Here is a 64,836-nt window from a genome sequence, read left to right as displayed (position 1 = left end):
CAAGAAAAAAATGCATTCCTCACCCCAAGAGGAACCTATTACTACAAGGTCATGCCTTTCGGGCTGAAGAATGCGGGGGCCACTTACCAAAGACTAGTGACTGCCATGTTCAAGGAACAACTCAGCCGTACCATGGAAGTATACATCGATGATATGGTGGTCAAATCCAAGGAAAAGCATACCTATTTAGCTGATTTGGCAGAGACATTCGACATTCTTTGAAAGTACAAAATGAAACTGAACGCCTCAAAGTGTGCATTTGGCATCGGATCCGGCAAATTCCTTGGCTACATCGTTAACCACCGCGGAATCGAAGCCAACCCGAGGCAAATCACGACAATTCTAGAATTTGGCTCTCCTCGGTTGGTCAAAGAGGTTTAGAAGCTGATGGGGATGACTGCCGCACTCAATAGGTTCATTAGCCGTTTCACACACTGCTGCCGACAATTCTGTCACACACTTTGGTAGGGTAAAGCTTTTGAATAGACCCTCGATTGCCAGGCCGCTTTGGACGGCTTGAAGACTTATCTCTGATCAGTACCACTCTTAGCAACACCTTCGGCAGGTGATCCGCTAATTTTGTATCTGGCGGTATCCGACCGGGCGGTCAGCATCGTTCTGTTAAGGGAAGAACTTGGGGAGTAGTGACTAGTTTACTATGTGAGCAAAGCAATGGCTGACGCCGAAACACGTTATCTTCCTTTGGAAAAGCTCATCATTGCTCTCGTCATGGCTACAAGAAAACGGATGCATTATTTTCAGGGGTATACCATTGGGGTACTAACAGACTATCCACTCCGGTCGGCGCTTCGCAGCGCCGAGGCATCAGGGCGCGTTTCGAAATGGGCTCTGGAACTCGGCCAGTATGATATACAATTTATGCCCAAAACTTCCATTAAGGGGCAAGTGCTCGCCGACTTTGTAGCCGAATTCATGAGGTCTTTCGCCAATTTTAAGTCTGATCAAGTACAACCTAAGCCCAATTGGAGAATATATGTTGGAGACAGTTGGCAGATGTACTGTGACGGCTCATCCAACCAATGTGGCAGTGGGGCCGGTGTAGTAATCATGACCCCTAAAGGAGCAATAATCGAGCAGGCTATCAAATTGGGCTTCGTTGCGTCAGACAATGAGGCCGAATACGAAGCATTGTTAACCGGCCTACGGAATGCACTTCACCTTGGTGCGCAGTGTCTGCTTATTTTCTGTGACTCGAAACTAGTCACCAACCAGTTGAAATGGGAATATGTAGCCAAAAATGACCGCATTGCAACTTACATGAAAACGGCAAATTCTTTGCTCGTGAAATTTAATTATCATGAATTGAATCAAATAACCCGGTATCAGAACACGCATGCGGATGCCCTGGCTTGCCTAGCCTGTGCTATCAACACAGAAATTAAACGGACAATCAAAGTAGGATTTGTCACTGAGCCGAGTATTGCCTCTTCTGAATCAATTCAGATCAACTCCATTGAACTAGGTCCAAGTTGGATGGACTCTATCACTGCATTTCTATCCTCAGAGCAGCTCTAGATGGATAAGAAAGAAGCACACAAACTGTGAAACAAAGCCTTGCGATGCTACTTGGATTCGCAGGGGAAGCTCTACAAAAAAATCCCTTTTCTGGGCCGTACTTAGAGTGTGTTCACCCGAATAAAGTAGAGGAATGCTTGGCCGAAATACATGAAGACAGCTGTGGTGTCCATTCTGACCAACGTTCTTTGGCCCATCGAGCCGTAATACAAGGATACTATTGGCCGACCATATGAACCGATTTCGAATATTATGTCAAGAAATGTGAACAATGCCAAAAGTTTTCCCCTTTAACTCATTTGTCTGCCGAGGAGTTAAACTTTATCACTAGTCCTTGGTCGTTCGCTCAATAGGAACTTGATATTGTCGGACCACTGCCACGGGCTCCAGGGAGCAAGTGATTCATGATTGTCGCGACAAATTATTTCACGAAATGGGTCGAAGCAGAGGCACTAACACATATTCGAGATACCGACGTTAAGCGTTTCATATGGAAAAACATCATAACTCGATTCGGCATACCATGTGCATTTGTCTCAGACAACGGCACACAGTTTGATTGTGGCGTCTACCGAGAATTATGCAACATGTATGGTATTCGGCCCTACTTTTTCTCGTCGGCTTATCCACAAAGCAATGGTCAAGCAGAGGCCTCCAACAAAGTCATTCTGGATGGCATCAAGAAAAGGTTGGAGAAAGCTAAAGGCAGATGGGTCGAAGAGCTTCCTAGTGTGTTGTGGGCTCATCGTACTACTCTAAGGTGATCCACTGGGGAGACGCCGTTCGCTCTATGTTTTGGAACCCAGACAATCATCTCCTTGGAGATCGCCCTACCCACTCTGAAATCGAAGGTTTTTGAGATGGGCCGTAATGACATGATGTTGGTCTTGGACTTGATTTTGATTGAAGAACGCCGAGACCGTGCCCTTGCTTCAATGGCACGGTATCAACAACTACTCGCTAAGTCATATAATCAGCGCGTACAGCTGCGTCGTTATACACCTAGAGAATTGGCCCTCAAGAAAGTGCTTCCCGCTACTAGGAATCTCGCTGACGAAAAGTTAGGTCTTAACTGGGACAGCCCCTATCAAGTTGACTCAATCGCAGGAACATGGGCATATCGGCTCAAAGACATGGCTGGAAGAAGTTTGCCACGTCCCTGGAATTCCACACAACTTGTACGGCATGATAGCTTGTTTTGAATTCGCGTTGTGTACATCTTTCATTTTTCCAATGCAATGCCTTTTCTTTTTTGTCTTATGAATTATGGTTTGGTAACAAAAAAGCCTCCGAATTCGGAGCGCCCTTTGTGGATATCACGATTGGCCAACAAAAAAAGTCTCCGAATTCGGAGCCCTGTCCGTGAATGACACATTTGGACCGAATAAGCCTCCGAATTCGGAGCGCCCTTCATGGGTGTCACAATTGGCCAACACAAAAAGTCTCCGAATTCGTAGCCCCATTCGTGAATGACACGTTTGGGCCGAATAAGCCTCCGAATTCGGAGCGCCCTTCGTGGATGTCACAATTAGCCAACACAAAAAGTCTCAGAATTTAGAGCCCCATCCGTGAATGACATGTTTGGGCCGAATAAGCCTCCGAATTCGGAGTGCCCTTTGTGGATGTCATGATTGGCCAACACAAAAAGGCTCCGAATTTGGAGCCCCATCTGTGAATGACACGTTTGGGCCGAATAAGCCTCCGAATTCGGAGTGCCCTTCGTGGATATCACGATTGGCTAACACAAAAAGTCTCCGAATTTGGAGCCCTATCCGTGAATGACACGTTTGGGCCAAATAAGCCTCCAAATTCAGAGCGCCCTTCGTAGATGTCATGATTGGCCAACACAAAAAGTCTTCGAATTCGGAGCCCCATCCATGAATGACATGTTTGGGCCGAATAAGCCTCCCAATTCGGAGCACCCTTCGTGGATATCACGATTGGCAAACACAAAAAGTCTATGAATTCGGAGCCCCATCAGTGAATGACATGTTTGGGCCAATTAAGCCTCCAAATTTGGAGTGCCCTGAATGCCATAATTAGCCAACACTGAACAAAATGTATGACTCAACAATATAGAAACTGGTATGGATTAGGACACGATTACCACAAGCAAAAATGAATATCAAAATTGGAACAATATAGAAATTGTTTACTGCATTAAATAAAAACTCAATACATGACCACCTACAAATTAGTACAATGCGATATATAAATTTATTGACATATAAGTTTATTCGGTGTCCTCTTCATCGTCGGTCTTCTCAGCATCATAAGCCTAGAAGGGAAACTTGTAATTTTGATATAAAGGTGACGCCGCGTCAATACCCGCCACCTGCAGAGCCTCAGTCCACCCATGCTTAAACCCATGATTTTCACACAGGCAGACGTCCTCAGCTAACTTTTCTTTCGTCTTCTCGATACCTATTTTCCGACCGTCAAAAAACCCTTCATTATAGGCCTTTGTTTTTATTGCTTCTCTTGCGAACATGCTCGCCGTATCTCGGTCGGCAATGGCATGATCTAAGAGCCGCTAGTTTACCCTTTCTATTACAATCGGATTGACTTGACTGGTTGACTACTTGTCAGAGTTTTTTGCCTTTTTTAATTCGTTCTCGACCTTTTCTGCGTGTTGTTCTTGGCTTCGAATGCTATTGTCTTTCTGCTTTATCTCCCTCCACGCGGCATGGAGATGCATGCGATTTCATAGGAAGTGTACAGACCCCTCACCGCTCCATGGACGCCATCCCAAAAAACTTCGTAGTCAGGCCAACCAACCATTGACTATTAGACCTCGGGCGGAAAAATCTATCAAGCAAACTCGACCGCCACATTTAGGTCGCGGACGATCGAATCTGCTTCAGTCATCGGTTTATTCCCCACAAAAATTGAAAAACTCAACGGGCGCGGAGCTCTGCTCAGCTCACTTCGCGCAGCACTCTGACCGTCAATATGACTCCTTGATCCCCCTCATTGCTGCGCCCCATCCCTGGGGAACCTCACTGTGTTATCGCTTCTGGGGGACCGACTTCGACGCCTGGGAGACCGACGTCTCTCCCTTCCCTCCATTGTTACATCCCCCGCTCTTTGCACTTCGCTTCCCGCAGTATGATGTATTTCAGCGTCCAATTTAGCTAAACTTCTGCTTCTCCTTTACTATTGAAGAACAGCCTTTGCGACATCTATGGCCTAACTCGCGTTTCTGCTCTTCCTCTAATTATCGACCGTCGTCGTCTACACCCGCAGTTTATTAAATACTAACTACCTCATTCATTAATTACGGACGCAGCACTTCCGATGCGCTTAACAATAGCCCCACGTCTTTCACAGGGTCTGAAATATTTCCAAATGGACACATGATACTTAGCGCAGTAACATTATGCCCAAATGAGGCAAGGGCATCACTCTAATCGGCATCTGATGATATAGCCGAATGACAATACATTACCTCATTTGGCCAGACATTAAGCTTTGAGCTGAATATTTTGTTCTCGAGTGGTAACCTGCAAGGACACAGGTTATTCAGCGTTGTCATGATATGCCCAATGAGGCAAGGGCATCACTCTAATCGGTATCTTATAATATAACCAAATGACAATACATTACCTCATTTGGCCAGACGTTAAGCTTTGAGCCGAATATTTTGTTCTCGAGTGGCAACTTGCAAGGACACCAGTTATTCGGCGTTGTCACGATATGCCCAAATAAGGCAAGGGCATCACTCTAATCGGCATTTGATGATATAGCTGAATGATAATACATTACCTCATTCGGCTAGGCGTTTAGTTTTGAGCTGAATAATTTATTCACCAGTTGCAGCTTGCAAGGTATATAGGATATTCTTGTCCTTGTTAACAAGCTAGCCAGGAAATGTATACAATTTTATAGCCGAATTGAGTTGTGTTTGTTTTGACGTTCAAATTAGTTATAACTATTGCACTCTCAAATTTTGCACATGGAAAATAGGCAAAAAGACGATTTTCATTAACAAATTGAGTACAATAGGTCATCATTTTACTCATGAAAATTGCCTTACAAAATCTACAAAAAATTACATACAAAGAAACTGTGATAACCCTGTTCTGTATTATGCTAATTAGTCTTAATTGTGATTGTGACTATGTGTTTGACATGATTTGGTGTGCCATTTATATGAGTATATGTGGTTTTGAATTTCTATCTGTTCACCGTAGGAATATCTGTTCAACTTACTATTATAAACTGAAAATTGAAGGCCTTATCGGCCACAGAAACCGAAATTGACTATGCCATTGTGATTAGTATAATTTTTAGAGCCTACGGTGAAATTTAATTGAAAATTGATTTGGACCAAAATAATTAGATTCAGAACGATTAATTAAGCTTTATTATTTAACTCTAATCAAATGTGATTAGTGAGAGACTATAAAAGGAGGTCTATTATGCTTATATTCTTCTATTTGAGCTCAAAATCGAAAATTACTCCAAGGGAGGAGAGTAAGGGTTGGCTAGAGAGAGTGAGAGGGAGACAATTGAAGTTTTGATCTTGAAGCTTGAATGATTTGAAGACCAACTCAAGAATTAAGAATGAGTTTGGAAGATTAAAGCTCCCAGGGTTGAGCTCCAAGGCAAATCATCCAGTCGATCACTGTGAGTAATATCTTAATAAAGATATCTAAAATATGTTGTTTGTCCAATTGCTTATTTCTATGTAAGTCTTATAAGTTCGGTAATTTGAATGGTGAACAAATGTTTGCTATGCCAAATGAATGGGCCAGAGGCCAGTCTGACATGAATGATAGAATGAATGGGCCAGAGGCCAGTCTGACATGAATGAAAGAATGAATGGGCCAGAGGCCAGTCTGACATGAATGATAGAATGAATGAGCCAGAGGCCAGTTGATATGAACGAAAGAATGAATGGACCAAAGGCCAGTTTGACATGAACGAAAGAATGAATAGGCCAGAGGCCAGTCTGACATGAACGAAAGAATAAATAGGCCAAAGGCCAATCTGACATGAATGATAGAATGAATAGGCCAGAGGCCAGTCTGACACGAATGAAAGAATGAATGGGCCAGAGGCCAGTCTGACATGAATGATAGAATGAATGGGCCAGAGGCCAGTCCGACATGAGTGAAAGAATAAATGGGCCAAAGGCTGTTTGACATGAACGGTTTGGGCCCGAGGCCGTCTGATGTGTTTGGAACCGCAGTTACTTGATATATGTGTATATTAGATAGAATATGAATTGGGCCCAAGGCTGTTTGTCGTATATTGTTCGAATGTATCTTCTTTATTCGATATTATTCACTGGGCTTTCACTTACGCTCATTCATGTGTCTGTAGGTGAGCCAAGGGAGGTCCAAACCCAGCCTCAGTGAAGTTTGTATGGAACAACCAAGGTTTTGAAGAGTCAGCCCATTTGTCTCACGCTCGAGACTTGTTTTCGCCCTTTTGCTATTTCGTTATATTTTGTCATATTGGCGAGAACTTTGGATTATGGTTGTATATAGTTTTGATTGGCTGACTTAGACTTGAATGATCCTGTATGTACAGAACTTTATGTTATTGCATATTTTGATGTGAGTTACTAACATATGTGCATATGGATTGTTATGACGTGCCATGTAAGCACAGCTCTATGGACAAAAGTTTGAATTTGCTTCCGTTTGGCCCCTTTACTCTGATGAGTTATGTCTTGTTTGGTTTGAGGGCATAGGTAATCCCTTGATTACTGGCCGGTTATGTCCTTAACCCGTAGGGGCGGGTTCAGGTCATGACAAAAACACTAACAAAAAAACAAAATTACACTTTATTCCTCAGGGTCAGACTCCAGCGGCTCAACCTCTAGCTGCTCATACGGAATTGGCTGCTCCAATATCATATTAACGATTGCTAAGGCTTTGAGCCAGCCGTGTTTGAATCCTTGATTCTCAAATATAGGCACTTCATCCACATATTTCTCCAAGGCAGCGACCTCGCCGGCATTGAACGCTTTGGAAACCTCAGATTCGGCAATTTCTTTCGCCTTCCTCGATTCTTCCAGATCGGCCTCCAACTTCATAATTGCTTCCTTGGATAACTTTAGCACCTCTTCGCTAACATTTGCTCTATCTTCAGCGGCAACTCTGAGAAGATTCGAGCGTTTAGCCTTTTCTTCCTCAGCATCGGCGCTAGCTCGCTCTTACTCTGCGTTCTTGGCTTCAGAGTTGGCCCTGAGAGATGCCACTGCCAGTCTAGCTAATGCCTCTTTCGCCTTATTCTTTTCGGTTTCAATTTCGGCTTTGAGAGAGCCGATTTGCTCAACAGTGTCGCAATGTCGGCGATTGATCTTTGCGATCCTGCCCATCGTCTGAAGCAAAGCACGCATAAGTTAACTGGCATAACAATAATGATAAAAATAGTAGTAAGCGTACATACCAGTACCACTAACTGAGCAGCTAGTGCTATCAACACCATGTTTGGCTCTGCATGGAACGCAACCCTATCAACCGGCAAAGATATCGATGAGGCCACACTTAGCGCCACAGCAGGGTCCTTTAAAGTCGATGCATTAGTAGAAACAGACGTGTTCTTTATTTTTGGTTGGATAATAAACGGTGTTGCGATATCCTGCGGTTCATCCATACGTGGCCGTTTGTCGACTAACTCTTCAGAAAAATCGGCCCCAAACTCGGCGGGGCATTTTTCCCCCCTCTGTTCGGCCAACTAATAGTCCGCTTGGCCAACAGCCGACTCCTCTACAATAGCTTGCTCCATTTCTTCAACAATAGTTTGAGAAATTACAGCCTCAACCGGAACGGGAGGAAGAGAGTCAGTCTGAACAGGTGGTGGGGGCTCAGACCTGGAAGCCTCGGCCCTTCTTCGAGCCGCCATCTTCTTGGCATTATTTTTCTTGGCCATCTGTGCAAGAGACTCACCGGCCATGTCTTCAGGTTCCGTGCTGGGAAGATCTCTTAAGTTGGTAAAAATATCGTCGTCTAATATGTCAACCCGCCCTGAAGTGGACGGGGAGTTAAGGCCGACTTCCTCAAAAGCCGAGTTGAGAGTCGTGTTATAGAAAAATCCCGATTTTTCTCGTCATGTATTGCATTCCTGACTCGGGTCTAGTGGTTGTATGTTGTTGTCTTATTCTCGTTTCCATCCTTTGATTCTTTGTATTTAAGTTTTGGGATGTGTTGGGCAGGTTTGAAACAGGTTGGTTGGGTGTAGGAACAAATGGTTGCCGTTCAGATTTTGGTTTCTTCGCTCGAGCAAGGCTTTTGTCGCTCAAGCGAGCTTTGTGTTTTAGTTCCTTCGCTCGAGCAGGGTTCCTTCGTTCGAGCAAGCTTTAAGTGGTGTGTCTCTTGGCTCGAGCGAGAACTCTTGCGCTCGAGCGTGCGTTTGCGCCTCTTTTTGACCTGAAGGTTGGTATTCTTTGCTCGAGCGAGGCTTTTGTCGCTCGAGCGAGCCAGCTCTATGTTTTGGATTTCTTCGCTCAAGTGAGGACTCTTGCACTCGAGCGTACTTCTGGGTTATAGACCTAAAACTTCGCATTGTTCGCTTGAGCAACGCTTCTTGCGCTCGAGCGAGGTCCTTTTGTGTCTCGTCACTCAAGCGACCACTTCTTCGCTCAAGCGAGCCTCGAATATATCAGTTGGCAGCAGCGTGTTATACATCACTTTTCATCACTTTTTTTCACCCCAAACCCTAGATCCGACTATTTTTCTCTCTATACACTACTTCTCTCTACAAATACTCTTGATTTAGAGTGTCTCTACCTTAATCCCTTTGTAAAAAAGGTAGATCTTTCCTTAGGCTACACTTTGATCCGAAAAAGTTGGACTTTGGAGCATCTTGGGTTTTTCTCTTCATCTCCTTTGGGTCTCTTCATTTGAGGTAGGGATAAACTACTTGTCTTTATGAGTTTTGACATAAATTTTAGTCATTTTGATTAAATGGTGAAGTTATGGAAATTTTGGAAAGTTAGGATTTGATTTGAAATATATAAAGAGGGGTTTTCAATTGTTGAGCCCCATGTGTATGTGAGACCTTGGAAAATGGGGTTATTATTGTCGGGTTGATAAAATTGAACCTTAGGGTTGATGTTCGAGAAAAGGGGGAAAATGCCCTGATTAAGTTTAAATAATTAATTTGGGGAAGTATGGAAAATATGAAATTGAGTTGAAAATCATGAAATTGAGAAATTATGAGATTGAATGGTGTAGTTGGATTGATTAATCACTCACCTATGAAAATGTTGATAATTTATCTGTTTGATAAATTTATTATCTGTTTAGAAATAATTGTGTTGGGCTATCGGTGGAGGATAGTTTTGATAGTTGTAGACACTGCATGTTGATTAGGGAAACTGAAACTAATCAACTGGAATATGTCATTAAATATGACGGTTGAAATAACATATTGAATATGTGCATTAAATGATCATTGTATATGATGAAAGTGTTTAAATACATTGTATATGTATCTTTGTTTGGGAGGAGATAGGGGATGTACTCCATTGTTTGGGAGGAGATAGGGGATGGACTCCATTGATAATTAAGTTGGCCGGAGTGTCCAGGGTGAAAGTCCCGAAATCTTATATACATCTGAATGATGTTGATGAATTGAAGTGTTGTCTTTATGAGTTGTAGTCTCATTTGAAATTATTGATGGTAGAAGTGTTGATAATACGAGTTGTAGTCTCATTTTGAATTGTTTGGATAAATAATGTACCATGTTGTCGATTTGATTGAGATCAAGAAATGGAAATGAATTGAAATACGGTTGTAAATGTGGATGGATTATAGAAATGGTGTAAACCGAATGCTAATGTTTCAGTTAATTCTCATGTTGTGTTTAGCGTATCTCTACTGAGCTTTGGCTCACCCTATATAGGACATCATTTTCAGGTTCAGGTGATATGCCGTCTCCAAGGACCTAGCTTGGATAGTTTAGAGGCTGCAGGCTTCCTTTTTGTTGTTATTTTTCTGTATTACATGTTTTATTTCCAAGCTGAGGGCTTTAATTGTAAAAGGGCTTCTGACCCTCTTTTGTTGTAACCAAGTGTTGACTTGGAAAGTTGTAAGCCGCAGGGCATTTACTTTTGTTATGAACATGTAATAACTTTTGTAGAAAACACTCTGATGAATGAAAGTATGTTTTATTCTCTTATGTCTATGGATGTTATGAATGATTGGTTTATATGTATTATTTTGAAGGCGTTACACGCTTCAACTTCCTCCAAATCGGCTTCATTTGGATCAACGACTTCCTCACGGACTTCACCTTACTCCAAATCTGAATCTCCAACACCAATTTCCCTAAGATTCTTGTAGTTCAGGAAAATAAGTGCCGTCAGCTGTTGTTCGCCCTTCAGAACTGGAATGTGATTTGTAGCCGAAAAAGTGGCATACGTAGGTTTGTATTGCAACAATATATGGGCGGCCCGCCCTTGTTTTTGAAGGTTTGTATGGCCAAAAAATTCTAGCGTTGTTTTGACTTGTTGAAGTACGATGTTGTCGGCCGAAGGAAGTACTTTCTTCAAATTGTTACCTGCACAAATTGAAACAATTAGTGTATATGGTCAAAGCCGAATAAACATATAAGAAATGCGAGGAAAATGGGACTATACGACCACCTGGTTCGCCTTTTTGTCTAGGCACAAGATTTAGGCGATCTTCGCCCTCGCCGAATTCCTAGTTACCTCGAACAACGACCATGACAGCGTCAACACACTTGCCAGAGCAGGCAAACATAGTCACCAAATGGTGGTCGGTGTCCTTAGCCCTGAGAAAGTAGCATCTTTGTCGGGCAGAGGATTTGGCCAAGGCATAACAATGCTGAATAGCAGGATTTCCAAGATTGAGCCTTAGATGGTGGTTTAATTCTACAATTCCCATTATGATTCGATAAAAGTTTACGTTAGGCTTAGAAGGGATTAGACCCCAATGACGAAGGACGGCCCTCAAAAATGGGTGAAGGGGGGAACAGACTTCGCCCTCAGCGATTGACAGGAGAGGAAAGATAATTGTACTCTTATTGGTCCTCTCCATGTCAACTATGCTCTCTACCACGAGTGACTGATGGATGTCGTCAGGGATAGAAAAATGGCATCGAAAACAAGAAATACGATCCGCAAAAAGAAGGGCTTTCAAATGTTTCGCCATCTTAGCCAGTATAGGAAGTACGCTAAAACTAAAAACAAACAAGGAAATGGGGGTTGAAATGGAGAAGAGAAGAACTTACAAGAAGTAGAGAGGACAATGAGGAACGAGAAGAAGTTGTAGAGGTTGTGAAATGAAGGAGGTATATTGACAAGCAACCAAGAAGTTGTGCATATTAAAAAAAACATATATTCGAAGGGACAACACGGTTTCAAATAGTATTAAATGAATGAAACGTACGAAGGGGAGGGAAATTATAATGATTTCTAAAAGCGTGGTCATTCTGACGCTTGAGTGTTGGAAAGAGTGTAACTGTCATATTTTTGACTCTCCAAGTTCAAGACCAAACATGCCGACTAACTGGCATTAGTAGGATGTTTGGGGGCAATTGTGGGAGCCAAATAATTTGATATTTAGGAAAGCCAAATATATTTGAAGGAAATCGGGACAAATACTATTCGGCTCTGTCCTGGGGGGTCCTAAAGCCGAATATTTAAATCGGCCATAGAATCAGCCGTACAAGAAGCCGAGTGGGAATAGGCACACGACAAAAAGACCGAGTAAGCAGTTGTGCACTGGATTAAAAGTGGGCCCGACCCACGGGACCAGGGACAAGTATAAATAAGAGGAGCATTAACCAAAGAGAGGTATGTGCGAATACATAAAACAAACTTGAAATAGAAGCTAATTAGAGAGCATATACTAACTTGTTCGTCGAAGTGCTAATTCCGGCACCCCCGACCGGAGTGTTCATCTTTTTTCAAGTGGCAATCAGAGGATCAGGAACGTCCTATAGGATCCAAGAGTATTTCCAAACCACATCTCCACATAACTGAGTAACCTTTTCACTTTATCAAATTTCTAAACTTCAAGAAATGGTGAATAAACATTTTGGTATAAAAGAGTAATCATCCTAGCTTTATTAAAAAAAAAAAAAATCATCCAGTTTAGAATGAAAGAGCCAACCATCAACCCACATAGAAAAACAACACAGTCCCAACATTTCTAATGTGAATTAGTCACCTACAACAAAACTACTCCAACGCTTGAATTCACTTTAAAAAATCAATTAAAAGAAATCATAACAGGAAAAATCACATCAAAATACTTTTGACAAACAAAGAAACCAATAAATATGAATTAACAAAAATTGAACATAATTTTTTTTTTTCAATATAACCCTTCTTGATACATATGATCAAGCACCTTTCAATATAACCCTTCTAGATACATAAGATCACCCTTTAACGTTCGCTTGAATTTTTTAGATTTTAAAACAACACAGGACATGTACTCAAAATTCTTACTATCATTGTTTTTCTTAAATATACTCATCACAGCAACAGAATGCATAATAAGAAACCCAATAAAAAAAAATCTAAATACAAAGATGTTACCTTCTGCAATATCATGGACAATTGCCACTTTTATACACCTAAAATTTGAAGGAAAAAACAAAAAACAAAAAATAAAAGTCAAAGTCAAAATATATCACTCTAATCGAGTGCCAAGGATTCACAAAAAATAAAACAATTACATGAGATCGAACAATTTAAGTTGGCGATGAGAAGAGATTGAACAATTTATGTATAATAAATTTTTATATTACAATTTATTAGGTAGTGCCTAATGAAATGATTATAAGGTTTTTTTAAATCCAACAATTAAAAGGCTTAACCATAAAATGAAAATTACGACCACCTCAATAAGATAAAAAACTGGAATGATTGAAGAGATCATATTTGAGTGCTCAAAGTTGTGATTTAAAACATTTCCTACAAAAATCATGCACGTTGTGTAAAAAAAACTTTTAACTTAAAGTAAATAAAAAATTGAAAAATAAAAATCAAACTAACATTAAACAATCAAGGGTGAGTTAAGTCAATTTTTCCAAATGAAAACAACTCTTTCATTATCATATTAACAATTAATGAAAGGATCAAGAGATTCGATTCTCCCTCTACTTCTAAACACACCAATCCATTAATTGATTAAATACGTAAATTGAAAACCATTACCTAATCACAAACATAAACATTGAGAGAGACATTACAGTTTATGTGAGAATGTGTATGAATTGTGTTCGGTAAGCCGACATTATATCCAAAGCATCACCCACCCTCATCAATCAAACCACCAATCAGATGGTTGCAGTTGAGAATCAAATAGAAAACTTCCAAGAAAGAAAAGGAAAGAAGCAAATTGATACACATGTAGTTCCCATAATATATTCTCTGTCATTGGAAATCCTTAAACCAGTTAATTGATCAAATGTAAAATTAACTGTAAGGATAGAGGAATAAGCCTGAGTGAAACCGGACAAAACTTTGTCAAGCCAAAATATTGGTTCTACCACTATATCCATTGGCAATATAAGCTTAGGTTTTTGCTTAATGTTGCCCCCAAGCCAAAATATTGGTCCTGCCACTAAACCCATTAGCAATATAATTTAATTATGAGGCTAGGCTTGATTGTTCTAATGCTATGTCCTGAAACCATAATAGAAATGTAAAATTAGAAAATATTGTTCTAATGCTATGTCCTACGAAGACTAATATATTGAAACCATAATAGAAATATAAAATTAGAATAAACGACACCAAGAACAAAGAGACTATCATTATATTTAGGGACCAAATTTAAAACATTAACCAGCTTTTAGGAAGAGTTTGTTTGAGTTTACCGGTGATGCTATATTTCTTCCAAGCAAAGGAACAATAAGGAGGATGTGCTCCTAGTAGTACTTGATCTACCCACTTGGCATTTATTGGGTTACTAAGTGGAGTAAATGATCTTTGACAAAATCATAGAATCCCATAATCAACAAAAGAAACTGACTTCAAGCAAGTGACTCCATCCATTGTCAAGCTACCAATTAGCCATGTAAATATTATATTTAGTACAACTCTCTACATGAGAACCCCAAATCATAAAGAAATAACAAATATCACATGAAATAGAATCAACAAATTAGAGATTAAAATCCTTCATTTATGTATGTAATGACAAATTAGATTGATTGTATGTATGGTTAGAAAAAAAAGTAAAAATAGAAATTACCATAGAACTTATCCTAGCTTAGTGTCATTGGATAATCTCACTCCACTTGCCTGCAAAATTGAACTGTTTTAATGGTGTATTAGTAGTGGACAACACACACTATCACACAATGGTTTCTCTTTTTAATAGACAATGGCATTGTCAAATGAGAAAAAAATAACAACGAAAATGAGTAAGCTTAACAATGTATCAATCGGAGAGCTGATCACCATGGGTCCATTACCACCATGGGTCTTCTCAATTATAGCAACTAATGCTTTCTCTTCAACAAAACCAACTAAAATCTGAGTGTGAGTGCAATTTAACAAACAATCAAAGTAAAATACCTTTTTGGAGTCTAGTTGAAGACTGACGATGGTCGAGTACCGAATTGGCATCACTCTAAGATAGAGTTTAATAAACAAAAACAACTTCATCTAGCAATTTCAATTTCTAAGTATAAGAATTCACAATTTAGCAATTGCTAAGAATCAAGAATAATAGGCCAAGTATTGTGAGTGAATCTACATTTTCCCCTCAAATAGTGATTTAATCTATCATAATTTTATATCTTATTTGATTCTATCATAACATTGACATGACCAACACTTAGAGCATTCAAGCGCTGTTAATCAAACTCTCTATAGGAAAGGTCGTTTAGTCATTATTTGACCAACAAAAAAGTTGAATTATATAAGTAGATGGTTTAACTAAAAGAAATAAACTATTTTAGTTGAAGCCTTTTACAGAACATGGTGTAAGCACAAAGATACAAAATAAAAGAGCTTGACCGTACCAAAAGCATCATGTAATACCCAGCATGAAATTCTCGAGTTTAGAGAGAAACGAGGAGATGGAAGAGGGCCCAAACTAATTTGTAGAAAAAGTCCTCAAGAAGCATTCAACAAAATTTCAAGTGGTACTTTGAACACAACAATGTGAGATTTTATTGGCAACAATATAAAATAAAATAAACACACACACACACATACACACACACACAAAAACACATACAAAAAAGGAAAATAAAAAAGAAATAGAACACAAAAAATGGAAGCAGAACACAAACCTAACAAAAAAAAAAAAAAAAAAAGAGAAACCCAAACACATAAATAATGAAAGATAGAGTTTAATAAACAAAAGTAACTTAATCTAGTCAAGGTCTTCAGCAAATGAATTCCACAATACCTCTTTAGATCTTCAAGGCTTTCCTAGAAATCATGAAGTTTTACTTGATTTCAAGCTAATTCAATCCCTTCATGCTTATCAAATTATCTAATACTACATAAACAAACAAACAAAAATAAGAAAAAGGAATTCATTACATGAAATAGCAAGTGTAATAACCCTTACCACTGCTTACCGATAAACACTGATTACCGTTAAACTGAACTGATTATGACTGATAACTGGACTGATTATGACTGATAACTGAACTGATTAAAGTACTGAACTGACTGACTGAAAAACTGGAATCGAATTGACTGAGTATGTCTGTTAATTTGTATTCCATCTGTTTGACTGTTTGACTATCTGTTCATGTTTTATGTTTAAACTGCTAATTGAAGGCCTTATCGGCGGCCGAACTGGGAATTGATTAATGTTTCATGATCCTCATAATTAATGTGATTTTATGGTATATTTATCTGAAAACTGATTAGGTATGATTAAATTAGATTAAAATGAGCTAATTAAAGAGTTTTGGACTTAATTACCAAACTACCCCTAATGGACCACTATCTCACACATTTGAGCCTTATACTTAATATGAACATTTGCTCAGCCATTTCTTTTGAGCACATCACCGACTAGAGAGAGGGAAATAGAGAGTGAGAGAGAATTGAGTTGAGCTTGAGTTCATTGGTCGAATTGCTTGGTAATTGAAGTGTAGATTGCTTAATTGAGCCCCTAGTCTTGCATTGGAGACCTAAGGTAGAGTAACTACCCTCTTGTTATCTTGTTCTTGCATGATTCATGTCAAAATTTAGAATTGAGCCATGGATTAGTTCTAGCATGTTGTAATAGAGCATAATTCATGCATGCATGTTAGTATTGTTGAGTTGTGAGTTGATTTCATGGTAAAATGGTGCATGCATGTCCATAATTTTGTAATGGTCCATGTTTTCAACTTGTTTTTGGATCAATTGGCTCCTTAGAGCATCAAATTGAAGCTTCAAAATGATTTTAATTCATGCATGTTTGCATGTTCATATTGTTCTTGAAATTGGGTTTCAATTAAACACCCTTGGGCTTTGATTTCTCAAAATTGAGCTTTGAACCATGATATTCTATGTGTTTACAAATGTTTTCTGGAAATTCAGCCCAAGAGGTCGAGTTTTGAATTGTGAAAACTTGGTTTGAGCTTGGAGGTGCAATCTGGGTTTTCCAGATTTTGCACTTCCGCTCGATCGGGGAAAGTGGCGCTCGAGCGTGGAATCCGAGCATCCAGTATTTCTGCGCATTGTTTTACAGTCCGCTCGAGCGGAGGATTGGGAGCTCGAGCGGAGGCATGTGTCTTGCGATCGAGCGGGCGTTGAGCGCCCGTCGAGCGGAGATTTCACCCATCCAGTACTTTTACAGTACGCTCGAGCGGGAGAGTTGACGCTCGAGCGTGTACCTTTGTTGCATGTCCGCTCGAGCGGGTAAACCTGCGCTCGAGCGGAACTCTGTTTTTCTGAATATTCTGAAACTGTTTTATGATCACATCTTTGCATCCTCATCCCATCCTAGGCATGCTTAGGCCTAGTTTAAGGCATCTCATTGAGGGCTTAGATGTAGAACACACCGAGGCAAATTAGGGATTAAGTTGTTATCTTTCCCAACTGTGTAGCTTAGTGTGTTCAATCTGTTAACTGTGTAGGGTTGGCGACTGGGGAGGCACGCTCTAGCATACTGTAGCCCAAACTCTGTGAGTAACGATTGTGTAAAGATATGTTCAAAAATGATTATTTTCTGAATAACTAAACTGTACTGTTTCTGAATTGAATACTGTTAATTGAATGAATGTATGTCCTATATTCTGAACTGTATTGTGGCATCCTTAGCACCTACTGTTTACTGTTACTGTTACAGGGATCTTTGTCGGTTCCCTTGTTGGAACCACTACTGTTTACTGATTGATGGCCATCACTACTGTTCGGTCTTTTAAGACCTACTGTTTACTATACTGTTATGCTAACGGATGTACCACATATGACTGTACTGACTGAACGACTAGAGAGAGGGATTACTGGCCAGACTCGTTTTGGAGTCAAGGGCAAGTTAGCACCGAGATACGTCGCACCATACGAGATTATTGAGAAAATCAATCCGGTGGCGTATCAAGTTGCGCTTCCTCCTGAAATGGAGCATATGCATAACGTCTTCCACATTTCTATGTTGAGAGACTACCTCCGGGATCCTTTCCACGTAATAGAGCCTACTCGTGTAGTGCTGAGTGATGACTACACTTACGAGGAACGACCCATACAGATTGTGAACAGACGGATCAAGAAGTCGAGAAACAAAGAGATCTCGTTAGTGAAAGTTGACTGGCAAAACCATGGTGGCGTGTATGCCACTTGGGAAAGGGAAGATGACATGGCTAAAAGATATCCTGACCTGTTTCCACTGAACCCTGTTTTCTTCCAGAACGACGGTAACTCGAGTTTAGAGGACTAAACTCCTTATAAGGAGGGGAGACTGTAATAACCCTCACCACTGCTTACCGTTAAACTGAACTGATTATGACTGATAACTGGACTGATTATGACTGATAATTGAACTGATTAAAGTACTGAACTGACTGACTGAAAAACTGGAATCGAATTGACTGAGTATGTGTGTTAATTTGTATTCCATTTGTTTGACTGTTTGACTATCTGTTCATGTTTTATGTTTAAATTGCTAATTGAAGGCTTTATCGGCGGCCGAACTGGGAATTGATTAATGTTTCACGACCCTCAAAATTAATGTGATTTTATGGTGTAGTTATCGAAAAACTGAGTAGGTATGATTAAACTAAATTAAATTGAGCGAAATTGAAAGAGTTTGACTTATTTACAACTTTGCCCTTGAGTGGGCCACTACCTATACACCTTTGAGCTACACCACACTTGAATCAAAACATTTCCTCAGCCTTGTTTGAGCTCTTGCCGACCTTAGAGAGAGAGGAAGGGAGAGTAGTGAATTCAACATAGAGATTTGGCTTGAATCTTGAGGAATTGAAAGCTTAAGTGCATAATTGAACCTCTAGACTCGCATTCAAGGAACCTAGGTATGAATTTCATCTTTTTGATTTGTCTTTAAGTTGATTCATGCATGGTTCATGTCTAATTGTAGAGCTAAGTCATGAATTGGTTCATTAATGGTGAATTGAAGCTCATTTCATGCATGCATGTTTGAATTGTTGAGTTGTGAGTTGATTTCATGGTAAAATGGTGCATGCATGTCCATAATTTTGTAATGGTCCATGTTTTCAACTTGTTTTTGGATCAATTGGCTCCTTAGAGCATCAAATTGAAGCTTCAAAATGATTTGAATTCATGCATGTTTGCATGTTCATATTGTTCTCGAAATTGGTTTGAAATTGGGTTTCAATTAAACACTCTTGGGCTTTGATTTCTCAAAATTGAGCTTTGAACCATGATATTCTATGTGTTTACAAGTGTTTTCTGGAAATTCAGCCCAAGCGGATCGGTTTTGATGCATTTAAACTTGGTTTTTGGCTTGGAGGTGCAATCTGGGTTTTCCAAATTTTGCACTTTCGCTCGAGCGGGGAAAGTGGCGCTCGAGCATGGAATTCGAGTATCCAGCATTTCTCTGCAGTGTTTTACAGTCCGCTCGAGCGGAGGATTGGGCGCTCGAGCGGAGTCTTGTGTCTCAAGCTCGAGCGGGCGTCGAGCGGAGATTTCACCCATCCAGTACTTTTCAGTACGCTCGAGCGGAAGATTTGTACGCTCGAGTGTGTACCTTTGTTGCATGTCCGCTCGAGCGGGACTTTGTTTTCTGAAAATTCTGAAACTGTTTTCTGATCACATCTTTGCATCCTCATTCCATTCTAGGCATTCCTAGGCCTAGTTTAAGACATCTTATTGAGGATATAGATGTAGAACACACCGAGGCAACTTAGGGATTAAGTTATTATCTTTCCCAGCTGTGTAGCTTAGTGTGTTCAATCTGTTAATTGTGTAGGGTTGGCGACTGGGGAGGCACGCTCTAGCATACTGTAGCCCAAACTCTGTGAGTAACGATTGTGTAAAGATATGTTCAAAAATGATTATTTTCTGAACAATTGAACTGTACTGTTTCTGAATTGAATACTGTTAATTGAATGAATCTATGTCCTATATTCTGAACTGTATTGTGGCATCCTTAGCACCTACTGTTTACTGTTACTGTTACAGAGATCTCGGTCGGTTCCCTTGTTGGAACCACTACTGTTTACTGATTGATGGCCATCACTACTGTTCGGTCTTTTAAGACCTACTGTTTACTGTACTGTTATGCTAGCGGATGTACCACATATGACTGTACTGACTGAACGACTCAAATACTGATTTAATGAACTGTTTTCATTACTGTAAGGACATTCATTCTTAACCTCTTTACGCATTATGTTATTCACTGGGCTTTAGCTCACTGCTCATATATATATATATATATATGTAGGTGTTCAGGCACCAGACCGCGGCTAGGAGCGTCAGGGTTACTCCAATTTTGTCAAGCCAGCCTATGTGCCTCACTGCGAGGTTCCGAGCCTATCATGTTAAGGCTTAGGGGTGTTTCACAATTCCCCCCTTCTGTCCTGTCTTACCATTCTGTATAGACTGAATGTTTATTGTACTGTTATGCAGGGATTGAGTCCCTAGTCTGAATGATTGTAAATATTGTGTATACTGTTCTGTACTGTTTATGTATAAATGTATGAGAAGTCTTTTGCATACAGACTGTCACAGCTCATTGGGTATTGTTTATTTACTGTTTTGGCTTCCGCCAGGCCCTGTACTCTGTATTACTGTATTACTGTTCTGCAGGCCTTCGGTAATCTCGGATTACTGGCCGGTTACGGTGCTAAACCCATAGGGCCGGGTTTGGGTCGTGACAAACCCGGGTTTAGCCTCTGTCACGACCCAAACCCGGCCCTATGGGTTTAGCACCGTAACCGGCCAGTAATCCGAGATTACCGAAGGCCTGCTTAACAGTAGTACAGTAAAACAGAGTATAGGGCCTGACGGAAGCCAATACAGTAAATAAACAGTGTCCAATGAGCTGTGACAGTCTGTATGCAAAAACATTTTCTCATACATTTATACATAAACAGTACAGAACAGTATACACAATATTTATAATCATTCAGACTAGGGACTCAATCCCTGCATAACAGTACAGTAAACATTCAGTCTATACAGAACAGTAAGACAGTATAGAAGGGGGGAATTGTAAAACATCCCTAAGCCTTAACATGATAGGCTCGGAACCTCGCAGTGAGGCACATAGGCTGGCTTGACAAAACTGGAGTAACCCTGACGCTCCTAGCCGCGGTCTGGTGCCTGAACACCTACATATATATATGAGCAGTGAGCTAAAGCCCAGTGAATAACATAATACGTAAAGAGGTTAAGAATGAATGTCCTTACAGTAATGAAAACAGTTCATTAAATCAGTATTTGAGTCGTTCAGTCATTCAGTCAGTACAGTCATATGTGGTACATCCGTTAGCATAACAGTACAGTAAACAGTAGGTCTTAAAAGACCGAACAGTAGTGATGGCCATCAATCAGTAAACAGTAGTGGTTCCAACAAGGGAGCCGAAAGAGATCTCTGTAACAGTAACAGTAAACAGTAGGATGCCACAATACAGTTCAGAATATAGGACATACATTCATTCAATTAACAGTATTCAATTCAGAAACAGTACAGTTCATTTGTTCAGAAAATAATCATTTTTGAACATATCTTTACACAATCGTTACTCACAGAGTTTGGGCTACAGTATGCTAGAGCGTGCCTCCCCAGTCGCCAACCCTACACAGTTAACAGATTGAACACACTAAGCTACACAGTTGGGAAAGATAACAACTTAATCCCTAATTTGCCTCGGTGTGTTCTACATCTAAGCCCTCAATGAGATGCCTTAAACTAGGCCTAAGCATGCCTAGGATGGGATGAGGATGCAAAGATGTGATCAGAAAACAGTTTCAGAATATTCAAAAAAATAGAGTTCCACTCGAGCACAGGTTTACCCGCTCGAGCGGACATGCAACAAAGGTACACGCTCGAGCGTCAACTCTCCCGCTCGAGCGTACTGTAAAAGTACTGAATGGGTGAAATCTCCGCTCGACGGGCGCTCAACGCCCGCTCGATCGCGAGACACATGCCTCCGCTCGAGCTCCCAATCCTCCGCTCGAGCGGACTGTAAAACAATGCGCAGAAATACTGGATGCTCGGATTCCACGCTCGAGCGCCACTTTCCCCGATCGAGCGAAAGTGCAAAATCTGGAAAACCCAGATTGCACCTCCAAGCTCAAACCAAGTTTTCACAATTCAAAACTCGACCTCTTGGACTGAATTTCCAGAAAACATTTGTAAACACATAGAATATCATGGTTCAAAGCTCAATTTTGAGAAATCAAAGCCCAAGGGTGTTTAATTGAAACCCAATTTCAAGAACAATATGAACATGCAAACATGCATGAATTAAAATCATTTTGAAGCTTCAATTTGATGCTCTAAGGAGCCAATTGATCCAAAAACAAGTTGAAAACATGGACCATTACAAAATTATGGACATGCATGCACCATTTTACCATGAAATCAACTCACAACTCAACAATACTAACATGCATGCATGAATTATGCTCTATTACAACATGCTAGAACTAATCCATGGCTCAATTCTAAATTTTGACATGAATCATGCAAGAACAAGATAACAAGAGGGTAGTTACTCTACCTTAGGTCTCCAATGCAAGACTAGGGGCTCAATTAAGCAATCTACACTTCAATTACCAAGCAATTCGACCAATGAACTCAAGCTCAACTCAATTCTCTCTCACTCTCTATTTCCCTCTCTCTAGTCGGTGATGTGCTCAAAAGAAATGGCTGAGCAAATGTTCATATTAAGTATAAGGCTCAAATGTGTGAGATAGTGGTCCATTAGGGGTAGTTTGGTAATTAAGTCCAAAACTCTTTAATTAGCTCATTTTAATCTAATTTAATCATACCTAATCAGTTTTCAGATAAATATACCATAAAATCACATTAATTATGAGGATCATGAAACATTAATCAATTCCCAGTTCGGCCGCCGATAAGGCCTTCAATTAGCAGTTTAAACATAAAACATGAACAGATAGTCAAACAGTCAAACAGATGGAATACAAATTAACACACATACTCAGTCAATTCGATTCCAGTTTTTCAGTCAGTCAGTTCAGTACTTTAATCAGTTCAGTTATCAGTCATAATCAGTCCAATTATCAGTCATAATCAGTTCAGTTTAACGGAAATCAGTGTTTATCGGTAAGCAGTGGTGAGGGTTATTACAGTCTCCCCTCCTTATAAGGAGTTTAGTCCTCTAAACTCGAGTTACCTTCGTTCTGGAAGAAAACAGGGTTCAGTGGAAACAGTTCAGGATATCTTTTAGCCATGTCATCTTCCCTTTCCCAAGTGGCATACACGCCACTATGGTTTTGCCAGTCAACTTTCACTAACGGGATCTCTTTGTTTCTCGACTTCTTGATCCGTCTGTTCACAATCTGTATGGGTCATTCCTCGTAAGTGTAGTCATCACTCAGCACTACACGAGTAGGCTCTATTACGTGGAAAGGATCCCGGAGGTAGTCTCTCAACATAGAAATGTGGAAGACGTTATGCATATGCTCCATTTCAGGAGGAAGCGCAACTTGATACGCCACCAGATTGATTTTCTCAATAATCTCATATGGTCCGACGTATCTCGGTGCTAACTTGCCTTTGACTCCAAAACGAGTCTGGCCTTTCATCGGTGTCACTTTCACAAATACGTGATCACCCACTTCATACTCTCTGTCTCGTCTTCTGACATCAGCATAACTCTTCTGTCTGCTCTGTGCAGTTTTCAATCTCTGTTGTATCAGTTTCACTTTCTCAGTTGTTTCATCTACAATCTTGGGCCCAAGCAAAGGCCCATCTCCAACTTCTGCCCAGCAAATCAGAGATCTACATTTTCTGCCATACAATGCCTCGAAAGGCGCCATGCCAATACTCGAGTGATAGTTGTTGTTGTAGGCGAATTCAGCTAATGGCAAATGGCTTTCCCAGTTTCCCTGAAAATCAAGGACACACATTCTCAGTAAGTCCTCCAAAGTCTGGATGGTCCTTTCTGACTGGCCATCTGTCTGAGGATGATAGGCACTACTCAGTCTCAGTTCAGTACCCAGTGCAGTCTGTAGGCTTTGCCAAAACCTCGATGTAAACTTCGAATCCCTGTCAGAAACAATGGACACAGGCACTCCATGCAATCTAACAATTTCATCAATATAGAGTATAGCCAATTTGTCCGCATTATAAATTGTCTTAACAGGTAAGAAGTGAGCAGATTTAGTCAGTCTATCAACAATAACCCAAATCGAGTCCATACCTTTACTGGAGCGAGGCAATCTCACTATAAAATCCATAGTGATATGTTCCCATTTCCACTCCGGTATCGGTAAGGGCTGCAATAAGCCTGCGGGTCGTTGATGTTCGGCTTTGACTTGTTGGCAATGAAGACATTTCGATACAAAATTAGCAATTTCTTTCTTCATTCTCGGCCACCAGAAATTCAGTTTCAGGTCTTGGTACATTTTCGTATTCCTTGGATGGATAGAAAATTTTGAGTTGTGGCCCTCTTGCAGAATTCTTCTTTTCAGTTCAGTATCATTCGGTACACACAGTCTTTCTTGAAATTTCAGTACATTATTCTCAAATTTGAATCCCGGTCTCGGTTTAGATTCTCTTTCTTCGATGATCTTCGTCAAGAAGTCATCCAGTTGCTGTTTCTCTTTAATTTCTTCAATCAGTGCTGGTTGAGCAGATATAGCAGCTAAGGTTCCACCTTGTTCTCGTAAAACAATTTCAATTTCAGATTTTTCAAGGTCGCAAAGCAGCTCTTTCTGTCCTGTAAGCAAACATGCTAAGTTTCCAATCGATTTCCGGCTCAGTGCATCGGCAACGGTATTGGCTTTTCCCGAATGGTACAGTATCTGTAGGTCATAGTCCTTTATCAGTTCTAGCCATCTCCGCTGTCTCATGTTCAGTTCTTTCTGTGTGAAGAAATATTTTAAACTCTTGTGGTCGGTATATACTTCACATGTCACCCCGTACAGATAGTGACGCCAGATTTTTAGTGCAAATACTACTGCAGCAAGTTCCAGATCATGGGTCGGGTAGTTCTTTTCGTGCGGTCTCAGTTGTTGGGAAGCATAGGCAATTACTTTCCCATTCTGCATTAAAACACATCCCAAACCCTTATGAGAAGCATCACTAAATACAGTATAACCATCCGTACCTGACGGTAAGGTAAGAACCGGTGCAGTCACTAATCGAGTTTTCAATTCTTGGAAGGCGGATTCCCTTTGGTCAGTCCAGTCAAATGATATCCCTTTCTGAGTCAGTTGAGTCAATGGTAAGGCAATTTTGGAGAAATCTCTGACAAATCTTCTATAATACCCGGCTAGTCCCAAAAAGCTTCGGACTTCTGTCACGTTGGTTGGTCTAGGCCAGTTTACTACAGCTTCGATTTTCTGCGGATCAACATAAATTCCATCTTTGCTAACAACATGCCCCAAAAACATAACATGGTCAAGCCAAAATTCATATTTAGACAGTTTAGCATACAGTTTCTGTTCTCTTAAGGTTTGTAGGGCAAGTCTCAGATGATGTTCATGTTCTTCTATACTTTTGGAGTAAATCAATATGTCATCAATAAATACAACAATAAAATTGTCAAGGTATGGTTTAAAGATTCTGTTCATGAGGTTCATAAATGCAGCTGGTGCGTTCGTGACTCCGAAAGGCATAACTAAAAATTCGTAATGTCCATACCTCGTTCTAAAAGCAGTTTTATCAATGTCATCTGATTTAACTTTCAACTGATGGTATCCGGATCTGAGATCAATCTTCGAAAATACTTTTGCACCCTGTAACTGATCAAACAGGTCATCAATACGCGGTGATGGGTATTTATTCTTTACAGTTACCTTATTCAGTTCATGATAGTCAATGCACAGTCTCAGTGAGCCGTCTTTCTTCTTTACAAACAAAACAGGTGCACCCCATGGTGAGGTACTAGATCTGATGAACTTTTTGTCTAACAGTTCTTGCAGTTGCACTTTCAGTTCTTTCAGTTCAGTTGGAGCCATTCGGTAAGGAGCTTTCGAAACTGGCTGTGTTCCGGGAATCACATCAACAGTAAATTCAGTCTCCCTATCAATCAAATCCCCTGGCAAATTGTCTGGAAAAACATCTGGGAATTCTCTGACTATAGGAATACAGTTCACATTAGCATTATCATCAGTAGATACAGTCAATACAGAACACAGATACCCTTTACATCCCTTCCTAATCAATTTAACAGCTTTCACAGATGAAATCAGATATGGGGGAGGTACTACTCCAACCCCATTAAATACAAATTCAGGCAAACCAGGTGGACGGAAAACTACTTGTTTCGTTACACAGTCTATGGTGGCATGATATTTCGTTACCCAGTCCATCCCTAATATTACATCAAAATGATCAATGTTCAATGGCAATAAATCGATAAACAGATGTGCATCTCCAACAATAATTTCACAAGCAGGGTACATGTATGCACAGGTCATAGATCCCCCAACGGTGAGGATACAGCTAACAGATAGTTCATGGGTTCTAAGGGTCTATTCAATTTTTGAGAAAACACATGCGATACATAAGAATGCGTAGACCCCGAATCAATCAGTACATAAGCATTCTGAGTACAAATAGAGAGAATACCTGACACAACGGTCTCGGTATTCTGGATATCTCCCGGTACTAGGGCAAACACTCGGCCCTGCCTCATAGGCTCTTTCCCGGTAGCTTTAGGGTTCAGTTTTGGTGGAGCGTTTGATGCTGCGCCGCTGGCTGCAGCTTTACTATTGCCCTGTGGAGCAGAGGGGCAATCTTTAACCATGTGGCCCACTTTGCCACACCTGTAACAAGCTTCAGATAATTTGTAACAAACTCCCTTGTGATTTTTACCACATTCAGAACAGGGCGGTATTGTACGGTTTCCTTGACTAGAAGTAGTCGTTGACCCCGTGTTTTGCTTTTTGTTCAACGGGTTGTTCTCGCCTTTCTTGACAACGCCGCACACTCATTTAAGTGAGCATGCAAGGCTAAGAGTCCAACACATAACTAACAATGTAAAATACTCCAATCAGATCCTTAATTATCATAATACTAAAATCCATAAAAAAAAAATTGATTATTCTTATCATATGAAATTATCCACCAAGTCCACTAATAAAATCAATTAACAAAACAAATAATCCAAGTACTTAAATCATAGTCCTACTCTCGGCACTCCCATATGTAAAAAAAATCCCGCGTAGCTCTACTCTTCAGAATCTGAAAAAAATAAAATAAGGGTAAGCTAGACAGCCTAGTAAATAACCAACCATCACTGCCAGCTGGATCAAGTAATAAAAATAAATAAATAAATCGATAATCAATAAATATAAATTTTTCTTACAGTTCAATAAATGAACAATTATTTTGTAAGATGGTTTCATAGCTAAAAATAAACAATGTACAATACATTTTAAATGAAAAGCCAACAAGATAATTCAAAGTAATTCATTGTTCAAATCGATGGTTCGATATTCAGATGGTTCAATGATTTGATTCACAAAACCCAAGTCTTATTGACTACGGTCACATAGCCCGTGACAAGGCCCAAAACCACACATAGGCCGGTGGTAAAGCCCCAAAAGAAACTAGTTTCTGTGCCAATAAATAACCCCCATTGGCTAGGGTCCAAATCATAGTCACACTAAAGTGATGTTCAAAATTCACATAATACACAAATTTCATATAAAACATTCGATATTTTCAGAATAAACGTTTAGTATAATTTTCAGAATAGTTTCACCGAATATTCAAATAATTTTCATAATAATATTCGATGTTGTTTTATACTTGACCCATATTTTATTTTAAGAGAACAGGAAAGCTACGAATAAATATTTATGATTTTAAACGATTCGATAGGATTAAAAATAAACCAACAGTGATAGAGGGTTACTTACCTCAAACAGCTAAAATAATATTTCCCAAGCTAATCTCAAATTACCAAGATCCACCTCAATCTCACAAACCTAATAAAATATTATACCACATAAACAATTATTATTGATCACCATGATGCATCTATCATTCTTTTCTTTATAATGTAATAATCTAATCCTATAGTCTACAAGTAAATTCCAAAACCCCAAAATACATACACCCAATCAACATACAAGATACTATGTCTAAAGAAATAGTTAGGAGTACCATAAAAACAAATTTTACCTCCAAGAGATGATTAGATCAAAGTCACCAATCTATGAATCTTCTTTCTTTTCTTTTCTTCTTCTCTTTTTTTTTTTTTTTTTTTTTTTTTCTTCTCTACTGCTAGATCTGCCGCAGCAGCCACAACATCAATACCTCTATTTGTTTGTGCTACTATGTTTCCAAGACCTAAAGCCCAAGTGGGCCTATAACCCAATTTCCCAAAATTACAAACTTAACCATCTAAGTAATAAAAATTTAAAAAAAAACCACCTCATAACTAATTCCTTGACGTTACTAAAATGACCCATATAAATTAATTTAATTACTACTTTATCCAAAAATAATTCTACACATAAAAATTTGGATTTTACATTTTTCCCCACTAAAAAGATATTTTGTCCTCGAAATTTGACATACCTGGAGTCTCAAAAAGTTGTGGATACTTTTGTCTCATTTCATCCTCAAGTTCCCAAGTAGCTTCTCTTTCCGAGTGATTACTCCATTGAACCTTAACATAGTGAATGACTCGACGCCTCAAAACCTGTTCCTTCCTATCAGCAATTCGTATAGGGTGTTCCTCATATGTCAAATCCTCCTTAAACTGCAACGGTGCATGATCAATCACATGACTAGGATCCGGTATATACTTCCTTAACATTGAGACATGAAAAACATTATGAACTCCAACTAGTGAAGGTGGTAGGGCAAGTCTGTAAGCTACCTCACCAATTCGATCTAAAACCTCAAATGGCCCAACAAATCTAGGACTCAATTTACCACGAACACCAAACCTCATTACTCCTTTCATAGGAGACACCTTAAGGAATACATGGTCTCCAACCCCAAACACCAAATCACGTCTCCTGTTATCTGCATAACTTTTCTGTCTACTCTGTGCCGTGCGAAGTCGCTCTCTAATAAGATTGATCTTGTCCACTATTTGTTGCACAATCTCAGGCCCTAACAACTTCCTTTCACCCACATCATCCCAACAAATAGGTGATCTACACTTTCGTCCATATAAAGCCTCATATGGTGCCATCTGAATGCTCGCATGATAACTGTTATTATAAGAGAATTCCACTAAGGCCAAATGCTCATCCCAAGAACCTCCAAGATCGATAACACAAGCCCTCAACATATCTTCCAAGGTTTGAATAGTTCTCTCTGACTGTCCATCAGTTTGAGGATGAAAGGCAGTGCTAAAATTCAAACTAGTGCCCAAAGCTGTATGCAAACTCTTCCAAAACATAGATACAAATCTGCTATCTCTATCAGACACTATGGTCACCGGAATACCATGCAACTTCACAATCTCCTTGATATACAATTTTGCAAACTTCTCTAAGGAGAACCCTACCTTAAAAGCTAGAAAGTGAGCGGATTTGGTCAATCGATCAACGATAACCCAAATAGCATTGTTACCACCTTGGGTCCTAGGCAACCCTGTCACAAAATCCATGGTAATATGTTCCCACTTCCATTCGGGAATAGGAAGAGGTTGTAACTTACCTGCAGGTCTCTGATGTTCAACTTTCACTTGTTGACATACCAAACATTGAGCAACATACTGAGCAATTTCCCTCTTCATATTATTCCACCAAAAGTTCCTCTTCAAGTCTTTATACATTTTAGTGCTTCCTAGATGTACAGTATATCCTGAACTGTGAGCTTCTCTTAGGATTTCTCTCTTGAGCTCTAAATCATTAGGCACACACAACCTCTCTCCAAATCTCAAGGTTCCATCTTTATGCATACAAAATTCCATCTGTAGCCCTATTTCCATTTCAGCCTTAAGTTTTTGCAACTGAGGGTCTCTTCCTTGAGCATCTTTAATTCTATCAATCAATGTGGGTTGAACCCTAAGGTTTGCCAACTGCACTCCATGATTGTGCCATCTAATTTCAATATTCAACCTCTGTAAGTCCTCAAAGATATTCTTTTGGTCAGTGATCAAGGTAGCCAAATTACTCGGGGTCTTTCTACTCAAGGCATCCGCCACTGCATTAGCTTTTCCTGGATGATAATTGATAGTCAACTCATAGTCCTTTAATAGCTCCAACCATCTCCTTTGCCTCATATTCAATTCTTTTTGAGTGAAAATATACTTCAAACTTTTATGATCAGTGAATATCTCACATTTCACCCCATACAGGTAGTGCCTCCATATTTTCAATGCAAACACCACGGCAGCCAACTCCAAATCATGCGTAGGATAATTCTGCTCATATGGCTTCAACTGCCTAGACGCGTATGCCACTACCTTATCATTTTGCATCAGGACACAACCCAAGCCCATCTTCGATGCATCACTATAGATGGTAAAACCTTCATCTCCGGACGGAACTATAAGTACTGGAGCACACACCAATCGACTCTTTAGATCTTGGAAACTCTTTTCACAATCATCAGACCACTCAAATTTAACCCCTTTTTGTGTTAAACGAGTTAAAGGCATAGAAATTCGAGAAAATCCCTCAACGAACCTTCTATAATATCCTGCTAAACCCAAGAAGCTACGAATTTCAGTGACACTAGTAGGCCGATTCCATTCCACCACCGCCTCCACTTTCTTGGGGTTAACAGAAACCCCATCTTTAGATATCACATGACCGAAAAATGATACACTCTCCAGCCAAAATTCACACTTCTTTAATTTAGCAAATAATTTCTTCTCCCTTAATATCTACAACACTATTCTCAGATGTTCTTCGTGCTGCTCTTTACTCTTTGAGTACACAAGAATGTCATCAATAAAAACTACCACAAACTGATCTAAGAAGGGTTTAAATACTCTGTTCATTAAATCCATAAAAGCTGCAGGCGCATTGGTCAACCCAAACAGCATCACTAAAAATTCATAATGCCCATACCTAGTTCGGAAGGCTGTCTTAGGTATATCTTCCGCCTTAACCTTCAACTGGTGATAGCCAGAACGAAAGTCAATCTTAGAAAAGACTTGTGCTCCTTGCAACTGATCAAATAGGTCATCTATCCTAGGCAAAGGATATTTATTTCGGATTGTCACCTTGTTCAACTCTCGATAATCAATGCAAAGGCGAAAACTACCATCCTTCTTTTTCACAAATAAAACGGGCGCACCCCAAGGAGAAACACTAGGCCTAATAAAGCCCTTATCTAGTAACTCTTGTAACTGTTCCTTCAACTCTTTCAACTCTGCTGGGGCCATCCGATACGGAGCCTTGGAGATAGGACCCGTGCCAGGTATCAATTCAATGGCAAACTCAATCTCTCTATCTAGTGGCAACCCCGGTAACTCTTCAGGAAAAACATCGGGAAATTCCTTCACAACTAGAATATCCTCTAACTTCAATTCAGTCTCACGGGTATCTCTCACAGAAGCTAAATAGCCCTCGCAACCATTCCTTAACAACCGTCTAGCTTGCAAAGCTGAGATTACCAGAAGAGGAGTGTTAACTCCACTACCCACAAAGCAAAATTCTGGTTGATTAGGAATCTGAAATACTACCATTTTGCCTCGACAATCAACAGAAGCATAATTGGTTGCCAACCAATCCATTCCAAGAATTATGTCAAAGTCCCGCATATTTAAAACAGTTAAGTCTACAAGCAATTTCCTGTCATCTATACTAACCACACGAGATTTGCAAATTAAGTCAGCAACCATAACCCCTCCTATCGGGGTTTCAACACATAAGTCGATCTCTCTAGAGACACATTTCCATCCATGTTTCTTAACAAATCCCATAGACACAAATGGATTTGTAGCGCCAGAATCAAATAACACATGTGCATAAACAGAAGACACTAAAACAGTACCTGACACCATCGTGTTGGAAGTCTGAACATCTTGTTGCGTGAGTGCGTACACTCGACCCTGAGTCTTTGGCTTATGACCTCCATTTTTCTTTTGACTTCCTGAAGACCCTTTGTCTGTTGATGCTCCTTTATTTGTCCATGCTTTCTGTTCAATCTCATGCCCCTTCCGATTAGGGCAATCAGCTATCCTGTGCCCCTGTTGCCCGCAAGAGAAACAAGCCCCAGTATTCCAACGACACTCACTATCCCGATGGAATCCATTACACCTAGTGCATTGTACCCGATCATTCTTCTTATCAACACTACTACCCATAGTTCGACTTCCCCAACGCCCAACCGAAGAAGTGTTTTGTCTCTTAGCATTGCCCTTCGAATTGTTAGTTTGGAAGTTGGAAGAACTAGGCCTCTTCTTATAATTCTCTTCTTTCTTTTCTTGGGCTCTGGTAAGGCCACTCTCAACTAGCAAAGCCTTATTCAACACTGCTCCAAAAGTAGGTAACTCGAAAGGGACCACTTGTTGCATAATGTTCGTTCTTAGTCCACCTTCAAACTTTCGTGCTCTGCTATCCTCATCTGCTTCAAATGCTGATGCAAATTTAGACAACTTCGTAAACTCAGCTTCATATTCTGCAACCGTCTTATTCCCTTGCTCTAACTTTAAAAATTCCCTCTGTTTTTGTAGACGAACACTCCTAGGGAAGTATTTCTCATTGAATGCCTTCTTAAACCTTTTCCATGTATAGGGGTTGGCATCATGCTCGTGTATGCGCTTCTCCATCTGCCACCAATCATTAGCTATCCCTTGTAGCATAAACGTAGCATAGGTCACCTTCTGATCATTCGTACACTCAAAAACGGGAAACAACTTCTCCATTTCTGTCAACCATTTTTCAGCCTCCAAAGGGTCTGTGGCTCCGTCAAATGCCAAGGCTATCTTCTTAAACTCGGTAATGTTACAACGTGGCTTTGGTTGTGGCCCAACACCTGGCTGCATCCGCTGTTGTTGCTCTATAAGTCTAGTCAAGTTATTCCCTATGGTGGTTTGTTGTTGCACCACCCCGGCCAACGTTTGAAGCACTTGAACCATTTCAATTGGATTGGGGATTGCAGCTTGTTCTTGGTGTCCCAACTCTTGCCCCTGATTTCCTCCGACTGCTTGAGAACCACTACCATTATTAGTCACATTCCCTCGCCGATTGCTATTACCAGTCCGTCGATTCGTTTGACCCTGGCGTGTATTCCTAGCCATATTTGCCAATGTCTCCTCATGTTCCATTGCAACCTAAATGCATCAATAATAAAATCTCATCTTATTCTATTCTCAAGTCCTTATAACAAGTAAATAAAAATAACATTATATCAAATTATAAGCGTTCCCAATCCTATATCTACCCAATCTCACCACTATTTTATACCAGCCTTTAAAATTACAACCTGGCTCTGATACCACTAAATTGTCACGTCCCAAGCTCCGTGACAACGCCGCACACTCATTTAAGTGAGCATGCAAGGCTAAGAGTCCAACACATAACTAACAATGTAAAATACTCCAATCAATCTTAATTATCATAATACTAAAATCCATAAAAAAAAATTGATTATTCTTATCATATGAAATTATCCACCAAGTCTACTAATAAAATCCATTAACAAAACAAATAATCCAAGTACTTAAATCATAGTCCTATTCTCGGCACTCCCATATGTAAAAAAAATCCCGTGCAGCTCTACTCTTCAGAATATGAAAAAAAATAAAATAAGGGTAAGCTAGACAGCCTAGTAAATAACCAACCATCACTGCCAGCTAGATCAAGTAAAATAAATAAATAAATAAATCGATAATCAATAAATATAAATTTTTCTATAGTTCAATAAATGAACAATTATTTTGTAAGATGGTTTCATAGCTAAAAATAAACAATGTACAATACATTTTAAATGAAAAGCCAACAAGATAATTCAAAGTAATTCATTGTTCAAATCGATGGTTCGATATTCAGATGGTTCAATGATTTGATTCACAAAACCCAAGTCTTATTGATTACGGTCACACAGCCTGTGACAAGGCCCAGAACCACACATAGGCCGGTGGTAAAGCCCCAAAAGAAACTAGTTTCTGTGCCAATAAATAACCCCCATTAGCTAGGGTCCAAATCATAGTCAGACTAGAGTGATGTTCAAAATTCACACAATACACAAATTTTATATAAAACATTCGATATTTTCAGAATAAACGTTTAGTATAATTTTCAGAATAGTTTCACAGAATATTCAAGTAATTTTCATAATAATATTCGATGTTGTTTTATATTTGACCCATATTTTATTTTAAGAGAACAGGAAAGTTACGAATAAATATTTATGATTTTAAACGATTCGATAGGATTAAAAATAAACCAACAGTGATAGAGGGTTACTTACCTCAAACAGCTAAAATAATATTTCCCAAGCTAATCTCAAATTACCAAGATCCACCTCAATCTCACAAACCTAACAAAATATTATACCACATAAACAATTATTATTGATCACCATGATGCATCTATCATTCTTTTCTTTATAATGTAATAATCTAATCCTATAGTCTACAAGTAAATTCCAAAACCCCAAAATACATACACCCAATCAACATACAAGATACTATGTCTAAAGAAATAGTTAAGAGTATCATAAAAACAAATTTTACCTCCAAGAGATGATTAGATCAAAGTCACGAATCTATGAATCTTCTTTTTTTTTTTTTTTTTTTCTTCTCTATTGCTAGATCTGCCGCAGCAGCCACAACATCAATACCTCTATTTGTTTGTGCTACTATGTTTCCAAGACCTAAAGCCCAAGTGGGCCTATAACCCAATCTCCCAAAATTACAAATTTAACCATCTAAGTAATAAAAATTTTAAAAAAAACCACCTCATAACTAATTCCTTGATGTCACTAAAATGACCCATATAAATTAATTTAATTACTACTTTATCCAAAAATAATTCTACACATAAAAATTTAGATTTTACAATATCCACACACGTAATTAATGATATAATAAATAAAATATTAATATATTACCCTATCTTAGCTATGTAAGAGATATAAAAGTACTTTAATTATTATTTTTTTTTGAAAATTACAAATAAAAATTTGAAATTTTAATCTTGTAAGAAAATAAATCTTAAAATTTATAAATTCAACTGTTAATATTTTAATTTATTTTCAATCTAAACAATTGCCTTTTAATTATTAAGCTCAATATAAATATACAAAAAATGCATAAAATACTCAATCTTATTGAGTTTAATGACTAAAATATATTTTTTCCTACAATTTTACTTAATTAAAATAAGTGAATATTTAGATTAAAAAAATCAAAAGACTAAAATTTAAATTAACAAAGTTAGAAGCGCATGATTTATTTTGGCTTTGTTTGGGATGTGGGATGACTTTTTAGCTATTTTAACTTGGGGCTAAAAAGTCTCGTTTAGAATGGACTTTTTCGTTTTTTAATTTTTATGAGAGAAAAAATAAAATGGTTATGATTTGAATCTAATATTTTTTAACTTAAAATTAAAAAAATTATTTTATTTTATTTTTATTATTTTAGCACCAATCCATCCTAACCTAAATTCCCAAGCCAGTGCTTTGTAACAAAATGCAACATTTAAGAATTTTTTTCTAATTTTTTTAATTTTTTATTAATAAATAATACCAACTACCCCCGCGGCTCAATAAATTTTTCAAAATTTATTAGACTACACTACCCCATCCTAGGGGGCAGAGGCCGGGCCCAGATCTTCACTTGCGTCAACTAAAGCAATCAAAATTAACTTCTTTATTAAAACATCAAAAATTTATTGAAAAATAATGATATTTTCCTACGCAGAAAGGCAGAGCTAGTTTTGTCCTGGCAAAGATCAAGAAATTGATATCTAAATTCAAGAGAAGAAGCTCAAAGCCAGAGCTGAACACTGAAATGAAAATCAGACCATACCACCTCCATTTCTCTTTTGTCCTGCTTATAATGGTTTTCCTCCATCTCTCTTCAGTTAAAAAGAGCAACTCAATGATCTTTGGGCTGTAATTCCACCATTGCCGAATGCTTAGCAGAAGAAGAGTTCTTGATGGAATTAGGGACGGCTTAGGGCCGGCCTGGGCTAAGGCCAGTGAGGCCTGTGCCTAGGGTTCCAAAAATTAGGTGAAAAAAAAAGCTTTCAAATTTATTATCTTGTACTATATCAAAAATTCAAAATGATTCAATTTTGTTTAATTAATTTAGGTCATTTTAAAATGCCTTAAAAGTTTTATTAGGCCCAGTTGATAAAAGGCCTAGCTAAAAAATATTTATAAGTGTTAGTTGTTAGCCCAATTAAAAAAATAAAAAATAAATATATATATATATATATATGTCTATGGGGCCTATTTTTTTTCCCTTCTCTTTTTATGGCCTAATTATGTGTTTTTTAGTGGCTTTTTAAATATTTTACGCAATTTTATTTATTTATACTGTAGATATATCTAATATAGATACACTTAAAAATTATAATATTAAAAACAAAAAAAGTTGTCAAATACAAAAAATATAAAAAAATACAAATTACAAACTCAAATAATTATTTTTAAAAATTCTAAACAAAACCAGGTGATTTTTATTTTTATTTTTATGAATATTTAAAAAGGCTCAAAAAATTATTTCGCCTTAGTTCTCGAAAACTCAGGGTTGGCCTAGGACGACTAGAAGGTTTGTTGTTTATAACCAATAGCAAATTTCTTACAAGGGTCTACAAAAGCCTAAGGTATGTAATACAATGCTATACGACGATTGCATCGGACGCACCAATAAGGATAGTCGGCCTTATGTCACCTACAATCGATGGACGCACCAATAAGGATAGCCGGCCTTATGTCACCTACAATCGATGCAAACGCAATCTCATATGAATTCATGAAGTCAAAATTACGTGATTCATGGAACGTTGTGAGTGATTTGGACAACGTGGAATGGGGAATTTCATGCCTATTGTTCTTTTTGATTGATTTTTCTTGTTTTGTGATCATATATAATGTGTATACTTTTAAATAACAGTGTGATTAAATGTCACAATCATCTTTATTATTATATCTTACTGTAGCATTGATTCGATTAAGAAGCATATATATAAATGTTCTATATCTTTCTTTGACAACTTTTCTTTCTTGATCTTGGAAATTCAGATGCATCTATTAGTAGTAGTGTGTTTTCGGCCTATTTTGGGAAGTGAGTTAAAGTCTACTTCCCAACTTTTAACCCATTTCTTCTCTCACAAAAAAAAAAAAAATCAAAAAGTTCAAAAAAAATCAAAAAGTCAATTTTTAATTATCTTCTCAAAACACCTCTAAATTGTACTCTCCAAGTTTAACGAAAAGATTTGGGGAATTTTCAATTGAATCTTTGTTGATTTCCAAGCAATACTAACAAAAAGTAGTACCAACATTTGCACTTACTTCGGGCTCGTTTGGAAACTTGCTATTTTAATTAACTTTATGATTATTTTAACTTAATTAAAAAATTTGTGTTTTGAGATGATAGTTGATTTTTTTGTGCTTGATTTGATAGTTGCGAGAGAAAAAATGAAATAATTATAATTTAAATATAATATTTTGTCTTATTAACTACGTAAACTTATTTTATTTTTATTGACTATTTTAGTCTCCAACTCTCTCCCCGAACTTGGTTGGTTCACACAAATGCCTGAGATTGTGGGAATCTAGCAGGAACCCATGAATATATTCCACAATATAATCAACATGTTAATTTCTGTAACAATTTGATCAAATGAACTTGGTTGGTTCACACAAAAGCCTGAGATTGTGGGAATCTAGCAGGAACCCATGAATATATTCCACAATATAATCAACATGTTAATTTCTGTAACAATTTGATCAAATGATTGATATACGTGATCATTAAATTTGATTGAAATTTAGGATGTTATTGAAACGGAGTCTTTACAATGAGTAACATCGACAACTAAAAACAATACCACATTACAATAGTGAAAAGTATATGGTTGGATTAATTAGAATTAAATGGTGTCCATATGATATTTGTTTGTGACTTTCTATTCCTTATGTTGCACTTGATATTTATTCCCAATTAGTGAGTTATTTGTTAGAGAGAGTGAATTAGCTTTGCATTATATTCGGTGGCATTTGGCACTTATATTGTGTTTGGTTAGGGAATTTAGGAAGAGATTTAGAAAGGAAAAGGGAAAAAGGAGGTAAAATGCGAATAAAACATGTCTATATTTCACATAGTTTCACACACATTTTCCATTTTCCTTTTCAAACCCTTCTCCAAATTTTCCAACCAAACACAACATTAATAAAATCCATAGACATATCCCTTCAAGCTTCATCCAATAACACATGATTGATTGTTCTGGTGTAGATTAATCAGACATTAGTTTCGCAATAATTCTAAGAACACATGATTAAACCATAGAATTGATCACAGAAAATGAAAACCCTAGATTCCATTCTCAAAGCTAACAATTCCAAGAAATTTCGGACATGAAGGCCAAAAGAAATTGGACTGGCATGAAAATATCTATTACATGACCTAAAAAGTCCCCTCATGAAGCGCCAATTTTGACCACCAGTAAGCAATCCAAGCTCTCACTCTGTCGGAGTCAATTACAAGTCTTCTCTTACCCCCACCCAACTTAAATTGAAAAAACTCATCACCTTAGGTTAGCTTCCAGTTTGGACTTGGCAATACATCAAACGCTGTAATCTTCAACAACCCCAACATGCTCACCATCCCTCTCTACCTCTATTCCTTACTCCACCTCCTCTCCTCCACCGCGGCCACAACACCGCCTTACACACCCACGGATTACTTCCTCCTCAATTGCGGCTCATCCTCCAACGCCATGTCACAAGACCGCCGGAGCTGGCAAGGTGATGCCACCTCAAAATTCTCACCGTCCAACATCGGCACCACCTCATCACCATCCACGGCCACCCAACAAGACTCTTCTGTCACCGGCATCCCTTTCCTCACCGCCCGCATCTTCACCTCCAAATTCACCTACACTTTCCCCGTCTCCTCCGGCCCCAAATTCATCCGCCTCTACTTCTACCCAGCCAACTACTCAAATTTCGACAGATCAAAATCTTACTTCTCCGTCACCGCCGCAAACTACACCCTCCTAACCAACTTCAGTGCCTTCCTCACCGTCTCTGCTTTGAGTCCCCCAGATTACACGCTGATCAAAGAATTCATTGTCAGTGTCAGAGACACCCAAAAGCTCGACATAACATTCAACCCATCTCCCAACTCATACGCCTTTATCAACGGCATCGAAGTCGTTTCGATTCCCAACAATTTCTACATGAAAGGCGATCTCAATCCTATCCCTCTTGTTGGCTCTCAACAATCTTTCTATATCAATAACAACACTGCTCTTGAAACTCTGTACCGGTTAAACGTCGGTGGCAACGACGTGTCTGTGAATGACGATACCGGCATGTACCGGACCTGGCATCAAGATGAACCGTACATATACGACGGCGCCGTTAGTTTGGTGCCTCACCTTGACGTCCCAATTCGATACACTAGCGAGACACCGAATTACACTGCTCCGGCGATTGTGTACACTACGGCTCGGACCATGGGAAAGGACCCAAATGTAAACGTAAAGTACAATTTGACTTGGATCTTCACCGTTGATTCTGGGTTCCGGTACCTGGCTAGGCTTCATTTTTGCGAGTTTCTACAGGATGTAACCAAAGAACGTGAGAGGATATTTTCTGTGTATATGAATAATCAGACGGCTGTTCAAGAGGTTGATGTTATAAACTTGAGTGGGGGTAATGGAATTCCTGTTTTCAGAGACTATGTTCTTTTGTTCCCACCTGTCGATGTTCTCCGGAGTAAGGTGGATTTGTGGCTCGCGTTGCACCCGAATGTGGACTCCAAGCCCAAGTACGCTGATGCAATCTTGAACGGTTTAGAGATCTTCAAATTGAGTCAACCGGACGGAAGTCTCGCCGGGCCCAACCCTGAATACGTTCCTGCACCGCCGGCACTGTATCCAAAGCTACCGGGCAAACAGAATAGTAAGACGTCATCGTCGTTGGTCGTCGCCGTCGCCGGAGGTGTAATCGGTGGAGTATTCTTGATTTCAGTGATTGGTTTCTTGATTTTCCGGCGACGGAGGAGGGTGAGAGACTCCGGTGCAAGCGTGGTCAAGTCATCGTGGGTCCAATTTTCGATTTCGCACACGTCGAAGTCCACGAAGACTAACGCTTCAACGTTACCGTCTAATCTCTGCCGACATTTCTCACTAGCAGAACTCAAGTCTGCTACGCTCGACTTCAAAAAAGATTTTGTGATCGGCAAGGGAGGATTTGGTTACGTGTACAAAGGGTTCATTGATAACGGCACATCCACTGTTGCGATCAAGCGGCTGCATCCATCATCAAGCCAAGGGGCCCGCGAGTTTCGAACGGAGATCGAAATGCTATCCAAGTTACGCCACCGCCATCTAGTGGCTCTGATCGGTTACTGCGATGATAATGGTGAGATGATCTTGGTGTATGATTACATGGCCAACGGTACCCTCCGTGATCATCTCTACAAATCTGACAATCCGCCTCTCTCGTGGAAGCAACGCCTCGAGATCTGCATCGGTGCTGCACATGGGCTCCATTACCTCCATACAGGAGCAAAGCACATGATCATTCACCGCGACGTCAAGTCTACCAACATACTATTGGATGAAAAATGGGTGGCCAAATTTTCAGACTTCGGATTGTCGAAAATTGGCCCCACTAATGTGGCCCAGAGTCACGTCAGCACTGTTGTAAAGGGTAGTTTCGGGTATGTGGATCCAGAATATTATCGACGACAACAATTAACTGAAAAGTCTGATGTGTACTCTTTCGGAGTGGTGTTATTGGAAGTGTTGTGTGGGAGGCCCGCAATTGTGACAGGGCTAGAAAAGGAGCAAGTGAGCTTGGCTGAGTGGGGCCGGAAATGTTGGCGAGAAGGGACCGTTGATCAGATTGTGGATCCACATTTGACGGGTCAGATTGTGCCGCACTGTTTAAAAAAGTTTGGGGAGATATTCGAAAGCTGCCTGTGTGATACTGGGATCGAACGGCCAGCAATGGGTGATGTGATTTGGAGCCTAGAATTTGCATTGCAGCTTCAAGAGATTGGCGAGGGGAACATCAACGGTGAAGATGGGTTGATGAGTCCCTCGGATCCTCTGCTTCTGGCGAGAAAGACCACGACCGATGATGACGATGATATGTTGTTTTCGACATCTCACAGCAACGAGACCGGGACATCAACCGCTGAGAGTGGTGCAAGGAGTGGCAGCAGTTTTGGTTCTCATCAGATTGTTGTTTTCTCTGAGATTTTGAATCCAAATGGACGGTGAGATCAACTTCAATACATGTGGGGGTTAAGATTTTTGGGCATAACAAAAATTAAGATGAGTAAGCGCAAGATAGATTTGCAAATGTTCCTGGTTTGATTTTCTTTTTTTTTTTTTTAATCTGTAAAAGTTTGATATATTTTGGTTTTAATTTTACTAAATATTGTATTGCAATGAATAAATTTAGCTGCATCGCCTATCAATTGAAATTAATCTCTTGCTAGCTAGTGAATGAGGCATTTCTTGCTAAACGAGATTTGAGTATTACTATTGCAAATGTAAATTTCCTTTAAAAAAATAAATAAATAAATAAAATAAAATAAAATGAAATTACTCCAACAAAGGAAACAAACTAGACCAATTTTAAACATTAATAAAAATTGGAAGATCAAAATGCTTTTACTTCAAACTTTGCTCGTCTCCTAGGCAAAAAATAAGTTGTAAACAATGAAAAAAAGGCATCAAGGGATGATCAAACATGAAATCAATGTGAGAGAGTCTGAACTCATTTCCTAGTTCCTAGGTCAACAGCTGAATTAATTGATCAAAAATCCAAATGAGAATGATCTGAGAGGAAGAAGAAGCAATAGGCACAGAAAAACCTGTCTTAGGAATGCAGAAACAAAGCAACTCCAGGCTCTCAAAATGCCTTCCAGGAGGCTCTGTTCTTGCACTGTTATGTCCTCTTCTCTTTATCACCCTCCTGACAATCATAATCTTCACTTCCAGTGTTTCTTACCCTCATTTCATACTCAACTCTGCCACCAACAACTCAGATTTCCAACCGGTTTTACCTCATTCCCTTCAAAACCAGATCTCTCATTTGCAGACCCAATTGGGAGTTCTATTAGAACGGCTACATTCTGAAACCTCAGAACCAAAAACAATATCGAAATTTTCAGATAAAGTTCTTGCCATCGCTATATCAATAGCCAAATTAGCAGAGACTCTATCAGGTTTGTACAGCAATTCTCCTAATAGCAGGAATGAAGCGAGCAATGTAGAGGAAGACCTCAGTGAGCCCAAAGAAAGTGAAGTTGAAGAAGGATCAGTACCTGGAAAGGTTTTCAACTCTGCTGAGCTTCACAGTTACATTTTACCCAAACCAAACAGGATTAATGGGAAGAAGAATTTTCTTGGGCTGGAAGCGATTAACCCATCTATCGGATTAGGTTGTGTCGGTATGGCCTCAAACACAGACCGGTTCATGACCTACAAGATGTACAGTACATGCCCAGATGATTGGGACTTGGCTCAGAAGCTTGTAGTCAGTGGTTGCGAGCCAATACCCAGAAGATGGTGCTACTCAAAATCACCTCAACACTACAACAAGCCACTTCCTGTGAAAAGACTATACCTGTCTTGTTTCAAATGGAACGATTGACAGAAGAGGCTTCTACAAATGCTCTGATTGCTTCGAACTTTCCAGGTGAGGATGGGAAGTGCCAACCAATGAGTCTCTCTCAGCAGAGTTCACAATCGGTGAGGTTTTGAGTCTAAAGCCAGTGGAGATCCGCGTTGGGCTGGATTTCAGCCCAACAACTGGTACATTTGCTGCAATTATGGGAGAGAAAAATGTTACCATTGCTTCGGCCACGCTGAATTTAGGGGCACCTTTTAATGAGGTGATAGCACTGAGTCTGAGAGGACTTCTTCCTCTCTACGTCTCAGTTGACTCGAGACTGCCTTTCTTTGACAACACACTTGACATTGTTCATTCTACTCTGTTCTTGGATGGATGGATTGGAATTGAACTCCTTCAGTTTGTCTTGTTTGATTGGGACGGTGTGGTCCGGCCTAAAGGAGAGTGGACGAGTTCTTTTGTAAGAAGGAAGATATGAAACTGGGGTAAGTCTATAGTACATTTTGTTTAAAAAATGTATGGTACATAGAAAATCAATGGCTCAGATTGAGCCACATCATTAAAAGTGGCCTGGTAAACAGGTCATTTTTTATAGTTATGAGCCGAAATCATATTTGTTCATAACTAGAATCAAATTAATCAAAACTTAGTTATGAGCTCTCATCACATATCTCATAACCACATCTCATAACCAACACCATTTTGTTGATAACCAATATCACATATTTCATAACTATAATCACATATCTCATAACTACATCTCATAACCAATATCCTTTAGATCATAATCACACCACTTTGATCATAATCAATATCACATATCTCATAACCATTAATCACATATCTCATAACTACTACTTATATAGCTCATAACCACATCTTATAACCAATCCCCCTTTGACTCATAACCAACATTACATATCTCATAACCAACACCCTTTTGCTCATAACCACATCAGTTTGATCATAACCAATATCACATATCTCATAACCAAACACCCTTTTGACTCATAACTACACCACTTTGCTCATAACCAAAATCACTTATCTCATAATCAACAATCATATATCCCATAACCATTACCCACATATCTCATAACCAACACTCTTTGGCTCATAACTAACATCATATATATCATAACCACTAATCACATATCTCATGACACCCTTTGGCTCATAGTCACACCATTTTGATCATGAATAACATCACATATCTTATAACCATTAGTCACATATCTCATAACCAACATTCTTTGGCTCATAACCACACCACTTTACTCATAACCACTAAGCACATATCTCATAACCAACATTCTTTGGCTCATAACCATACCACTTTACTCATAACCACTAATCACATATCTCATAACCACATCTCATAACCAATATCTTTTGGCTCGTAACCACACCACTTTGATCATAACCACCATCACATATCTCATAACCACATCTTATATCTAACATACATCATTTTCACCCATAACCCCTAACTTTGATCATAACCAACTCAAAACCACTAACCACATATTTCATAACCAACTTTGATCACATTTCTCTATTTTAGATTTATTTAGTCATAGTATCTACTAAATACAATAAAAAAGGTAATATACAAACAATATACATTTTAAAATACCTATATACACGTAGACATACATATAAATAATTTGACTAAATTTTAATAAAAAATGTGTTGAAAATTTTTATCTACGATGTGATTTTATTTATTTATACTAAATCATTATGCTCTTAAATTTTTTTCCAAACTTTTCCTCTTTTATTTCCCCATTCTATTTTCTTTCCCTCGATTTGTCCTAGTTGTGCCTTAGCTCTCTCTATTTCTTACTCAAACTACTCTATTTTGCTCAAATTATCAAGTGACCAACATTGATAGTTCTTCCTCGCTAGATTTTTACTCTTTCAACCTCAATCGTCTCTCTCTACTCCTGTGTCTCTGTACAAGATCCTTGAGCTCGTCATTGCTCTCTGTGTCCACTTCAACTATATTGATGGTGATATTTCTATATTTACTAAATGTATCTATCTCGAAACTCTAGTTCCTTCACATTAATGTCATACACACACAAAGCTTTGGCCCAAGTATTGATTCAAAAGGTTTTGTTGTTTTCAATTTGTACACACGTATGTGTTCTATAACTGTTGGAAAATGATTTTGGGTATATATAACTAGTGGCGTGTGGTCGCTCGATGGGTGCGTAATAAAAATAAAAATTTTGATTGGAATATAATTTTAATTACTTGCAGGACAGATGTTAGTTACAAGTGGTAATTATGCGAGGTTATTTTGGATAAATAAAAAAAATTGTGACATTAGACTAGGGGTAGCCATCGGCTCAATGGCCCGCTCAACCTAGGCCAATATTTTTAGGATTTGAAAAAATTATTTTGCCTATAGTACTAGGCTGGGCTGAAATTTTGCACCCATTTAATATTCGAGTAAAGCTGCAGATAGAGTTACAACCAAGTACATTTATTTATATAAATAGTAATTATAATTTTATAACATTTTAATTATAAGACAGTAAAAATATATATAAGACAAAAAAAAAACATGTATATACTTCTTTGTATGAGTTAAATTAAAACACTTGTTAAAATCATTTTCATTTTACCATTTAATTTTATTAACATTCTGAATTCAATGATATATAAAAAAAAATTAAATAATTTTATATACATTCAAGAAATAATAAAAAAATAATAGTTTATATTTATTGGATTAAGTGACCGGACTTGGAATTTGAACTTTTTTAGGATCGGGTTTGAGATGGTTAGATTAGTCTCAATGTCAGATTCAGTTTGGGATGACACATATCCTAACTATTCCTCTTTTTCTTTTCTTGTTCTATTTTATTTCCCTCGATTTGTCTTAGTTGTGTCTCAGCTCTCTCTATTTCTCACTCAGACTCCTCTATTTTGCTCAAATTATCGAATGATCAACACTGGTAGTTTTTTCTCGCTGGATTCTTATTCTTTCAACCTCGATCACCTCTCTCTATTCCCGTGTCTCTACACTAGGATCCTTGAGCTTGCCATTACTCTCTCTGTCTGTTTCAACCTTATTGTGATTGATGTTACAAAACTTTGTGACTTAATTACAATATTAGTGATTTTTAATAATTTTGAACAATCTTGTTATGCCAATTAGTGATATCATTACGTATTTTGTGTTTTATGTTACGAAATTTTGTGACTTGATTACGATATTTCTGCTTTCTAAAAATTTTAAATATTTTTGTTACACTAATTAGTGATGTGGTTATAGATTTTGTGATTGATGACTTTAATACACAAAAATAGACAATGATTTATATTAAAAACAAATAAAAAAATTAAGATTTCAATTGATAAATAAAAAATTAATAATTTATTTTATTATAATACTCAAATCATGATTTATTTTTCATTTTTTGTAATTGTTACTAGTAAAAAAATTTATCATTTTTATCATAATTTTCCCTTCAAATATTTTTTGTCAAAAAAATTGGAACAAACCCTCCAAATTTTATCCAAACCAAAATTCCCTCCTATTTTTTTTTTTGACAAACCCCTAGACCTTTTCTTCAGCCCTAACATTTGGAGAAATTACTCTCTCTCTCTCTCTCCAATCGTCACCGCTGCCCATTGCCACAGCTAGAGATCATCACCACATCCAGGTAGGTCCCACACCTTTCTCTCATATTCTGTTTTATTTCGGACAACTGATTTTAACCCTCTAGGTGTCACTCTCTTGCCAGGGATCATACACTTCCTGCCATCGTCTCCACCACCTTCGTCTCGACCATCATCTCCAAATTAAACAACCAATTGGATAACGCCCAACCCCTTGTCGCGACGACGAAACCCTAGATGTATTCAAGCTCGATTACAAACTGGTTTGTATGTAGTTCATAATTGCCCAAAGCCCTTACTTTTACTGTATTATCTTCGATTTGTCTGTGCTGAGAGGAAATTTTCAAATTTAGGGTTTTCAAGCAGATGATATGGAATTTTTTGTATGATTAAGTAAAAAAAAATCGAAAACCCATCTTGATTCAGTCCCATTTCCTTTGAAGAAAGACTTGATTTTGTTTCCAGGTGTAATTTATGAGATTAGGTGATTTTGAAGACCATTTGAGCCTTGATTGTTTGTGTTATTTAATGTTTTTGTGGTTGAATCTATGTTGCTCTAGACTTGGTAGGTCCACTATTTGGATGTGTTAGATGATATGTTATAACTGCTATTGAAGTTTTGTTATTGTTTTCATTATCATTATGGTTCTACAAAGGAATTTTTTTATTGTTTATGTGATGTGGCAACCTCATTGCCTTTTGTGAATATTCGTGTGGATAACTATGGAAGAGTTCAAATTTAGCTCAAGTGACTGAATGAAGGACTACTTGAACAATTAGTGAAGATTAACACGACCATATTATTTGAAAATAATTAATGGATGTTATAGGCGTTCATTATGAGGTACAAATTCCTTTGTCATTAATCATGTTTGCTAGGAAAATATTATGTTTGAAGAATCATTCAAATTGATTATTAGCCAAAATATTGAATTTTGTGGACATTGATCTATTGAAATATATAGTTTGGAAATTGTTCTTCTGTATTATTGAGAATGCAATTGATCTATTGATGAATATTGAAATTAGGGGCTTATTTTTTGAAAACTTATATCTAAATATTCAAAATGTATATGAATCTCATACATGAACTTTTGTCAAGTATTTGGGATATTTATCTAGTCGAAGCCATTGTAGCACAGTAATTAATTTATTTGAGATGTTCGCAGGTAATGTGGTTTGTATTGAACCATAATTGAGTTATTGCATTTAGTTGTTAGATCTTTCTTGATCTTTGGTCACTCTACTCTCAATCTCTCTCTTTCATTTTGAATTGCTTTTTTTTTTTTTTTTTTTTTTTTTTGAGCGATAGAACAACAAAAAAAGTTTGGTCTGTGAAGTTGTGAATTTGTTTTGGTCTTTTTGTTTTGTTTAAATATGGGACAATAGTGTTTCAACCATTAATGCTCCTGGTGGTCTCCTGAGCTATGTTTAATTTGATTGTGTTCTTTGATGTCATCATACAGTTGAACGCTGCCTATTAGGGTCTCTATTACAAAGAGAAGAGTTGCTTGCTATAAATAACTGTATTAATGAAGATGAAATTTGTTTGTCTTTAATAGGTTTGAATGTGTTCAATTTACGTGGAATGTAGGTCTTTGAATTGAGGGTCATAACTTTGTTTTGTCCTTTGTTTTTATTTTTTTGGTTTTTGTTTTTTTCATACCTAATGCATATCTTTGAATTACATTTTCAGAAGCAAACAAGAAAAAGGGGAGGTAGCCATCATGTATGTCACTACTGGAAGTCTATATTAGTTATTGAAGTTACTTGGAATGTTCATTGAAAGTCTTCATAATAATAATAATAAAGAAAAGAGTGGGGAGTTGGTGGTTCTCTTCCTGTCTCTATTAAATCGAAGATCAAATTTGTTTTTGTTTAATTGGTTTAAATGGATTCAAATTTTGTGGAATTCAAAAGTGAATCAAATTGATTTGGAAAGTTATTTGACCAGTCTATTTTTGATTAAGTGCTTTAATCACTCTCATTCTTCTGCAACATATTCAATGTTCAGGTTGGGCATGACAAGCAAGGATTGCTGATAGGTTTGCTACTATTAGGCTATCCATGGGGGTGAAACTTCAATTTTGCTCTTGGTTGTTGTAGTAGAGGTTTATATTACTATTTCACCGACAAAAGGCAAATGTGGCGGGTATGATTTCTATATTACCGATACCTTCATGCTACTAGCACTGCATATGTCCTCTATTTGTAATATGCAAATAAAGTACTAATTTACAATGGTCTTTGGCATTTTCAAGATCTACATGCCGAGACTAAAAAGAAGTCTATCTCATTTTATGGCATTTTAAAAGGTGTCTCTATATCTTCGTGAGTACTTAGAGATCTTGATGGGTGATTCTATGGATTTTTTAGTTGTGTGCTATTTTATTCGCAATGTCCACAAATATATTACTTGTGAATGAATTGCATTTTTTCATTCTTATTTTCTGTTAGTTATTCTTGAATTTTATTGCTTTAACCTAGGTATAATTTTGGGTTTTTAAATTTTTTTGTAAATGCATATGATTGTTATCAAAGAGGATGAAAGAGAGATACTAGATCCACTGCCCGTGGTGGAACCAAGAAGTAGACACTCAAAAAACAAAATTTGTGTTGCTTTGTTATATAGATTTTGTCACAAGGATGTAGACAATATTTAGGATTAATTTTAATTGTTTGTGTTCTTGCTGTTTGTAAATTATAGCTCTTGAGGATTAAATTTAATTGTTTTTCAATAGAGCGCATGGACGTAGGCTCCCACAAAAGAATTCCCTACCAATGTGCTAGCACAGATCTGATCTTGCAAGAAAATTGTTAGGAACACTCTTATAAAATTTCACATCACTCAACCCATAAGCTCACTAATGCCCACCACCTGACTACATGCTCACAACACACTCAACCCACCATCCCTAAGAAAGGCCAGCATGACAACCTGCATAGCAAACTGTTAGGAAAAATCATATAGTAGCTCATATACTCTCAACCCTGATTATAGGTAACACACCACACTTAACTCACTGCTCCAATCATTTACTCAATCACCATAACCAGGTATACCAGCAACCAGAATGAGGGCAGGAGCTCCTGCAAAACTGTTAGATATACGTACTACAACATCAACTAGGATCCTCCTTGAGGATAGATGATGGCTATCTTCAAGTAGATAAAAACTATGCATCATTTGGATTCCTCTTCAAATTTTTCAATGACAACACTGTAAATATCACCATATTAAAGATTTTCAAAGCAAGACCTTCTGCAGGAATTTTCTCTTCAGTGAAGACTCTATTATTCCTCTCAAGCCAAATGAGGAATTATAGAATACAAGTTAAAACAAGCCTAGAGATAATATTACTAAGTACTCTAATCGAAAAAATTGTGAGGAAAAAAGGCAAAAACGGGCCGTTTGGGGGAAAAAATTGGAAACAGCCCCCAAGTAGCCCCAAGATGATCACGGTCACCTAGGACTAGATTAAATAAACTTGTGACAACAAGCAGCTTGTCGATAGGATGCATGGTTAGATATTTAGACAACAAAATGTTATGAAAAAAGGCGAAAACATGCTGTTTGGGGGCGAAAATTGGAAATAGCCTCGAGACACCCCCAAGATCATAATGGTCACCTCAGCCTAAATTAAAGAAACTTGTAAGAGAAAGCAACACGTCAATAGGATGCACGGTTATGTAATACTTAGATATATATTACCATAGATATTATCGTTATTTGCTTTTCTTTTAGTGAAGGTGTAAACAGTTATTAGCGAATCTGTGTTAGCCAAGTACATTCCATTTTCGATCCCAAAGCTGAAGATCTACAAACACGTAGAGATCCCTTATGCAATATTTGTATAGCGATCCCAGTTTTTCCTTTCATTGTTTATTGTATTCCGGACTTAGTTCCGTGGATGTGTATTGTTGTCTTATTCTCGTTTCCATCCTTTACTCTTTGTATTTGAGTTTTGGGTTGTGTTGGGCAAGTTTGAAACAGGTTGGTTGTGTTTAGAAACAATTGGTTTATGCCCAGATTTTGGCCTTCACACTCGAGCGGGGCTTTTGATGCTCGAGTGGGCCCTTTTGCATTTGCTCCTCTGCTCGAGCGGGCAATTTGACGCTCGAGCGAGATTATTCAATCTTCAGTTTTTTTTCCCTGCAGGACATCGGACACTCGAGCATCCACTTTCACGCTCGAGCGGGGACCTTCGTCTGCAGAACTTCTGGAAGTGTGCATTCGACACTCGAGCGGCGCTTTTCACGCTCGAGCGAGAGTCTGTGTCTAACTCTTGAGCGGAGCGTTCCACGCTCGAGCGGATTGTGATGTATATCAGTTCAAGAGAAGCCATTTTGAATCACTTTTTTTTTACCCACTCTCTCTCTCTCTCTAGCTCTTCAAAACCCTAATTTGAGAGCCTCTCTCTCTAGAATATCCACTCTCTCTACATTTTGATCTTGATTTAGTGAGACCCAACCCTTGTGTCTTCATTAAAGTGTTGGAGCTTCTCAAGACCTCCATTTTGATCCGAAAAGTTATGGGTTTGGAGCACTTTTGAGTTTCTTCATCATCTCCTTTGTGTCTCTTCTTTTGAGGTAGGGATAACTACTCTTATTTATGGTCTTTGACATAAACATGTGGTCATTTTGATTTAATGTTGAAGTTAGGAAGTTTTGGGGGTTAGGGTTTCAAAGCTTGAAATGTATAAAGAGGGGTTTTGTTCCTTTGAACTATACATGTGTATATGGGTCTTAATATGTGGTTATTGATGTTTATTGATGATATTTGGACCTTTGGGTCAATGTTGACAAAAAAGGGGAAAATGCCTTAGTTGGGTTTAATCGGGTCATTTGTGTAATAAATGAAATTTATTATGGAAATATGAAATTGAGTTGGAAATCATGACATTGGGAAATTATGAGATTGAATGGTGTGGTTGGATTGATAAATCACTCACCTATGAAAATGTCGATAACGTATCTGTTTGATGAATTGATTATCTGTTTAGAAATAATTGTTTTGTGCTATCGTTGGAGGATAGTCTTGAGTGTTGTAGACACTGCATGGTGATTAGGTGAACTAAAACTAATCAGTTGAGTATGTCATTGAATATGACGGATGGAATAACACATTGAATATGTGCTTTGCTTGATCATTGTATATGATAAGTGTTTAATACATTGTATATGTATCTTGTTTGGGAGGAGATATGAGATGTACTCCTAAACCTATTTGGGAGGAGATAGGGGATGGACTCCAGTGATAACTAAGTTGGCCAGAGTGTCCAGGGTGAAAGTCCCGAAATCTTGATTACGTTTGCATAACGTAGATAATTGAAGTGTTGAAGTATTAATGTAATGAGTTGTGGTCTCATTTGAAATTGAAGTGTTGGAGTGTTAATAATGTGAGTTGTAGTCTCATATTTATCGATCATGATCGAAGTATTGTTAATCTGAGTTGTAGTCTCATTGTAAACTGTCTGGATGAATAGAGAACCATAACCATGAATTGGTTTAGATAATGAAACGGAAAGGAATTGAATGTATTTGTGAATGAGGATTGGTTATCAAAGGGATATACGTTTGTTTATATGAGTTAAAAATTTATCAAATTCTAATGTTTTAGTTATTGCTCATATTATGTTTAGCATATCTCTACTGGGCGTTGGCTCACCCTATAAGGGACATCATTTTCAGGTGCAGGTGATATGCCATCTCCACGGATGTAGCTTGGGAGGCTTAGAGGCAGAAGGATCTTTTTGTTGTTATCTTTTTGGTATTACATGTAAATTCAAGCCAAGGGCTTAATGTGCTTTGAGTTAGTACTCTCTTTTTGTAACCAAGTGTTGGCTTGGAAAGTTGTAAGCCCGTAGGGCATTTACTTTTGTTGTCAACATGTAATACTTTTGTACTAAATGCTCTGATAGATAGAAATATGCTTTATTCTCTTATCTCTATGAATGTCATGAATGTTGGACTATATGTATTATTTTGAGGGCGTTACAATTTGAACATTTGGTGCATGATTTAACATGTTTGAAAGAAAAGGTATGTTTGTCTCTTCGAGCCAATATGTTGTTTTGCTGCAGTCATATCCTATCCTAATTTCATTTGCTTGATGAATGGAGGTAGAGTTAAGTGAATTTGTGCACTTGCTTGGCTTTATCAAAGTCCCCCCTCCCTCTTCTATCACTACTTTGCTTTATAATTGCAAGGCTTCAATACAGTTCTCAAACTGTTGAGAATAAAAGTTGATTGTGGAGGTCCACATTGGTCTATTGGTGATGACATAAATGCCAATATGGATGTTGGGTATCTGTCTTCAAAGGTCATTTGTCTCGTTGAATCTCATAACAGTTCAGTGGATCCTGCATGATCAAAGTTTTCTTTATAAAATTTCTCTAGTTTGTCTTGTACTCTTGAAATCATGTTCATGCTCTGAATAAGATCTAAAAAGGATTTTCAAGTATGATAAAATGTTAAAAAAATGTTCTTAAATTCGTGGACATATTAGAAAAAATTTAGATGTTTGGAAAATTTTGATTTCTCTAACATAATGGAAATGCATCACTGTTTCTTGTTATATGCACACATATTTGAAGTACTAACTGTTTAGCAAGAAGGAAAATGCAACAAAATTAGCTGCTGATAGTTTCTAATAGTATATAGAAATGGTAAACTACTGTAGTGGGTTTGTCTTCACTTGGTACTAGTGCTCGGGGTATATTGACCAAGTGGAAGCCAAATTGAAAAGGTATGTTTGATAAATTACCTACAAGAGATGTTTCATCTTCAATGAATTGATTGCTTGATAATCTGCCTACGAGAGATGTTTCATTCTCAAGGCTAATGTATGGGGTAGATAGACAATATGGCTACAAATTTGAAGAAAAAGAAAAAATTAAGCATGACTTAGAACCAAGGCACGATGAAGATTGCTTTGTTTACTACTTATGGTTGGTCATGTAGTATTTGAATTCTCTCTCCCCACTCTTTGTTTTCCTTCCTTCCTTTTTTTTTTTTTTCTACACAATAATATTTTGTTAGGAAAGTTAGAAGGAATGAACCCATTCCTATGAATGACATACTAGTATTAAAATGGTTAATATTTGAGATATATGACTTGGCTATTTCTAGGATAAAAGTTAGGAAGAACATCCGTTTGACAAATTAGAATGCATATTTTTTTTAGCATAGCTATCTATTCTAACGTTGCCAGAAAAGAATAAACAAGAATCTGAAATGTTTGATTGGTTCTCTCTTCTGTTGATTCTCTTTAGGTGTCGTCTAGATCTTCTGTTCTCAAATATCATTAAATTTGGCTATGGTTTACTTTTTTTTCCTTGGTGACATTAGGAACATATTGGATGGTTAAATAAAAAAATTAAAAGTGAGACACATGATGTTTAATTGGTTGTTGAGTTTTTGAATATGGGTTAAATTTATCTAGCGAATATTGCTCCAATAGTGTACTAAGATGCCACCTAAACTTAATGTTTCTAGGATGATTTCTTACCAAGAATGTCAACCTCGTGGAACATATATTTAAATTGCTCTTCAGGTGAGTTGTGTTCCGTTTATACGATGACTTTGAGAAGCCTTTGTGTCACGTCCTCAAAATAAGCCCATTATATATTTATCATTGACATGCAATGTTTAAAGAAAACAATTCATTATCTCATTCATCAGAGTATTACTAAATAAAAGCATTACATGTAACATCAAATTAAATGCCCTACGGGCTTACATCTTTCTAAGCCAACACTTGGACACAAAAATTTGAGTTCTAACTCAAATACAAGTAAGGCCCTAGGCTCGAATGTTTACATGTACTATCAAATAAAAACAACTAACTGAATATAGTCTTCAAAATCCAAAAGTCAAATCCTTCCAAGCTAAGTCCTTTGAGGTAGCTTATCACCTGAACCTGAAAATGATGTTCCCATATAGGGTGAGCCACAGCCCAGTAGAAATATACTAAACCAAATATAAGCATTGAATAAAGCAATAGCATTCAATAGATGGTTAACCAAGATAATCAATTTTATCATTATACAGTCTCATGACACTAATGTCTAAGACACATTTCACTTTCCATTATTATCAACATGGCTCAGAACCTGGCCAAACTTACAACAGTGAACTATATATCATATTCACATTACTTTCAATATCAACAAAACAAATGAGACCCAGGCTCATATCAAAACACTTCATACTTCTCGTTTGATACACATTTTAGTGTTGTATCAATAACATGTAAAAACACTTCAATATCAATAAGCACACATAATAGTGATGCTAATGGAGTCCATCCCCTCCCAAACAAAATCCGGTTTAGAGGTCCATCCCCTGTCTCCTCCCAAACAAAATCCGGTTTAGAGGTCCATCCCCTGTCTCCTCCCAAACAAAAATGCATATACAATGTATTAAACACTTGTCATATACAATCACACAATCAATATATGTATTTTCTGTATTAATTCAACGGTCTAAATCAATGACTTAACCAATGCGATTAGTTTTAGTTTTCCCTAATCCACATGCAATGTCTACAACAATCACGACTATCCTCCACCGATAGCCCAAAACAGTTATTTCTAAATAGGAAATAAATGTATCAACTAACATAATTCCAACATTTTCATAGGTGAGTGATTAAACTACCAACTACACCACTTAATCAATAAATTCATTAATTCCATGAATTCAACTAAATTCCCCAATTTTCCCTAAATTAATTATATAAATTAATTTATTACAACAACTAGGGTTTTTCCCAAAATTACCAAACAACCCCCAACATATCAAAATACCAAAACTTAGAACAAAACCTATAATATGGAGTAGGAAATCCCTACCTCAAAGTGAGGAACTCAAATGGAGATGATGACCAGAGACCAACGTGCTCCAAATCTCAAGTTTCTCAGATTAAAACGAAGCCCTCAACCCACTCTAACTTTTTAATAAAGGACCAAGGTTAGATACTCACCCTAGGTAGATCAATTCTTAGAGAGAAGACAAGTTTAGCGAGAGAGAGAGAAAAACTCTCAAGGGGCGGTTTTTAAAAGTTAAGAAAGAAAAAGTAGGTCAAAAAGTGATCCAAAAAGTGAAATCTCGGACTGATGTAGTCGACTCCCCGCTCGAGCGTCCAAACTCCCGCTCGAGCGTCGAATACGCACTCCTAGTACTTTTGCAGAACCAGGTCCCCGTTCGAGCGTCTAACTCCCCGCTCGAGCGGCACTCACACACTTCCGCTCGAGCGTCCAATCCCACGCTCGAGCGTCCAACACTGCACAGGAAATACTGGATGGGTGATAATCCCGCTACCTCGAAGTGAGGAACTCAAATGGAGATGATGACCAGAGACCAACGTGCTCTAAATCCCAAGTTTCTCAGATTAAAACGAAGCCCTCAACCCACTCTAACTTTTTAATAAAGGACCAAGGTTAGATACTCACCCTAGGTAGATCAATTCTTAGAGAGAAGACAAGTTTAGAGAGAGAGAGAGAAAAACTCTCAAGGGGCGGTTTTTAAAAGTTAGGAAAGAAAAAGTAGGTCAAAAAGTGATCCAAAAAGTGAAATCTCGGATTGATGTAGTCGACTCCCTGCTTGAGCGTCCAAACTCCCGCTCGAGCGTCGAATATGCACTCCCAGTACTTTTGCAGAACCATGTCCCCTCTCGAGCGTCTAACTCCCCACTCGAGCGGCACTCACACACTTCCGCTCGAGCGTCCAATCCCACGCTCGAGCATCCAACACTGCACAGGAAATACTGGATGGGTGATAATCCCGCTCGAGCACCAAAACCCCCGCTCGAGCGGACAAGCAACAAAAGAATCCCCGCTCGAGTGCCAAACTCCCTGCTCGAGCGGACAGGTCAAAATCTGGGCAACTAGTTTTGGCATCTAAACTCAACCGACCTGTAACAGACCCGCCCAACACATCCTATAACTCAAAATACAAGGAGATTAAAGGACAACAACAACCAATATATAATGACAGGATCCACGGAACCTAAGTCCGAATACAATAATCTAAAGGGAAAAGACCGGGGCCGCTATAACCTCCCCTCCTTAAAAGAATTTCGTCCCCGAAATTAAGCATAAGGTTTCGAAAACAAGTTTTTCTCAAATTCCAACAATATGATAACTCAAAAATAAACAACTTGACCCAACACCAGCCATTTCATCTCTTATCAAGAGGCATTTCACAATATGTAAAATAACATATATTTCCACCTGTATTAACACTATGCAATTTTCTTTCAATTTCAACAATTTTCAATATATTCAACGTATGCAATGTTCCATTAAACTTCCATTTCGAGGCAAGTTCCAAAATATTTCCATTAACCAAAACATTCTCAATGTTTTACAGCTTAAGACATATATAAAGCTCTAAAGTTCAACAATATTACAAAATCTAAATACAATATTACAAATCGATAAACATGTCCGGATATTTCTCGCGGACTTCCAACTCACGTTCCCAAGTGGCTTCCTCCACCCCCTGATGTTTCCACAAAACTTTTACCAAAGGAATGGTCTTGCCTCGCAAGACTTGATCCCACCTATCTAAGACCCGAACCGGCCTCTCCTCATACGAGGTATCCTCATCTACCTCTAAGTCGGTCCAATCCAATACATGCGATGAATCCGGCTCATATTTCCGAAGTATACTCACATGAAATACGTCATGAACTTCAGACAACTGCGGCGGTAAAGCTAAACGATAAGCAACCTCGCCAATCCTCTCGAGGATCTCAAAAGGACCAATAAACCGAGGGGACAACTTCCCACTCTTCCCAAACCTCATCAACCCCCGCCTAGGTGATATTTTCAGAAAGACATGATCACCCACTTCAAACACCAAGGGTCTCCTTCTACGGTCGGCATAAGATCTCTGACGACTCTGGGCTGTAACAAGCCTCCTACGGATAAGCTCAACTTTCTCCGTCGTTTCCCTCACTAACTCTGGACCCAACAAAGGTGCATCACCCACCTCGGCCCAACAAACTGGAGACCTACACGGTCGGCCGTACAAGGCCTCAAATGGTGCCATACCGATACTAGACTGGAAACTATTATTGTGGGCAAGCTCCACCAAAGGCAAGTGCCTCTCCCACAACCCACTAAAGTCAAGAACACAACCTCGAAGCATATCCTCAAGGATCTGAATAGTACGCTCGGACTGCCCATCAGTCTGAGGATGATAAGCTGTGCTAAAGGTCAACTTAGTGCCTAAGGCACTCTGCAAGCTCTGCCACAATCTGGCAGTAAAACGAGGATCTTTATCGGAGACGATCGTCACTGGAACCCCGTGCAACCTCACTATATCCCGAATATACAAGTTGGCAAGATGATCTACTGAATCTCTAACGCGCATAGGAATGAAGTGCGTCGACTTGGTCAACCGGTCTACAACCACCCAAATAGCATCACTACCTCGCTGAGTCCTCGGAAGACCTACAACGAAGTCCATAGTGACATGCTCCCACTTCCACTCGACAATAGGCAAGGGTTGCAACAAACCCGTTGGCCTCTGATGCTCGGCCTTCACTTGCTGACAAGTATGGCACTTAGACACGAAAGCTGCCACATCTCTCTTCATACCCCGCCACCAAAACTGGCGACCTAAATCCCTATACATCTTAGTACCTCCCGGATGCACCGCAAGGCGTGAATGATGGAACTCGCGGAGTACCTCCTCTCGGCAAGGCTCCGGTACAAATAGACGGTCTCAGTATCTCACACTTAGGTCGGGATACACCGTCAAACCCTTCTCAACTTTCCCACTGGAAATCTTCTCTCGGAGAGATTCTACCTCAAGGTCACTTCTCTGAGCCTCTAACACTCGAGCCACCAGTGTAGGCTGCGCAACAACAGAAAACAAGGCCGCAGCCTCAACGGATTCGCTCAGAAGCAAATCAAACTCCCCAAGTGCACCTAACATCTTCCACTCTCGGATGGCTATACTAGCTATGTCACCAACAGATTTCCTGCTAAGGGCATCGGCTACTACATTGGCCTTCCCCAGATGATAATGCAATTCGAAGTCATAATCCTCAATGAACTCATCCACCTCCTCTGCCTCAAATTCAAGTCTTTCTGTGTAAATAGATATTTCAGACTCTTATGATCCGAGAATACCTCAAACCTCTCACCGTAAAGATAATGCCTCCAAATCTTCAAGGCAAAGATCACAGCTGCTAACTCCAGATCATGCGTAGGGTAATTCTTCTCGTGTATTTTCAACTGACGTGAGCCATAGGCAACCACTTTCCCCTCTTGCATCAACACACAACCCAGACCCTCTCGTGAGGCGTCACAATAGACTGCATAACCCAACCCTCTCTCCAGAATAATCAAGACTGGAGCGGTGGTCAGTCTAACTTTCAACTCCTGGAACGACGTTTCACAAGTCTCACTCCATACAAATTTGACTCCCTTCCGAGTCAATCTAGTCAAAGGGGAAGCTAACCTGGAGAAATCCTTCACAAACCGACGATAATACCCAGCTAATCCCAGAAAACTGCGGATCTCATACACACTCTTAGGCTGTGCCCAATCTTGCACTGCCTTCGTCTTGGATGTATCAACAGACACCCCTTCCCCAGAAACCACATGGCCTAAGAACTTCACATTTTCTAGCCAGAACTCACACTCCCCAAACTTAGCATAAAGCTTATGGGCTCTAAGTAACTCAAGCACCACTCTCAAGTGTTGCTTGTGCTCCTCCTCCGAAGGTGAATAAATGAGAATGTCGTCTACGAAAACGACCACAAAACGATCCAGGAATTCCCAGAAGATCCGGTTCATCAAGTCCATAAAGACTGCCGGTGCATTGGTGAGCCCAAAAGGCATCACCAGGAACTCATAATGGCCATACCGCGTACGGAATGCCGTCTTCGGAATGTCCTCCTCCCTGACTCTCAACTGGTGGTAACCCGATCTTAAGTCTATCTTAGAGAAACAACGGGAACCCTTCAACTGATCGAATAGATCATCTATACGAGGCATAGGGTACTTATTCTTAACCGTAGCCCGATTCAACTTCCGGTAATCTATACAGAGTCTCAAAGCACCACCTTTTTTTTTAGCAAAGAGGGCCGGTGCTTCCCACGGTGAAACACTAGGACGTATATAGCCCTTATCTAGTAACTCCTGAAGCTGAATCTTCAACTCAACTAACTCGGCTAGGGCAAAACGATAAGGTGCCATAGAAATCGGCGCCGTGCCGGGCACTAGATCAATAGAGAACTCAATCTCTCGATGCGGTGGCAAACTAACAAGATCCTCGGGAAAGACGTCCGAGTACTCACAAACCACCCTTGGCAACACTATCTGGGTCTCATCACACTCACCACTCTCAAAGCTGGCAAGTAGACCACTAAGCTCACCCCGCCCTCGCGGATTATAACCCGATGACAGAACACTACCAATCCGGTCCTCCAGAAAATGAAAACACTCCCCGCTCGAGGTACATCGTGTGACCCTCTGGCGGTAGCAATCGATAACTGCCCGGTATGACGATAACCAGTCCATACCCAAAATAACATCAAAGCCCTTCATGGGCATAACTACAAAAGGAAACGGAAGTCTATGATCGGCGACTTCTATATCACAATCTCTAACACCTTGTTTCAAGATCAATTCACCCCCAAGAGGTGACACTACACAAATAGGAGATGCTAACTGTGTTAACTCCAACTCCAAAACAGATGCAAATGCAGCAGACACAAAGGAATGAGATGCACCCGTATCAATCAAAACACTAGCAACCGAATTGAAAAACAAGAAGGTACCTCTCACAACTGATGGAGCCGGTACAAGATCCTGCGCGGTAACAGCGTACACGTGCCCAGATGGTCTCTGATCAACCTGCTCACCCCTAGGAGCATAAGACTGCTGCACAGACTGGGACGATGAAGCCCCCTGATTGGCCTTCAAGGCCTGAACCGACTGCTGATGACTCTAAGTCTGCCTCAAACTAGATGCACCAGATGTGCCACTCAACTGCGGGCAATACCTCTTCAAGTGCCCTAGCTGACCACACTGATAACACGAGAGTGGCTGGCCTCTACCCTGACTCTGGCTCTGGGATCGAGCCGAAGAAGATGCTGCTCTCTGTACTCCTCCCCTCTGCGGGCAAACCGGAGACTTGTGGCCCAGCTGACCACACTTGAAACAGGTAATGTCTCCCTGACTGCCTTTCCTCGAACCTGCACTCGGCACTGGAAAAGTTGATCTAGAAAAGCTACTCTAAGACTGTGGAGGAGTGAAACCTCTCTGTCTCCTGCCATCACTCTGGCCATCCTGACTCCTCTTGGAGCCTTTTTGCCCTTCCTCCTCCTCCTGCATCATGATCTCCATATGGGCTGCAGCATCAACCATACGCCCATAATCCCGAATCATAGTTCCTCCAACTCTCAGCTTGAGGCCACGCCTCAACTTCTTTTCAAACTCAATACAACGACGTTCCTCAGACGCCACCAACTCAGGTGCAAACCTGGATAAACTAGTAAATGCAGCCTCAAACTCGGCCACTGAAGAACTCGACTGCTTAAGTTGACAGAACTGGTCTCTCAGCTTTTCCCTGACAGCTGGAGATAAAAACCTCTCCTGGAAAGCATTTACAAAAGCCTCCCACGTACCTCCTATACGACCCTTAGTGAACTTCCACCACTGACCCGCATCCCCCTTCAGCTGGAACGATGCCAAGGTCACTTTCAACCCCTCGTCTTTGATGCGAAGCATCTCAAATGTCTTCGTTGTCTGTTCGAGCCATTCATCTGCCTTATGTGGCTCTTTGGGATCACCCACAAATTCGTTCGGGTTAGACCGGAAGAACTCCCTCTTCAGAAAAGAAGGTCCTACATCCGCAACAACAACCTGGGCTTGATTCTCAGCCCTAAGAATGCCTACTGACTCCCTGAATGTCCCTGCTATCTCTCGGGCTAAAGCGCCCATAGCCTGCTGGCCTACTGGCTCGGCCACGTTGGCCTGGCCAACACCCTCCTGTACTGTCGGAATCTCCTCTGGCACAGGCACCTCCTGCCTACCCGGCCTACCACGCCTACCGCGTCCTCGTCCTCGTCCTGACATCCTAATAAAGGAAACAAAGACGTTAGCACAATAAAAAATTTGCTGAAGCTAAACACTTGCGTCCTAATGTATTGGACAACAATAATTCATTCCACGTAAACACATAATCACATAAGCACTTACGAATTTCATTCCTGGATAATGACAGTCCCCGGGCGTCACTATAGTTCCGGTTGGAAGCAACATTGATCAAGTGCCTTTCTAACAAGACTATCAGAAACTCAAGGGTCCAACCAATATCCTAGAAACTACATTCCATACCCAAATAGTCACATAAACATGTTATCATATAAGCAAATAACAGTACATCTAAGTCTCTATCAAGCGAGACGAACCCATTGTGATACTAATCACTTCCCACGTACCCAAAGTATTCGAACCCGGTACGCTCTGATACCAAGTTGTCACGTCCTCAAAATAAGACCATTATATATTTATCATTGACATGCAATGTTTAAAGAAAACAATTCATTATTTCATTCATCAGAGTATTACTAAATAAAAGCATTACATGAAACATCAAATTAAATGCCCTACGGGCTTACATCTTTCCAAGCCAACACTTGGACACAAAAATATGAGTTCTAACTCAAATACAAGTAAGGCCCTAGGCTCGAATGTTTACATGTACTATCAAATAAAAACAACTAACTGAATATAGTCTTCAAAATCCAAAAGTCAAATCCTTCCAAGCTAAGTCCTTTGAGGTAGCTTATCACCTGAACCTGAAAATGATGTTCCCATATAGGGTGAGCCACAGCCCAGTAGAAATATACTAAACCAAATATAAGCATTGAATAAAGCAATAGCATTCAATAGATGGTTAACCAAGATAATCAATTTTATCATTATACAGTCTCATGACACTAATGTCTAAGACACATTTCACTTTCCATTATTATCAACATGGCTCAGAACCTGGCCAAACTTACAACAGTGAACTATATATCATATTCACATTACTTTCAATATCAACAAAACAAATGAGACCCAGGCTTATATCAAAACACTTCATACTTCTCGTTTGATACACATTTTAGTGTTGTATCAATAACATGTAAAAACACTTCAATATCAATAAGCACACATAATAGTGATGCTAATGGAGTCCATCCCCTCCCAAAAAAAATCCGGTTTAGAGGTCCATCCCCTATCTTCCCCTAAACCGTGGAGTACATCCCCTGTCTCCTCCCAAACAAAAATGCATATACAATGTATTAAACACTTGTCATATACAATCACACAATCAATACATGTATTTTCTGTATTAATTCAACGGTCTAAATCAATGACTTAACCAAAGCGATTAGTTTTAGTTTTCCCTAATCCACATGCAATGTCTACAACAATCACGACTATCCTCCACCGATAGCCCAAAACAATTATTTCTAAATAGGAAATAAATGTATCAACTAACATAATTCCAACATTTTCATAGGTGAGTGATTAAACTACCAACTACACCACTTAATCAATAAATTCATTAATTCCATGAATTCAACTAAATTCCCCAATTTTCCCTAAATTAATTATATAAATTAATTTATTACAACAACTAGGGTTTTTCCCAAAATTACCAAACAACCCCCAACATATCAAAATACCAAAACTTAGAACAAAACCTATAATATGGAGTAGGAAATCCCTACCTCGAAGTGAGGAACTCAAATGGAGATGATGACCAGAGACCAACGTGCTCCAAATCCCAAGTTTCTCAGATTAAAACGAAGCCCTCAACCCACTCTAACTTTTTAATAAAGGACCAAGGTTAGATACTCACCCTAGGTAGATCAATTCTTAGAGAGAAGACAAGTTTAGAGAGAGAGAGAGAAAAACTCTCAAGGGGCGGTTTTTAAAAGTTAAGAAAGAAAAAGTAGGTCAAAAAGTGATCCAAAAAGTGAAATCTCGGACTGATGTAGTCGACTCCCCGCTCGAACGTCCAAACTCCCGCTCGAGCGTCGAATACGCACTCCTAGTACTTTTGCAGAACCAGGTCCCCGTTCGAGCGTCTAACTCCCCGCTCGAGTGGCACTCACACACTTCCGCTCGAGCGTCCAATCCCACGCTCGAGCGTCCAACACTGCACAGGAAATACTGGATGGGTGATAATCCCGCTCGAGCACCAAAACCCCCGCTCGAGCGGACAAGCAACAAAAGAATCCCCGCTCGAGTGCCAAACTCCCCGCTCGAGCGGACAGGTCAAAATCTGGGCAACTAGTTTTGGCATCTAAACTCAACCGACCTGTAACAGACCCGCCCAACACATCCTATAACTCAAAATACAAGGAGATTAAAGGACAACAACAACCAATATATAATGACAGGATCCACGGAACCTAAGTCCGGATACAATAATCTAAAGGGAAAAGACCGGGGTCGCTATACTTTGAATCTTTGTTTTACTTTTACTATTGTCTCTTTAACTTCTCCTTAATTCTTTGGACACACGGTTAGAGATTTAGACAAAAACATGTGAGAAAAAAGGCGAAAATGGGCCGTTTGGAGGGCGAAAATTGGAAACAGCCCTAAGATCACCACGGTCACCTCTGCCTAGATTAAACAAACTTGTGAGAGCAAGTGGCGTGTCACTAGGAAGCACGGTTAGAGAATTAGAGACAAAAATGTGAGGAAAAAATATGAAAAGTATCATTTTAATTTTCACCTTTACTTTCTTGTTCATGTTACCTAGCTACTTTCCATAGATCTTTTTCTTTTTTTGTCCAATTTTACAATCATTTGATGTGCAAATATTTTCATAAAAACATGACCTGACTTTTTTTTTTTTTTTTTTTTGTACAGATAGATGAACTCGTGCAACAAGCTGAAATTGTATAGGACCAATTGGCATTTGTTTTATTTTTTGAAAGATTATATATTTTTGGATGTGTATGAAAAATATTTGGGTAGACCATTAGTTATATTTTTGAATAAATGCGTATGGATAAAAATTTAAAACATAATAACAAGTACTTGTTATGTTTTAAATTTTTAAGCTAGATGGATGTGAATTGGATGATTATATAGATTACATGACATTTTGGATTGGACGATTATGTGATTTTGAATTACTTCTAGATGAAAACTTAAAATAGCTAATGATTTTAATTAAAAAGGTTTAAGAATTGGATGATTTATGTATTTTGTTGGATGTTCATGATTCGATTGATTTTGTTGGTTTGAATTATTCTTGCAAATTAGAGGTTATATTGAATGGATTGAATGAATTATTATATTTTGATAAACAAAAACAATTGAATTGGCGACCAAAAATTGGTTTTGTTTTTTCTCTTTTGGTGATCAAG

At 38.9% G+C, this 64,836-nt stretch overlaps 3 protein-coding genes and 1 pseudogene across 4 annotated transcripts; 3 read left to right on the top strand and 1 right to left on the bottom strand.

Annotated features, from left to right (window-relative positions):
* Positions 1-672: 672 nt before the first annotated feature.
* LOC145822764 (uncharacterized) lies at positions 673-1,536 on the top strand. Its single transcript, XM_082920681.1, has one exon. The coding sequence runs from the start codon at positions 673-675 to the stop codon at positions 1,534-1,536; it is 864 nt and encodes a 287-aa protein (XP_082776807.1).
* Positions 1,537-14,467: 12,931 nt separating this feature from the next.
* LOC145822763 (uncharacterized) lies at positions 14,468-33,015 on the bottom strand. The gene is made up of 8 exons (XM_082920665.1): positions 31,367-33,015; positions 30,484-30,847; positions 29,849-30,096; positions 28,638-28,870; positions 26,411-26,421; positions 15,050-15,139; positions 14,933-15,007; positions 14,468-14,572 (listed from the first exon to the last, which is right to left on the bottom strand). Exons 1-8 carry the CDS (start codon positions 33,013-33,015, stop codon positions 14,468-14,470), a joined length of 2,775 nt encoding a protein of 924 aa, XP_082776791.1.
* Positions 33,016-38,597: 5,582 nt separating this feature from the next.
* Positions 38,598-41,688, top strand: LOC114308966 (receptor-like protein kinase FERONIA). The gene has a single exon (XM_028254649.2). It carries the CDS (start codon positions 38,801-38,803, stop codon positions 41,438-41,440), a length of 2,640 nt encoding a protein of 879 aa, XP_028110450.2. The 5' UTR covers positions 38,598-38,800; the 3' UTR covers positions 41,441-41,688.
* Positions 41,689-41,799: 111 nt separating this feature from the next.
* Positions 41,800-43,289, top strand: LOC145822761 (putative methyltransferase At1g29790; annotated as a pseudogene). The gene has a single exon (XR_014364467.1). The product of XR_014364467.1 is annotated as a putative methyltransferase At1g29790 (transcript).
* The last annotated feature ends 21,547 nt before the right edge of the window (positions 43,290-64,836 follow it).

Source organism: Camellia sinensis, chromosome 1, assembly GCF_055761805.1.
Source record: "Camellia sinensis isolate YWXY chromosome 1, ASM5576180v1, whole genome shotgun sequence".
NCBI classification, from domain to species: domain Eukaryota; kingdom Viridiplantae; phylum Streptophyta; class Magnoliopsida; order Ericales; family Theaceae; genus Camellia; species Camellia sinensis.
The sequence above is the reverse complement of the archived record's forward strand: the minus strand, read 5'-3'. Positions and strand labels throughout refer to the sequence as shown.

Bases quoted from the DNA above. Each gene is read 5' to 3' on its own strand.
- LOC145822764 (XM_082920681.1), top strand. From the start codon at position 673: ATGGCTGACGCCGAAACACGTTATCTTCCTTTGGAAAAGCTCATCATT.
- LOC145822763 (XM_082920665.1), bottom strand. From the start codon at position 33,015: ATGCAGCCAGGTGTTGGGCCACAACCAAAGCCACGTTGTAACATTACC. The intron at 30,097-30,483 runs GTAGTGGCATAC...CATGGAGTGCAG, and splicing joins TCCTGATGCAAAATGATAAG to TTGGCAAACCTTAGGGTTCA. The intron at 15,008-15,049 runs GTATTTTACTTT...ACTCACACTCAG, and splicing joins TTCAACTAGACTCCAAAAAG to ATTTTAGTTGGTTTTGTTGA.
- LOC114308966 (XM_028254649.2), top strand. From the start codon at position 38,801: ATGCTCACCATCCCTCTCTACCTCTATTCCTTACTCCACCTCCTCTCC.